Genomic DNA, 71,480 nt, shown 5'->3' with positions numbered 1-71,480 from the left:
ATTCAGTAAACCTATGGAAGAAAAGATCTGTGGATGTACATCATCATTTACCATGGTGGTCACCTCCAGCCCCACAGCCAAGCACATTCAGGCTTTGGTGAGAAGAACTTTTATCCCCCTGGTGTCTGTCATGGCTGGGGCCCGTGATGATGACACCTCATGGGTGTTGGTGCTTGCACTGCCCTGTGAGTGACACCAGCCTTGCTTGGCTCCCACACAGCAGAAGGCAGGGCAGCCATGGCCTCGATGGTGCCTTTTCCTCTTTGAGGTGCTGCACCCAGGTCAGGGATACCCCACACATGAGCACAGACTGGGAGAAGAGCTCATTGACCAGCAAAGAAGGACTTGGAGGATATAATGGATGAAAAGCTGGACATGAGCCAACAGTGGCAGCCCAGAAACTCCCCTGTGCTGGGCTGCACCCACAGAGGAGTGGGCAGCTGTTGACGGAAGGAGACCAAGACATCAATTAGATCATCACAGGCCTAATTTTATTGATCAGTACAGCGGGTTAAATACAGTTCATAATGAGCTTCATACATATTGCAAAAGTTGAGCTCAGGATTGGTCAGTTACATATCAGCAACTACGCCTACTTCTGCATTCTTATGGTTATACTTTTGATACTTTCTACATATTCTCAGGAAGAATCTCTCTTCCCTATCCTCATGTTGTGGCAAGGGCATTCTGTCCTTGCCTGTCGTTGGTCACTGACTGAAGACTTCTCCTTTCAGCCTGCTGACTGCTGATTTCCCTCTCTCAGCTTAACCAGCGGCATTATGTCAGTATGGCCTTTCTCAGCTAACCCATTATTAATAATACTCTCCACATTTCCCCCGTTTTCTTCTTGAGCAAGGAGATTAGTTTGCCAGGTTTTTGCTATTATACGGCTGACCATGTTCTGAATACAATTAAAAATACAAGGCAAAATAAGCAAAAACATTAAAATTACACCCAGTAGCCCTATATCATATGTCACAAGGTTCCTCAGCCATGGCCCAAGTCCTAAGCTTTTAAGCCATTCGTCAATTCCTAAACCGTCTTCTTCCTTGAGATTGTGAAGTCCCTGTTGCAGTTCTTTTATCTTAGTGTGAATGGATACTGAATGATCAGACAGGTTCATGCAACACATTCCCTCAAACTCTTCACATCCATGCCCTTGTGCTAAGAGCAAAAAATCTACAGCAGCTCTATTTTGCAAAACAGCATGGTTAACACTCTGCACATCTGCAGTTAGCATGTCTAGAATTTGTGATGTCTTGTTCAGCTCATCCTTTGCCCAGCATCCTAATTGTTTTGCTAAATTCATGGCTTTATTGGCAGATCCTCCTGGCAAGATAATTGAAACTACCACCTGTTTGAATGTACCCCAAAACTGTGGATCTCCTTTCAGCCTGCTGACTGCTGACTTCCCTCTTTCAGCTTAACCAGCAGCATTATGTCAGCATGGCCTTTCTCAGCTAACCAATTATTAATAATACTCTCCACAGGCAGCAGGTGAGGGGGGGATGGTCCCCCTCTATTCTGCCCTTGTGAGATACCCCTGCAGAGCTGCTCCAGCATCAGAAGGACCTGGAGCTGTGTGAGCAAGTCCAGAGAGGCCATGGAGATGCTCCCAGGATTGGAGCCCCTCTGCCATGGAGCCAGGCTGGGAGAGCTGGGGGTGCTCACCTGGACAAAAGAAGGCTCCAGGGAGAGCTCAGAGCCCCTTCCAGGGCCTAAAGGGGCTCCAGGAGAGCTGGAAAGGGACTGGGGACAAGGGATGGAGGGACAGGACACAGGGAATGGCTCCCACTGCCAGAGGGCAGGGATGGATGGGATATTGGGAATCAGGAATTGTTCCCCGTGAGGGTGGGCAGGCCCTGGCAGGGTGCCCAGAGCAGCTGTGGCTGCCCCTGGATCCCTGGCAGTGCCCATGGCCAGGCTGGACATTGGGGCTGGGAGCACCCTGGGACAGTGGAAGGTGTCCCTGCCATGGCAGGGGGAGGAATAAAATTATTTTTATGGTCTCTTCTGACCCAACCCATTCTGTAATTCCATCATCTCCTCTGCCTCCACAGAGGGGCCATTTCCACTTCCCCACTGCCATCACAAGATGGCATTCCAGACCTAAAATCTGAGCTGGCTCAGCTGATACTTGGAGATCTTTTCCAGGCCCTGGGGTGTCCAACCCCAGAAGAAGCTGTGGATTTAACCCTGCCTGCTGAGCTCTTCTGCCAGGTCTCAGTCCTGACACTGCCTTTTAATCACATCCTTTAATGCCAGGGCTGTGCTTTAATCAGCTGCACTGAAACACTGCTGCCGTTACTGTGTAACCCCTGAGCCATCTAATTGCACTGAGTAAAGCCAGTTACAGCTTTGACAGTGAATGTCATGCAGAGCACTTTAATCTTGACCTGCAATACCTCGGGCTCTTGCAGGGCCTCCTCTGCCTCCGAGGACACGCTGCTAATCAGACTGAGCCAGGATGTAGTTTAAGACATGGACAAAGGGAGCCAAGGGCAAATCATGAGCAAAATGAATCTGACTCATTTTGTTACAAAGCAGTGTTGAAGGTAGAGCTGCCTTTTCTTTGCCTCAGAATGATTTGGGAGAGCAGTGAGAATAATTTGTTTCAATAATTTATAACTTCAAAATAATAACAAAAAAAAAAAAAAAGAGAGAGAGAAAAATCATTCTTCTTAGATATGTTTTTTAAAAAGAAAGCTTATTTTGAGTTAGGTGCATAAAGCGCTGGTGCAGTGTCTTATCCCCTGTGTCTGCTCCCACGTGTGAGTGGGTGCTCCAGGCTTCACCCACCAGTTGCTCCCTGCAGGAAGAACCCATGATCCAACCATCTCCTTCCCTGGCCAAGGGCCTGCAGCCTCCCACCGGGGCTTGGTGCCATGTCCTGGGTGCCAGCTCTGCCAGCACAGCTCCCCGGGGGTGGCGGTGGGGCAGGATCTGCTGCTCAGCTGCCTCGGAGGCTGGGGCTGGCTGTGTCCCTCTGGGCAGCTCAGGAAAGGCTGCTCCGGCTGCTCCTTGCAGGGAGCTGGAGCAGCAACCTCACTTGATCGGGGGAAAGAGCAGTCAGGAAAGGTTACATAACCCCGACCAGGCTGCCAGAGGGGCGGTGCAGCAGCAGCAAGGGCGGTGCCACTCTGGATGTGGCTGGGCAGGAGCGTGGCCTGCCTGTGGGACCCTGCCTGTGGGACCCTGCAGCCCCTCTGTCCATTCACTCTTGCCTGGGTCTCCTGGCCCTGTCAGAGCTTGCTGGTTTTGTTGTTCAAAATGCCCTCGGGCAGCTCGAGGAGCCCGTGCAGTTCCCTCTGTTCTGGGCTGAAACTGCTGCACAGCAACTCCTTTTTCCATTTTATCTCTGGCAGAGCCCTTGAGCTTTGCTCCCTTCCTCTTCCACCCTCCTCTCCTCCTTCTGAGCTTCTCCTTGGCCCAGTCTCCTTCCCTGGTGTCCCCTTCTGCTCCCAGCTCCTATTTAACCCCCATCTTTTCTGTTCTCTCCTTCAGTGCTCCTAGCCAGAGGGCAGATCACAAACCACAAGCTCTGCTATTCATCTACCAGATCCCAAGCCACTGTCTCAGTGTGATAAAGGTGATCTGCTAATCGTGTGGAGAGGATCCCCCAGGATGCAAACCCCTGCTGGGATCTGTGGCAATTCCATGGCATCAGCCACAGGGTCAAACGTACAAGGGGGGGTTGCAGCTGCCTTGCCCGAGTGTGGGCACCACAATCAGCCTGCCTCAGGAATTGAGACCTGCAAAGGCCGACCAAACACACCTGTGTCCTTCCAGTGCCCCACCAGGTCTCCTGGCAGCAAGGAATTTGCTTTAGTTCTGTGAGTTTTATAAAGCCTGACTCAAACCCCAGGGATTTCAGGCAGTGCTGACACGCAGAGTGGGGTGGTGTGAGCACAGCCCTGGGGTCAGGTGCTGGGGCAGATGGGTGGGCACGTCAACATCAACCCAATGTTTTAGAGCAGAGCTAACTAGGAACAGCTTATTCCATTAAGAAAAAAAGAAAACCAATAATCATTCTTAATTAGAACAGAAACCTCCAGATAGGCTTTTTTAAAGAAAATGCCTAAAAATACCATTTTTGCTTTGATTTGAAAACTATTTTTTGCTCTTCAGACTGTAAGATAAAACAATTTGAATTGATTATGCATTTCACAGCAAAAATACATCCCTTTTCATCTTGAAAATGCTGAAATGAGTTGTTACAAAATTTTCAACGTTTACCCCCTTTCTTAAAAAACAAAATTTTTAATTTAGATGAAATGTCTTTTTTTTTTCTAATAGAAACTCTTGATTACATTTTTACCCAACAGTTCTAATTAGAATTAACAATTACAGCTGATTCTTGGTGAGGTGATAAACAGCTGGACTGCACAGCCCTCTCCACTCTGGGACTTCCAAACAAGCCCCAGCCCTGGCAGTTTAGCCTTCTGCAACATTTTAGACTTGTCTAGTCACTGGAATTTATTTTTCTTTCTTTTTTTCCCACCCTTTCTCCTCTGAGGGTTAGATTTTACCAGTGCAGCATCTCTAACAGTCAGGGAACTTCACAGTGAGTTGAGATCGCATTGATTTCTCGAGGAAGAAGCCGCATACTAATTTTTCCTGCTTTCCTCCCTTGAGGAACACAGGTAACAGCTCCAGGAAGGCAGCTGGGTTTGTAGATATTATGTTTACCCACTGGCTGTCAGGGAATTCTGAGGTCTGTGGGACCATCATGGGACACAAGGAGACTTTGGCTGGTCTGGTGCAAGGCTGGATTTGCTGAGAAAGAATGTGGGATTAAAGCAGAACAGGTTAAACCTGAGAGAAGCATCAGGTGAAGATCAGGGGATGGATCAGTCCATGCTATGCTGCCAGAGCTTCCCCCTGCCTCCAGGATGATCCTCACAATCCAGCTCTGTAGGGCAAGGAAAGGAACACTGGAGCAGCAAATGAAGAGGAAATGACTGTGGTGGAGGGGAAGGGAAGATGTCAGAGTCTGCTCTTAAACCCCCAGACCCTCTATTCCAGGCACTGAGGCAAGTTTGTCCAGCCTTTGCAGGCAACCTCCAGAGAGCCAAGAGGCACTGGGACATCCTCTTTCAGGGGACTGGTGTCCCCAGTGCCACTGTGACTCCTGGACTGCCATGTCCAGTGCTTTTCATGCCTGCTCATCCCTGGGCTGGCTCCACGCTGTTAATGGCTGATCTCTCCCTGGAAACAAGCCCATGGCCTTTGCCTGTCCCACCTCGCCCCTCCCACTCCCCTGCCAAACAGTTATGACCTTCTTGGACAAACCTGAGATAGTATTAAACGAGAGGGAGGTTTCCATACACAAATGTCCCTGTGATTAATGGATTAGGAGATTCTGTGCAAATTAAAGCCTTTCTTCATACTTTGCACATCCAGCTCTTCAGCTGTTGTTCTTTCCCTTCTAGTCCTTTACAGAAGTCCCTGTGGGCCTTGCTTGCCCCATTCCTTTTGCTGCAGTTTTCTCCCCACAGTGACCCAGGGATTTCCCCCAAATCCTTGTGCCCACTGAGTCCTGGGCAGACCCTGCTGCTCCTGAATCAGCACTGTGGAGAGGAGGATGCTGTGAGCACAGCTTGTTTATACACAGATTCAGCCCAAGAGAGGGGCTGTAAACGCCTCTTTATTTCCATATTTATCATTGCAGCTCAGATGGATGAGGAACCCAATGGAAAGTTTAGATGAAACAGAGAAGAAATGAAAAACTGTTGGCAAGCGGCGGCTCAGCTGAGACTGGCAGCCTCAAGGGCTTCCAGAAGGAAAAAGGCTTTCAATTCCTGCACTGCTGCTCCGTAACAACCCAATTCCCCTGCCAGGCCAGGAGGAGTGGGGCAGCTGAGGAACCCTGCCCTCCTATGATCCCACCCCAGGGAGATGGACCTGAGACCCCAAAGCAGCACGTTTGGTCTTGCTGATGTTTGGCAGGGCTGATTTCTTCCCAGAGCAGCAGCAGAGTGTGGGTGTGGAGGCTCCGTGAGGATCTCCAGGTGATGGGCACTGTGGTCACCCATGCCATGGTGGAAAGGAGCCACAAAGGCTTTGCTGGACACCTTTGGAACATCCAGTGCTGGGTGCTGGTGATGGATGATGAATTTAAAGCCCATTTGTGCAGGGGATAATGGCTCATAACCATCCCCTCTCCTTTAGTGGTGCGACACTGCTGAGATGGGTGGTCTCATTTCCACCTTAGGGGAGGCGGCGGGGCGGCTGGGGCCGGGCGGCGCGTGCGCAGTGCGGAGCGGTGAGTCGGGGTAGGGGGGTAGCAGGGGGCGGTGGTGCTGGCGGCCCGTGAGGGCCGGGGCGCAGCTCCGGGTCGGGGATCTGCGATCCGGGACGGAGCCCTGGTCCCGGCCCGGGGGTACCCACTGCTGCCTCCCTGCTTTGCCCTCACACGAGCGGACCCGGCGGTAAGGCCTTGCCGGGTGGAGGCTGCCCGCCGGCCCGGTTCCCCTCATTGGCTGTGGCCGGGCCGTTGGGGACGTTGCGTGTGCGGCCCCGGAGGCTCGGCAGCCCCGGCAGGACGGGCAGCCTGTGCGGCTGGAGTGCTGCAACAAACGCGTGCCCTGTGAGGGGCACTTAGGCACACAGTCGGAGCAGGGCAGGGGTCCCTTACACAGGGCTTTTAAACAAAAATCTTACACGTGAGTTTCCCCCAACGGGCACAGTTTGGATCCTGCCTGGAGCACGAGGCTGCGTGACCTCTGGCCTACTGTGTGCCCAGGCTGCTGTGGAATAAAAACGTGCTGGAAAAATTGAAGTAGCTCTGGGATATTTAAATGGATGTTTCTTCAGGGTGTGCGCTCTGTAACACGAGGTCTGAATTTTAAAACAGGTTTAATTGTTTTGGTACAAGCCCGCATATGGTTTTCTGGCAGGAGAACTGGTGAAACGATGCATTCCACAAGGCCAGGAAGGAGAATGCTGAGAAAATGGGATTTTGTATATAAACACTGTTTGGAATGTTGCCTTAAAATGTTTTAGTTCAGTGGTTGCTTAACACTTGCATTAGGAGTGAGCTTTGACAGAGCTCTGATGCTGCCCACCTTCAGGAGGGTCTGGGTTTACACCAAGCTCTATAGACACAATTTCTTAAGTTAGTTATTCTGCAGTGTTTCTTTGCTAGAACTAACCCTGAGTGCAGCGCAGAGGCAGAGCTGCCTGCGCTGGTGCTGCTCAGTGTGCCTGCCAAAGGAGGGTGATCAGCAGAGGCATTTCTGTGGTGGAGCTGTCTGTGGAAGAAGCTGGTCTGTGCACAGCCTGGCAGGAGCCTTTTAGGTGCAGATAAGTGTCCAGAGGATGTTAGAAGATGGTGACATGCCCTGTCATTTACCCAACGTGCTGCCGCAGTGCTCCTGCTCCCTGTGATCATTTGAATTCATTTGTTCTCTGGGAGTAGCACTGTTAAGGGATGCACTTCTAAGTTTCTGTCTTTTCTTTCCCCCAATCCTGCCTTAAAATGACCCAGCCTGATCCACTTAGTTTTTCAGCAGCCTCTAGGGTATTTCTGTGGTGGAAGTACCCAAAATGCTGTCCCAGAAACTTCAGTGTAGGAGTCCAGCTACCAGAGGTGGGAGAGCAGTGTTGCGAGTTCCTGGAGGCTGCTGTCTGTGTCACCATGTATTTACTAAATTTGAACGGATACAAATATGATTCTTGGTAAGAAATCAGCTGGAAACAATTCCTGGTGAACTGTCAGAACAGCCTTTGAACCCACAGTGTTGTCCCTGTGTCCTTAATCCTGCAGCAGCACAAGAGCAGGGCTGGTGCTACTGCCACCACCTTCTTCATTTTTACAGTGGAGAATTCCTTTAGCCTGAGCAATAAAACACCTGGCAAACTCCAGCACCCCCACACCTGTGTCTGCTTCTGCTTGGGTTGAGCAGATGGGGTTGAATGCACAGCAGCCATACCTTGAGAATTTGTGAGGCAGTGGATTATTTGGATAAATTTAGGGATAATAGTCAGCCTTTCCATGTGCTAATCCTCTGTGCTACTGACTCCCTCCGTGGCTTTTGTAACCCACCTCAGCTCTTACACCCAGCGTTCTCCTCTGAGAAATAACGCTCCACTCGGGCTCGTGAGGGAGGTGAATCAGCTTTAATTAAGCTTTGTCGAGCACTTTGTGGATAAGTTCTCAATAGCTGGTTGCTATTTTTTATGAGCACGCAGATAGTCTTAGCACCTGCAGTGGGAAGTGACACAAGGCTGGGGGTCTCTGGGAAGCAGCCCTGCCAAGGGAGACGGCGCCTGCTCACCGTGAGATCCATTCTGGCTGTGGTTCACGAGGCAGCTCAGCAAAACCCCAAATCCCTCTGAGTCTTTGGGAAATGTGAAACGTTCCTGAGAGCTAAGCCCTGCTTTTGCATGAGATTTGTAGCTTTTGCCCCCTCGCTGGGTTTCTCCCAAGCTGCTGGTTGGGTTGGTGCAGCTGTGTTCTGGTGTCACCTGCTTTGTAACACCCTGTGGCAATGGCTTTTAACAACTGTCCCCTCAAATTAAGGTGTCTGGGGTGGGCAGGGCTGGGTGATGGCCCCTGTGGGCTTCAGGCATTGCAGAGGTCAGTGGGGTGGAAGGGGAGGAGGGAAGCTAGGAAACCATGCCCTCCCCCAGGGCAGCATCCCATTCCCTGCTGGCTTCTCTGCTGCAGCAGCAGGTGGCAAATGAAGCTTGATGAGCTCTGTTAGTGAGGGATAAGGGAGGCGTGAATGGAAACGGTCACAGCAGTGCTGGCTCTGTGTAGTGTGGGTGCCCCTCAGCAGGATGAGGAGCTCTGTTGTATTTTGGGGAAGAGAAGGCTGTTCATTTGGCTTTGTCACTGCTGTAGGAGTAGCCAGATGGAGGATGCTAAAAGGAAATACAGGGCTGGAACAGCCTCCTTGTCCGTGCCCCTGTCCTGAGCCAGGTGAGAGATGCTTGGCTCCAGGCTGGGCAGTGGTGGATGGTAGTGCAGATCTGGACAGGGCCCAGTTCCCTCTGGGCCTTGATGGAATCCCACTCTCAGAGCCTGACAGCCCATCTAACTTGTCCTTGCAGCAAACTGAGCAGCCAGTTTGTGTCTTGCCTTCATAGAGTGGGGAGTCCTGTGGCTGGTTTTCCTTGTGAGTAAACCCTGTTAAAATCTGAGAGCTGGGACTGGCCCTGGAGGGAGCAGGGATGGAGAAACCCCTCCACAGCTGGTGTAGGGCAGCATGTTTTATACTGCTGACTGCTCTGCTGGCTGCCCAGACCCTCTGGTTTGTGTGTACCTCAGAGCTGATACCAGCACAGAGCCCAGAACTGGGTATTTTATGTTTCTAGATCACAGAGGGGAGTTCAGCTCTTTGGAGCTGTGGTGTCACAGTGCTGGCACATTTAGTCTGGTCCCCAGTTTTCCCCAGGTTCCCTCTGTCTGGAGAACTTTCCCCTGGACTCTGTTTGTGTGCTTGATCTCTGTTTGTGCTGTTTCCAAGTACACTTCTTTGCATTGTTTTCTTAGCTTTTCTTTCTATTGATTTGTTGGTGTTTTGGGAACTTTTCTTCAGTTTATCAATTCCGATCATGACCTCCAGAGTGCCTCCAGCTCTTAACTCCTGGGCATCCTTTCAGGTTTTATAAAAGTGCTTTCTCTTCTTTGTTCAAACTATTAATGGAAAGGTTGAACAGAAGCAGACCTGGGCTGAGCTCCCAGGGCTCATACACAAGGATTTCTCTTGTGGTGACAGGGAATTGCTGATGGCTACCCCTCAAGTGTGTGGGGTTGAGTTGCTTTGGTTGGTCTTTTTTTTTCTTATTAATGAGCACTGGGCCTCGTGAAGGTGAGCTTGCCCAGACCCAGCTCCTCTGGCTATTGAAAGCATCAGATGGATAGAGTGAAAAACCTGCTTTGTGCTGGTCAGAGGTGTGATGGGCAGGTCTCTGTAGGGGAGGATTGTGTTGTGCTCTCCTTCTGAAGGCTGAGGTGATTTTTAAGAGCTTTCATGAACTTTGTTCACCTGGGGCTTCTTGCTGATGCTTGCTGGGGCTGTCACAGCTCTGGGACAATCCTCAGCCCTGCTTCCCGTTCAGAGCTGCCTCAGCAGTGGGCTGTGCATGGGGGAAGTTGTGTCCAGCATCTCCTGCTCCCCTTTTCTCTCTATAAGTCTCTCCTCAGTGAGAGTTGGGCTTGTCTGTATGTGGCTAAGGTAGCAAAAATGCATTTTTCTCCTCAAGCAATTCCAAGTTCCTTGTGTGGTTGCTCTTCTCTGGAAAAGATAAAACTACCTGCTCTGGAGAAATTAATGATGCTCATTTTTATTCCTAAATAGTGTGTCATGGTGGGTGTGGTTGCAAGACACCTCACTGCACCAGGCCTCTGCTGTCACCTCAGTGCCAACTGCTTAAGGAAGAGCTGAAATAGATTTCACTGGAGCAAACATCTCTGCCTAGCTCTACCCTCCCTGCGTTCTGTGAGTACTGAGCTGCTGGGCTCAGCTGCCTGAGGTTCAAGAATTGGTCCTTTTCTCAAGTGCTGTTCCATCTTTCTTTGCACATGGGTGTAACTGTTGGGTGAAATTTGGGCCCCACTGAATTTAGGGACAACACAGGGTGTTCATGTCTTCCTCCTCTCCAGGCTGGTAACTTGTGGTACCCAGCTGTTCAATCCAGCTGTGCTTCAGGGACACCATCAACAGGATGGAGATGCTGTGCCCTCTTTCTATTGGTCTGTGGCTGATGGTAGAGTCATGGAATCATGGAATATTATGAGTTGGAAGGCACCTACAAGCATCATTGTGTCCAACTTGGTGGATGCCCTGACCTAATTTCAGTTCCAGGGCAGAAAATGCAGTCTCCCTAAAACCTTCCTATGGCTTCTGTTGGATTCTTCCTCACTTTTCTCCAGGGGGCTGTGTGCTGTAGTTAAATATGGATGGAAAGGTTGTGTTCCACTCTGGATTACAGCTGAATCTCAGTGGTGGATAAATTGCATCCCAAGTCTAGTTTGCAAAGCCCTTTGGGCTTCATGGGCTGCAGGAAGCTGGATTTTATTCTGGATGTGTGTTTGCTGATAATTCTATAGGATTTGCAGACAGCAGGTTGTAAGAGCCCTGATTATACTGGTTCCCTGTGCAGTCAGACTCTGCCCAAATAATTCAAGTGCCTGCTGCAGAGAGAGGGAAAGGAAGATGGAAGGATGATTTAGAAATCTCTGGAGTAGATGGGAAAAAGATGCATATGTTGATCTGAAGGAGATACCAAGCCACATATATGTCTTCCAGCATCTAAATAAAAGTCAGGATTTTTTAAATGGTTGCCTACTTAAAGCCCAAATACTTCCTTTAATGGCAGGTTTTAAAGGTTTAACCTAATTTTAGAATTTTTATTTCAAGTGTCCTTCCATAAAATTAACTTTTTGAATGCAGAATGCTTTAATGTCTTCCGTGTTGGTGCTCATTTTCAAGAAATCTCTGCACAGTTATTTCTTATGTACCAGTTAAATCTATCAGCCAACAGCTGTCAAGTGTAGCAAAAATGCTATAATAATATTATGGTCTAATAACAGTTATAATGATTCTAATACCTGGTGCAGCTTTAAAGAGAGGCAGATTCAGAGATGAGTGCAAAGGAGGTGTTTAACCTTGAACTGCAGAGGCAGGGCTCTTCCAGAGGTGCCTGTGCTGCGCCCTCTCCTCCCCATCAGACATCCCCCTCCCTCTATTTCCTCCAGCAGACTGGGAGCAGCACTCTGGTGTGTTTTTAATGTTCAGACCCCATTCTGGCTGTGCTCAGAGTGCTGGTGAGCTGAGGATGAGCACGTTTCCTGCAGTACCTGGGAGTGTGAAGCCTGCTCGTGTTCAGCCTCTGTCTGCCCTGCTCCTGGCGTGCTCCCACAGCCTGATGATTGTGGCACTCGAGGATTGCTCCCACCCTCGGAAGCTGCAGAGCCTCAGCAATCTCCATCCTCTCTGCAAGCTGCTTGTGCTGCTCTTAACCATTAGGGGTGGCTTTGCCACAGCCTGGGAAGCACAAAGCCAGAGTCTCCTGATGGAGAGCATTGGGGGTGGGCAGGTGAGTGGCTGAGAGCTGTTGATCCCTACAGAGGCTTTGCTGTGGGGGTAGCAGAGCACTGGGCTGGTGCTTGAGGGCTGTGCTTGCCTTGCCTTCGACAGGCTGGCCCCACAGAGCCTGGTCAGAGTCTCCTTCCCCAGCTGCTCCATGTGCCAGCCCTGTTCCATCACTCCCAATGCCCTTTCACCACTATTTTTCCTTTAGGAAGGATGCTGGGCTGCATTTGCTGTGTTCCTGTGGTTTTTGCCCGATGTTGCTGAGTGCTGTTAGTGCCTTGGGGTGCCAGTGCTCATTGTGGCTGTAGTGTAATGGATCCCCTCGTGTCACAGCTGCTCATTTAATCCTGTGACATGAGGGGTGAGGAGTCCCTGGCTCACAGACTAGCAGCCTTTCCACAGAGGAAGCTCTGTGTGGGCTGGAAGTTGACAGCTTTCAATGATTATATGCTGAACCTTCTTCCTATAAATAATTGATTCACAGGCTGATGAGAGCTACAGGAACTTGTCTCTCAGTTGCTGCTCCCTGGCATGGACAGCAGCTGGAAATGTGCTGTTTTCCTATAAAATGGATCCAGAGGTGCCCTTGCTAGGTTTTCTTTATTTCCAGCCTGTTGATAGGCTGACCTGCTCTGCTTCTCAGGGACGCCCTGCCTGCCAACACCTGCAGCACACCTTGTGCCAGGCCTGGTGCTGCTGAGAGCTCTGCCACCTGCAGCCTTTCCCTGGGGGCTGTTCAGCCTCTCCCTTGGGCACGTTCAGCCTTTCCTTTGGGGAGGTTTGCCTTCTTGCTGGAGTCAGTGTGTGTGTGTGTGTTGGTGCATCACCATGGAGATGAGGCCACAGGAGCTGCAGGGCGCAGCCTTTTCCAGGCTCATGTGAAGAAGGATGCGGTAACGGGCTCCTCTTATTTAGGGAAAATGGTTTCTTGGAGTAAATAAATCGTCAAAGAACACTTGGCATCAGCTCAGGTGCTATTAAGGAGAAGATCTCTTGAAGCCAGAGCTGTAAGGCTCATACAATATTAACCTGCTTTGCTGTGTTCCACATCAGGCATTGCTGCTGTGCCCAATGCTGACTCACTGACCCACTTGTGCTTTTACTTACCCCGAGATAACAAAGCTCCTGTTGCTTTTCTCCTCCCTGTGTAGGTATTTGTCATCCTGCCACAACAGCACCTTCCTGAATCCCTTTCCTTGCCCACTGAGTGTCCAGGCTTTCAATGCTTTGAGTGGTTACAAGGCTTCACCTCCCATGGCTGCTGCTGCTTTGGCCGGGTTTGGGGAGGACGTGGAGGGTGTGTGGCTGCAGTGAGTTCTCCCCCATGCAGAAACACCTCTCTGGGTTGAGCACACCCCAAAACCCTGTTCTGGTCATGCAGACATTCTTGGGGGGTTGGGACACTGCCCTTTCTGTGTGCCTGCCCCTGGCACACTCTTTCCTTTCTAGTTTCTGGTACACAGAACCCTCCCAACAAGGTCTGGAAGGGCCCTGTGGCAACTCTGCCTCATTGCCTCCACGTCTTATTCCAGACTTCATCTGTAAACATCTCTTTGCCCTTGCTAAAAACACTGTCTCTTAATTTCTCTCTGCAGGAGTATTATTTAATTTGTAACAGTTTTAGGACATTATTTGAAAAATCCGATATGAAGCTGTATTTCATTTACTGTAATGATCCACTAATGCAGGCATATTTCAAAGGCAGGCAATGCAGTACTGTGGGGTTTAATTAAATTTTGTTTTTCAACTGAGCATCAATAGACAGACAATAAAAAAATGGTGGACAATATGCATACAGAACGAAGTCTCTTCATTTTCCTTTTCAAGACTGTGGAAGTGAAAATGTATAGCCCTTAAAATGGACTTGGCCTGCTCACAACTGCTGCTTTAGTGTATTTAACTCACTTCAGGAGGAGTTTTTTCTTCTTACTCTGCCTTAATTAATTTTCTTGCTCTCTTCCTGCCCACAAAATAAACTCTTACACTGTGGAAAATTTCCAGCAGGAGCCGTGGGTGATCTAAGTGCTCCTGCAAGTTCTGCATGTAGTTTTGAATACTGTGTTGGTACCTAGTGTGTGATGGCTCCTCCAGATGGGCCCTCCTGAGGGTGACAGAACAGAAGGGCTGGGTGTGAGGTTCCTGTCTCTGGGAACTGGACATGGCATGTGCCAGCCTTGGAGAGGGAGGGAAAAATGGTGTTGCTGCCATGGTCGTATTCAAATCAGGAATCAGTAAGTGGCTCTGGAGTGCATTTTGTTCCTCTTCTCCCAGCAAGCGTGGGGTAATCAAGCACAGAGTGTATGTGGGGAAGCTCAGGCAGAGTGTTCCACATCAGCAGGAGGTTTCTGGGAGCCATCTGAGTGCTCACAGCGTGGCACTTGGACACGTGTTCTTGGGTAAAGAAATTTGTCACGGGTGCTGTTAATGGGCTCCTTTGTTCAGATTTGAGGAGCAGGGTGAGATGGGCTGGCTGAGGCAGATTTGGTTTCTCCAGGTGTCTGGAGAAATTACCATTGTTCAGGAACAGAACCAGAGTTTGCTGAGGAACCCGATGTGAGTGTGACTCCCACTGCCCTCCAGCCCTTTGATTCTCTCAGAAATCTCCCAAAGGCAGAGAGCTGAACAAAGCATTAATTTTTCAGAGGCAGAGTCTCCATTCAGAGATGTGAGTTCAAGCCATGTCCTGGGTTGATGCCTAAGGCTTTGCCTGCTTAACCTGCCTTCAAAGGCTGGGGGCAAGGGCTGTGCCTGGAGCTGGCACTGCTTTCCACCACTGAGCTGGGCTGGGTCACAGTCCAGAGAGCTGCTGGCTGGAAACTGGAGCGTGCAAAGGCTGGGAATCTGTGGGAACCCAACTCCTGATGTCTGTGCAGCTGTACCTGCCTGAAAAGCATGGCTGGAAATGACAGACTGGAGGCTGTAACCTCCTCCTCCTCCCTGGGATCTCAGTGTAACGCTTGCCGTGTTCCAGGCACAGCCTGTGTTGTTTGCTCCTTGCTGGAAGCAGCACCTTGAGTCCTTTGCAGCTCTCCTGGTGCCTGGGCCGGCTGAGGGTTGTGTTCTGAGCTGGGTGAGAGGCTCCTGGAGCAATGGATGGGGTCCTGTGCTCCTGCCAGTCCCTGTGGCTGGAGAGGAGTCCTGGCACAGATAGAAGGGGTATAAATAGAACTCGTCATCAGGCACCGGATGCTGTTTAAATAAACTGGAAAAACCCCTCACAGCTGAGGTTTGTACTGGCCCTGCTAATGCTGGGGGAATGCCCCATGCCTAAATCCTTGTTCTTCCCTTGTTCCTTGCTTTAGGCTGCCAGATTTCCCATTTGCTCATTTCGTTTTTTGATAGGCAGTGTCAAGGTTCTGTTGCTGGGGTTTGGGGCAGGATGTTGCTTTCTGGTGACTTGAAGCAACACGTCCAGCTTCTCCTGTCCTTCCTTTGCATCTCCTGCCTTTCTGCCTGTGGCTGCTCTCACTGTGCCATAAACTAATCTCCTTCCAGCTAGGAACTTCAGGCCTCTTGCAGACTCACTTTTATGGGGCCATTATCTATCATCTATAGAAGGAGAGGCTTTCCTGGCTGTGGCAGGGCTCAGGTGGCTGCTCCCAGATGGAGCACACTGGATCATCTGGAGCCAGTGGCTGAGCTCTGGGCTGAGGGATGTGCCCTCTGCAGACCAGGGAGTGCTTGAGCCTGGTCTTTGCACGAGCAGGTGAGTGATTTGAGATCCTCACAGTACTGCTGGCATGATTTATTCTTGCAGAAGTGCCCACAGCAACTTCAGGGGTTTGTTCTGCCCAGCAGGATCACAGACAAGGACATGCCTGGGCCCTGTGCTGTAGTGGCTCTTGCAGGACTATGCAGCAAACAGGACCTGCAAGGGGCGTCAGCACAAGGGCACAAGCCCAATGCATGGGGAACTACAATGGTGCTTGGGAGTGAACAAAAATAAGTCTATTTAAAATGAAAAAGTAGTAATCTGTAATGCAGTTTTGAGGGAATTATTGTAGCAGGAGAGCATGTGCTGGCTGGGAGGGGAGAAGCACTTGCTCAGACAGGTGATAATCCATTGCAGCCCATTCCAGACGCCTGGCAGATACCAGCCTTCCTCAGGCCTCCCTGGGATGAGCGATGTGCCGTGCCACTGGATGAGGAATGTGGAGTTTCTGGACTATGTGGAGGGCTAATTTAAACACCAAACCCTTGTTCCTGATGGGAGCTGCTGGTGTCTGCCTGGTGTGGGGTGCTGCACGGGATCTGCAGTCTCACAACAAGGAGCATGCTGGGCTCCTCAAGCACTCGGGGCTGACACGGCCGGCTCGCTTCCTTGGATTTCTCCTCTGGAGTTTGGCAGCCGTCTGCTTCAGGGAGCACAGTGGCCTCATAAGAGTTTATTTGATCTGACACATGACAAATTGTTTCTGCTGGCGGCTGCTTGAGGCACAGTCTGTTCACTGGCAGCCGCGGCTCTGCGGGCGCTGGGAAGTGGAGGAAGGCAGCCCTGCCTCCTCCTCTTAGGAAACATCAGTGCAGAGAGCGTTGCTGTGACCCCCCCTGCCATCCCCGCCTCCTTTCTGCTGCTTGGTAGCGGTGCTGCTGGCATGGATTATTAATGGTGTTTGTGTGCTGGGTGTGTCTGCAGGTGCTGGTTGTGGCTCCCATGGCAGGGCAGAGGAGAACCTGTGTTCTGGAATCAGACCCAGTTACCACTAAAAACACTTTGTTAAGTTCCTTTTTTTAGGACACCCTTTTAGCTCTGCAATGAGCAGCAGAATATTACATTCCTCAGCAGAATAAAAAGTACATGTCCCCTGTGAGATAGTGTCAATACATTTTATTTGTTCTATTACCCGCAATCTTCAGAATATGTCCCCTAAGCATTTTAATCTGTTTTTCCAGAGTTGTCTGAGAGTGAGGAATTGCTCCTATTTGCAACTTTGGGAATGATTACTTGTTCATTAATTTCTTCCCTTTCCTGCTGTCCATCTGTTATTGCTTCCAAGAGAAAAAAAACCTCTCTGTAAATCTCCTCCAAAACAGGCCTGAGTGCCTGATTAGACAGAGAGTTATGTGTGCTGGGAATGTGTTCCCAGGAGATCATCCTGGAGCTGTGCACGGAGCCCTGGGTGCTGCTGTTCTATGCCCTTGGCACACAGAACCCACCAGGTGATGCCTTTTCCTTGGTCTTAAAATGAGGAGCCAGACACAGTTAGGGGATAAAGGGTTTTTATCTTGGTATTTAATAAAGACCTTTATGGTGCACCACTTCACCAAGGTGGAATGTGCTGAAATGCACACACATGGTATACAATTTATAGACCTTGCAAATTAGCATATTTAACAAAGATGCCTCAATGAGAGGCTTGAAGGAATAGCCTGATATCTTCCTATTTCAAAGTATTTCTCACTGGATGGGCTTAATTTTAGTTTACAGGATGTATTTTAAGGGGATCTTGGTTTCTCAAGATAGCTTAGGGCTTTCTGGCCTCCAGCTCAGAGACCTTTTGGATATTTGGTTTTCTGACCTAACAGAATGCCAGGCTTATGGTAAGTGATCAGACATAAGGAATTACAAGTGTGCATGTTAGGGGCACTGAGAATACATAAAAGGTACATAAAAGAATGGCAAAAATCCTCATGGCATCATGGGTGCCCGGACTGGCTCCCTGCTCCTTGCCCTGGGATGAACAAGCCCAGCAGGCAGCACGTGCCAGGGCAGCCAGGCACACCTGGGGCACACCTGGGGCACACCTGGAGCACACCTGGAGCACTCCTGGGGCACACCTGGAGCACACCTGGAGCACACCTGGAGCACACCTGGAGCACACCTGGAGCACACCTGGGGCACACCTGGGGCACACCTGGAGCACACCTGGAGCACACCTGGGGCACACCTGGAGCACTCCTGGGGCACACCTGGAGCACACCTGGAGCACACCTGGAGCACAGTGGCAAGGCAGGAGCTGGAGTCAGGGCAGCTCCAGCACCCAAGCAGGGCTTTGCTGCTGCTGTGCTTTGCCTGCAGTGCCGGGGCTGTTACGAAACAGGAACGAGATGGGACAATGCAGAGCAGTTCCTGCTGCCACGCTTTTGTCCAGCAGCTAAAAGCCTGTTCAGAGGGTTTTGTGGAAGCCTTGTTTGCTTTGGTCTTTTTTTGCTCTTTCTTTAAGTACATACTTAAAAGAGCTGGAGACTGGAGGCCACTGTAGTTATTGTTTCTTCCTGAATAGCACAATAAATGTGCCATTTGTCAGGGTCCTTGCCTCAGAAAACATGTGGCGTGTTCCCACTGCTGTTCCCTTTGACATATGAGGAGCTGCCCCTGCCTGCCTCTGGGTGCGTGGAGATTTCTCACTCCCTCACTGGGGCCAGTGCTAAAACTTGTCTTGACGTGTGACGTGTGTGGTCACTGGAAGTCACTGTGGAGGCTGTCACTGAAACAGCCTGGATTCACAGAGCAGCTTCATTTAGATGGCAGCTGATGGAGGAGCTCTGCAGAACGGCTGGGTAGGAAACCTGTGTGCAGGAGGGGACAGCTGAGAGCTGCAGTTATCGTGGGAGAAGCTCAGACATGTACAGACGTGGTGTGGCAAACCTGTGGTGGATGTGCCATGTCCCGCCTGCCATGGCACCACCAGGATGCACAGGCAGCGGCTCAGGATGTTCTGGTGTCTCACAGCAGAGAGGAAGGTGCTGCAGGTGCCTCTTGGATCAGAGCTGAGGGTGTGTGAGGGAACAGCCTGCTGCTCGCTCTGACAGCAGATTTCGAGCTCTTGGCTTTGCCAATCACCTCACAGCAAGCACCAAGACATGGGAGTGAAAGTCCCTGTGTCCTTTGGCTGCTGCTTGGGTGTTTGCAGAGCCAGCAGGTCCAGTGACAGCCAGGACTGTCAAAGGAAGAACCCTCTGTGGAGCAGTGCTGCTCAATACTGAGATATGCCAGTTCATGAAATGGCTCTTTATAGGGTGTCTCAGCAAAAAGATTTTCCTTTTGAGTGTCTGGATCTCCTGCTGTTGGTCTGAGCTCCAGATGAGAAACAGTGCTTTCACTGGAAGGTACTGAGGTTACAAACAGAGTAATTGTCCCTTAGAAGGGAAAATTGTGGAGGAAACCCACTCAGAACATGTCTCTGTTCTTCCTCAGAGCAGGTTTAGGAGTGCTGTGGCTGAGGGGCAATGAGGATGGAGCTGAAGTTCTGCTGAGTGAACCCCAAGGCTCTGAGGAGCAGGGAGCCTGGTCATGGAGCCCAGGAGGGACCTGGGAGCTTTACTGGCTCTTTAGTTCTCTCTGCACAACCCGTGAATGCAGATCTCCTGGGGCAGCAGAGCGTTCCTTGTGAGGGGAGCCCTTGGTGCTGCGGTTCCAGTGGCACATGCAGGGTCCCATGGCAGTGCAGGCAGTCACAGGAAAGCTGTTTCATAACCTCTGCTGGGATTCATGAGATGTTCAGAGACAGGTTCTCCACTTAGTCAACGTTTTATAAGGATTTAAGGCTGAGCTCTTTGAAGTACCGATGCAGCTTGTTCTGCCATGACAAGGTGGAGATGAACGCTGGCGTGACTTCCATTCCCAAGGAAAATGCTCTTTTGCACAGATCACAAGCTGTGGCTCTGCTGCTGTTTGAAGAGACCTGAGGAATCTCAGATCCAGGCACTCTGTACCACATCAAAGCCTTCCCATCTGAAGGTGAGGTGATGGGGAGCTCCAGCTGCATGTCCTTCGTGTTTGGGCAGCAGAAGGAAAGAAGGTCCCTGAACCAGGAGTTGCTTGGAGGATCAAAGCTCTGCTTAGCAGAGGCTGACAGGGCAAAAAGCCAGGATGGCAGCAGGAAGGACAAAGCCTGCAGAAGATCTGGGCCATCTGATAGCAGACCTCCAGAGGGGCCTGGGAGACCTTCTGCTGTGCTGGAGGAGGCAGACCTGCAGTGTCCTGGGCTTGACTGGAGCCATTCCGTGGTGCCTGAGGGATTGTTTAATTAAAAAGAATGCTGCACCATCAAATTTCAACTGTTTTCTCCACACATTGCTGCAAGTAACATCTAAAATAGCTCTAAAAGGCAACAAACCTTTCCCCAAAGCAGGGGTGGCAGATGAACAACATGAGAGGGAAGGAATTATGTTCTCTTTCTGCTTTCTGTGTCTGTGCATTTGCTTCTGCATTTGCAGGCCTTGGGGCTTGTTTTAATTTAAATTTCCTTAGGAAAAACCCTGTTGAAGGAATGCTGCCTGCAGTGGCTGGCTGTTCTGCTTTGGCTTTGTCCTGGGGAAGCTTTGATGGTTGGGGAGCAAGAGTTGCTTTTCAGTCTTGGTGGGAAATGCCTGGATAGAGGAACGGCAATGACCACAAGAGTCACTTCTGGATGGTGGGACTGGCAATCTCTCAGCTCTCCCTTCATGCTCATTCCTGTCCCAGGGCTTATTTAATTGCTGAACAAAGGCATCCTCTGCAACCACTGAGAAAGGACCAGTGCAGGGACGGAAAAAAAGCAAACTTGCATCAAGCCTTTGATCCAAGCACAGGGAGCTACTGCTGCTGACCTCAGTGTTTGTAACCATGGTGTCAGTGTTGGAATGGAGCAGCTGAGCCCCAGCGTGGGCACTGATGTGTCCAGATTGATGCAGGGACTGGGGACAAAGCCAGGACTGGTCCTGAGGGAGCCGGTGTGGCAGCAGGTTGTGTTCATCCCCAGAGAGCTCCTTCCTCCCCTTCAGGGGTGGGTTTGAGATTGGCTTGTTAGGGCTTTATCCCAGGTTTTGCTGCCAGTCTGGCAGCTCCTGACTGGGTTTGACCCACGAGGTGGATCCCAGTGGCCTCTGCCTTTTCATCTGGGAGCTTGCCACAAAACTGGAAGCATGTGGGAGCCAAGCCAGGGCTGGACATCCAGCCAGGCATTCCATGAGCTCAATCCACAAGCTGCTGTGCCATGTTATTCCTGTGCACATACCCAGGGCATGCAGCAGGTGAGCCCCACGTTTGCTGCCCGTGTGCCATCCTGCTCCCTGCTGCTCCCGGTCCCCTGGCTTGTCACAGGGAGTCAGAGCTGTCACCACCGACTGGCGCTCTGTGGAGAGGTGAGAAAATGCATTTTTCATGAAGCTCACAGCTCGTGGCTCCTGGCAGATCAATATGGCAGCTGGAGGAGTCCTTTGCGTGCCCACTGTTGGGGCAGCTCTGTGCCAGTGCTCTGCAGGGACTGGCAGGGGTTCCTTGGCTTGGCAATCCCCGTGGGAAGGAAACCTGCAGGCTGAGCTGGGGCTCCTGACTGAGATTCAGCCAGGGGCAGGGATGGTTGTGCTGGGCAGGCAGTGTGGTGTGGCTGCTGCTGTGGGAGTCGTGTGCTGGATCCATCGCCGCTGGATTTCTGTAACACTGAGCAGGATTTTTTTTTCCATGGTTTCTTAACCTCTTAATTGAGTTTCTTTATAGGGAAGCTGGCATCTGACAGGGGAAGGAGGTTGTTATTCCCTATGAGAACCATGGGTGAACAGCAGGAACTTGGAAAATACAAAAAGCTGTTTCCAGAGAGGCTGGGAACAAGCCAGTTAAATCTTTGGCAATTCGTGGGCCCAGCTGCAGTGGGACATCAGGATTCTCTGGGACCTTGTTAGTGCAGCATGTGCTTTCTTTCCTGTTAGATTCTCCAAGCTTGGGAAAGCAGAGGGGATAAAAACACACGGAATGCTGGGAGACTCCTGGGATAGTGTGAGGCAGCGTGTCACCTTGCAAATAGGAACTGGTGGAAAGGATAGATCTGAGGGGGGGAGAAAACATCACTTATTGTCTGTGCTGTGCATGGGAAATTGCAGCAAGGAGTGGGAGAAGGGAATAGGTATGGGTAGGATGAGAGGTGTTTTGGCTGAGATTCGGGGTGGTGGGGAGGCGAAGAGGAAGGGAAAAGCTGTTTCATGTGGTGGAGGTCAGGCAGTGTGACAGCTTTTAGAAAGATGTTTGTCCTGAAGGTCCCTGTGCACTCTCATCTCCAGGCAAGTCCTGAAGTCCTAAATTGGAGCAAATCAGCACCAGTGCTCTGGTGTGGGCCCAGAGGTCCCTGCCAACCGCAGAGCTCTGAGGAGTCAGTGTCATGTGGTGTGCAGGCAGAGCAGAGCCCTGTGAGAGCAGCTGCCAGAAATTCAGAGAGATGCGCTGCTTATAAATAATAAATGATAAATTCAGCCTCTGATCTCCGAGGCACGCTCTGCTTCTGCACGCTCCATGCTGGCAGAGAAGATTCCCCGTGCTGGACTCAGCAGTCTGTCTCTGGCGTGGAGGGTCTGGGGGAGGCAGCTCATGGAATTGGGGTCGTGCTGAGCCCCGGTGGAGCGTGGCCCCTTCTGCCAGCAGCAGTAATGAGCGTGGCCCCTGTGCCACGGCCGCTAACGAGGGTGAGGGCAGCCTTGCTCAGCCTTCACACCACCCCCGCTCAAAGCTGTGCTCCTGCCCTCTGGAGAGCAGCGTTTTGTGTGAATGCAGCTTGCTGAATGAATGAATGAAGTCAATTTAAATGATAGACTAAACGATGCTTAGTGTTAAACTGTGCGAGCTGTATAAACAGCAGGGTCAGGGTTGCTGTGGCCGCGTAGAAGGGGCGGTTCTGGCTTTATCCAACACACAACAACGCCTCCCTTGCTCTTGGGGGAGCTGTGGCAGTGCTGGTGAAGCTGCTGGTGCCAGGAGCTGCCCCCACCGTGCCCAGGCACTGCTGGGCTGTCTCCTGCTGCTGGACACATCCCTGTCCTGCTCCTGGCACCTGGCAGGGCTGTCGGAGCTGTGTTGGGTGGTGTCATGGCCAAGCTGCTGCTCGAGGGGCTGATGTGAGCTGATGGCTGCACAGGTAGCCTGGAGGAGTTATTAATATTTATTGTTATTATTTGTTAGCAGCGGTTGCAAAGGTTGCATGAGTGCTCAGTAGATGCCAAGCTCTGTAAACATGTGTTTGTGCCATGGTTATCCTGCCCCTGCCACCCTGTGCCCGTGTTACAATTCCCTCCTGTGGGCCGGTTCAAGTTTGGAGCAGGACCTGCTGCCCCTGCTCAGGCTGGGCCCAGCCAGCCCAGTTTATTCCTACCAGCCTCAAAGTGTGGCTTCCTTGCTGTGTGGGTTCTCTGTAGGCAGCAAGAAGGTGTTCCCACAACTTTTCCCTTTGTGTAGGAGTGTTTTTAACATGCCAGAGCAGAGTCCTAGTAGGAGTAAATGATGAGGAGCAGGCAAGAAGAATAAATGTTTTTTTAAAGCCATTTCATAAGCGACATGAATGGAATGTTCTGTGTGGCAGCTACACCCTCTCCACTGGGATCCTGGAGGTGTGAGGGGGCTGGCAAACAACTGCTGCTCCCTGGGCTGCCCTGCCTGGCTGGGGCTTTGTGCCCAGGTGGGACCCTCTGGCAGGGCTGGGGGCTCTCACTGCAGTGGGGCTGGGACACCCACTGGAGGCACAGGGGTGCTTTCCTGAGGACAGGATGCCTGGAGGAGCAGAGCTGCTGGGATCATCCTGGGCATTGACCTTGGGTGATGGTGTGTGCAGGTTGTCCTGTGTGAAAGCACAGGGTTGTGCACACCCAGCTAGTGGCTGGGGAAGGGCATTAGAGTGTGGCCTCCCAGTAATCCTCTGTGGCCTCCCAATCATCCTCTCTTTGCCGTCCAGCTGTTTCCTGTCCTAGGCATAGGCTGAATTTCAGCTCCAAGCCTCCTCTTTCTCCTGCTGCTGTAGCTGTGCAGTTGGCAAGCAGGAGGGACAGCTGGCCACAGGGTGCTCCCAAGGTGTCTGTAGCACACCAGCAAACATGAGTGCTCCTCACAGACCTGGGGACCCTCTTGCTCAGAGGAGGGAAATTGCAGGTCAGGTTAGCTGCATTTCCTTCTCTTTGTCTGTGGCACTGCACATCACTCAGCCTGTCACAGGGGCTCGGCCCTGGATGCCACCATTGGAAGGACATTGTGTGTGAAGGGGATCTCAGCTCGCTGTGAGTGCACTCTGTGTCCTGAGAGCCTCTCCAGTCCCACAGCCCCCGTGCACGGCTGGCTGGAGCTCATTCCCTGAGCTGCTGTTGCCCAGGGAACTTCTCCTTCAGCCTCAGAGGCTGTGAGTGCCGCCAGGGCTTTGTGCCCTGCTTCAGCTGGAGGTGCCTGGGGGTTCCCATCCCTGCCCTGCTCTCACTGAGGGAGCTCTGTTGGTGCTTTGTGCTGGATGGCACAGTGTGCTGCTGGTGCTCCCCTTGCCATCTCAGTGAGGCTGGCTGGACAGAAACCTGCCCTGAGTTAACCTGCAGACAGTTTGTAAGGCTGTAATACCAGTACTGCTCCCTCAGGTCATCCCTAGGTGAAAACAAGGATTAGCTTATTGGTATTGCTTATTCTTGGAGATAATTGGTGTTTTTGTATCAGCACTGGGGTGGCAGCAGGAGCAGGACAGTGCCTGTCCCCTGTGCTGGCACTGCTGAGGGACCTCCAGTCTTGTGTCCAGTTCTGAGCTCTCATGGCAAGACAAACATGGAGGGGCTGGAGCATGTCCAGGGAAGGGAACAGAGCTGGGAAGGGGCTGGAGAGTCCCAGCAGTGTATGGAACTGTGAGGAGCAGCTGGGAAAGGGGCTCAGCCTGGAGAAAAGGAGGCTCAGGGGAACCTTCTCCAGGAGGGAGGAGCCAGGTTGGAGTCAGGCTCTGCTCCCAGGGAATGAGGGACAAGACAAGAGGAAATTGCCTACAGGCTCAGGGTGGGCACAGCAGGAATTTCCCCATGGAAAGGGGGCTCAGGGATTGGGAGGGGCTGCCCAGGGGGGTTTGGAGTTCCCATCCCTGCAGGTGCCCAGGAAGGGCTGGAGGTGGCACTGAGGGCTCTGGGCAGGGGACGAGGTGAGGATCAGGCACAACTTGGACTCAATGGTCCTGGCAGTCTCTTCCAAGCTCAGTGATTCTGGAATTCTGCTTCCAGCTGGCTGCAAAGCCAGAGGCTGATGCTGGGGCTGAGGGGCTCTGGGATGTCTGTGTGCTCTCCTGGAGCAGCATGTCAGGGCTCAGATGAGGCTCCGGGAGGATTTGTTGGAGTGGCACAGGACGGGCAGTGTGGGCTCTGTGCTGGGCTGTGGGGGCAGTGCTGCCAGCAGCAGGAGGCATCAATGACATGTGCTCCTCTCTCTGGCTGCCTTGGGGCTGTCACCTGTGGCTGTGGGAGCTGCATTCCCGGGGCTGTGCAGCCCCCTGTGCACAGCTCTGCCCTCACTGGAATGTCCCTGCTAATGGGGAGCACAGCTCTGGGCTGTTTCTGCTGCTGTTGGTGCAGACCAGGATTTCTGGAGCTGTGGAGCAGAACCTCCCAGCCAGCAACATCCCCATCTCTGACAGGAGGGTTACTGCCAGCAGAGGAGACTTCTCAGAGTCTGACCCTTTGCTCTTTCCCTAGTGCCTGATTTTGTTTGACAAAAAGGATTATTGAGAAAAAACCAGCCCCTCCACTCTGCACAAGGGGAATTTGTGACCTTCCTAGTCCAGTTTTGCTGCTGCCTGGCTGCTGTACGTGCTGGATCCCCAAAGATGCCCTCAAATCCAAGCAAACATTCCGTGTGCAGGTGGGGTCACCACGACCACCCTTTCTGCTTCACAGGCTGTGAGAGTTGTTTCTGGAAATCCACTGTATCCACAGAACATTCTGTGTGGAAATCCTCTCCTGCTCTCATTGTGTCCACAGAACATTCTGTGTGGAAATCCTCTCCTGCTCTCTGTGTGTGTCTGTCTGTAAGGAGATGTCAGCCTGTGCAGAAGCTCCTCTCCAGGAGCTCCAGAGCCCCTGTTGCACATGTCGGCTCCTCCTGCCTACCTGGGACTGAGCAAAGTGCTAATTGTTGTGCAGATGTCATCTGCCAGGCAGGCAGGAGGCTGGAGGCTTGGAAGAGGCTGTGCTGTCATTTGCTAGCAGCCTCCTTGGTACACGTGAGCTCTATTTTTATTGGGAGTGTGCGTTTGCCGTTTGCTTTCAGCCACTGCTTTGTTGAATTTTTCTTTCTTTTTTTTTTTTTTTTTTTTTTTTTTTTTTATTTCCAGACTTGCAGATAAAGTTTGAGGGATACATCTATTTTTCATTATTCCAGTTTTGCTGCTTGTTTTATAACTGAAAAAACCTCAATCAAATCAAGAAACCTGTTCCTGTGTAAAAAGCTTTAGTTTGTTCTGAGGTGAGAGGGAATTAATTGTGTGTTGTGGTGACACTGGACTGAGGTCAGGACTCTGGGACTGTCCAGAAGGGCACAAGGATCAAGATCTGGGAGCAGAGGGAGTTTGAGGCTGTGCATTGTGCTCTGGGTGTGCCAGCTCAGGAGCCTGGGTGTTGGTTGTAGCCTGGATTTGCTTGGCCATGTCCCAGGAGAGAGCTGGAGGCTCTGGCCACAGGTTGGCTTATGAAAACAGGGAGCTTTTCTTTTACTCCAGCTGTGGTTTAATAAGGGCTTGTGGGCCCTTGAGGTGGTTCTTTGACCCTTTAGGAAAGAGGAGACACTGAAGTAGGAACTGGGAGGTGATGCTTTCCTGAACTGTGTGAGTTAAGCAGGGGGATGCTCATTGCTCAGGCATGCCGTGGGTGTCAGAAATCCAGATCTGTTCCAAAACCAATTAATGAGAAAAATCCAGTTGATGTGGTCGAGGTGGCTCAAAGGAAGAGGCTGCTGCTCAGGAAGACCCTGGCTCAGGAGTTTTTGGAGGCTGCAGAAGTACATCAGGTGCACTGTTACCTCTGCTCTGTCCCTCTCCTGGTTTCCTCTTCCTTTTCTGGCAAAAACCAAGCAGGGAGAGGAAGAAACAACAAAGTGGAGTGTAGGGACAAGGTACCAGTGAAAGGGTGGAAGGAGAGGAGGCTTCCCTCCACGTCCCTGAAGGCTTCTGGGGGCAGAGGCTCTTTGGTGCCAGGAGCTGGTGGTGGGTGCTGCTGTGAGCAGGTTTTCTGCTTTGTGGGACACAAAGTGGTTGCTTCAGTGAGGGAGAGCTCTGCTATCTGATGTGCCACCCTGATGGACAGCAAAGCAATTTCGGACTGTGTGTAGGGGAGGAACTTCTTTAAAACCTGGATAGGAATAGGAGCAGACTTGATGGAGGGATGAGTAATGAAGGAGTGTTTGAATGGAACTAATCAGTCCTATCTTCTTTCCAAAGACCTCATTTAGTTTAATTTAGCAGCATGTAAATTTAGAGCCAATCACAGGAAATACTTGTGCAGCCTGTGTGCTGGCAGGCTGCTGCACTCCCTAGCCCAGCAGAGAGCTGAAGGCTGCAGGTGGATCCCGAGCCTCGTGTGAGGCACTGGGGGCACACGTGTGTGTGCTCACACGCAGGGTGGGCACAACTGCTCTGTGCCTGGGCACTGGCACCCACAGCAGCAGCAGCAAGCAGCCTTCATTTCCCTGTGATGTGCTCTGTGCCCCATCAGGGTGGCTCTGTACCCATCAGGGTGGCTCTGTGCCCATCAGGGTGGCTCTGGACCCATCAGGGTGGCTCTGTGCCCATCAGGGTGGCTCTATACCCATCAGGGTAGCTCTGTGCTCCATCAGGGTGACTCTATACCCATCAGGGTGGCTCTGTACCCATCAGGGTGGCTCTTTGCTCCATTAGGGTGGGTCTGTGCCATGGCTCTGTACCCATCAGGGTGGCTCTGTGCCCCATCAGGGTGTCTCTGTACCCATCAGGGTGGCTCTGTGCTCCATCAGGGTGTCTCTGTACCCATCAGGGTGGCTCTGTGCCCCATCAGGGTGTCTCTGTACCCATCAGGGTGGCTCTGTGCCCCATTAGGGTGGCTCTGTGCCCCATCAGGGTGGCTCTGTGCCCCATTAGGGTGACTCTGTGCTCCATCAGGGTGGCTCTGTACCCCATCAGGGTGGCTCTGTGCCCCATCAGAGTGGGTCTGTACCCCATCAGGATGGCTCTCTCCTCCATCAGGGTGGCTCTGTCCTCCATCAGGGTAGCTCTGTGCCCCATCAGGGTGGCTCTGTGCCCCATCAGAGTGGGTCTGTGCCATGCCTCTGCTCCCTGGAACACCTGAGCATGGTCAGAGCCAGCTCCTGGCCCCATGGCTGGGCTGAGCCTCTGCTCTGAGCAGCAGGGAAAGCCTTGTGCTGTAGGAACCACTGAGTAAACCTTGCTGACCTCTGCAAAATGTTGTTTTCCTCAAGAAAAACCTACATATGCATTAGATGAACCCCTGCTCCTTGGACAGCTGGTCATTTTGTTCAATTTGAATTAACGCAGCTGCTTCAGTGCTTAAAATGAGACACAGGCATAAAAAGCCTTCACGGGATTGCACGGCTTTTTATTTTTCCCTCCAGTTGTCATCCATGGCACTGACACAGAGATTTTAAACAAGTCTTGCAGGTCTCCTCATATTTTCCAGGAGAGATATCATCCCCTGTGGGGTCAGTATGAGTTCTTGGCATTTCCTGTCACAAACCCCATTAGCAGTGAGCCCCACGAGTCCCTGTGCTCACACCTCGAGGTGTTGTGCCTCCTCCCATGTCACACCCCTGATCCCACGCTGTGTGGCAAAGTGTTGTGTAAAGAGTCCTGAAACCTGCAAAAATGGAAAGAAAAATACGGTTGGGTTTGTTTTGCTTTGCATTTCAGGCTGGTGGCAATGTCTCCTTGGGCCAGGCTCCTCTCCAGCACCTCCAGGGTCAGCCTGCTGCTGCTGCTGCTGGGCTCTGTGCTCCTCTCCTGCTCCAGCCTGGGACAGAGAGTGCCTGTAAGTTTTGGCTGCTCCACTTGACTTTAGACTGATAAAACACAGATGCTTTTTGCCTTTAAGGAAATGCCCATTATTCTTTAGGAAATGTCTTTCTCCTGCTTGAAATATGAAAACAAACCAGAAAGGGTTCTGCTGATTTCTGTGTAAATGAAGAATCGCTTGTGTGGTGCTGCCCATTTTTGCTAGAAATGCTAATGAAAATGGGGTATTGCAATGCAACTGTGGCCAGGCAGTGACAGCAGCACTTAAATGAACCAAGTCACATCCTTTTATCCTTACTGAGCGTTTAAACCCCACACTTTTCCTGAGCAGAGCTGGTAAACATCAGCTGTCTCCATTATGTGTTTGAACAGATCCAGCACTGGGAGGCCTGGTGGTAAATTTACAATAGCCTGTATCACTAACTCCCTCTTGGATAATCACAGAGCTGTGGAAATCAGCTAAGTAATAACTGCTCCACTCACTCTTTTTTAATCCTGTTGAGTCATGGCTCAGAAAATGTTAACATTGATTTTCATCTGCAGAACCTGGGCTTTTATGGCTGTGATTGTTCCTGAGCTTTAACCATTTGTTATAATTTAAACAATTCCAAGCCCCTGATGCACTCAGCAAAAGCAGGAGTTAAGATCTGGTTCCTCGTGCATTTCTGAAATCGCAGTTGCTTTCCACAGCTGAAATAAAAACATTCTATGGGTTTGTCAGCCTTCCTTGTGTGTTACCACAATCATGGAATTGTGCAATTGTGTAGGTTGGGAGAGACCTTTGTGATCATTGAGTACAACCTTTAACCCAGTGCTGCCAAGGCCACCACCAGCCCACGTCCCCAAGTGCCACATCCACACTGTTGTTGCTATTTCGCATGTTTTGCTCAGGTTGACATTTCTGTTGCTCAGAAAGACTCTTCTAGGCTGGAAACGGATATTTATATGCAGAGCATCCAAATTCTGATAGAAAACGTGCATGCATTTTTTCCCAAAGAGTGGAAGAACTGAAGGCAGATTGTGTCCCAGAATTTCCCAGTTAACCTCTGAATTTACTTACATTTTTCCCTGTGAAAACATCCTAAGGATTAAGAACCAAACACTTCACGAAGTGAGCTGTAACTCCATCTTAATTGCCAACAATTAGGACTAATCATTCCCTGTAGGGTAGTTAACTCAAATTCCTCAGTGGTGACTGAATTGGTGATCTCAGAAGCTGAAAATATTCCCTTCAGCAGGCACTGAGCTGTGGGGATGATGAGCCTGGACCAGTTCATCTGTTCCTGCTGGAACCAGAACAGCCCAGACCCAGAGTCAGTGCCTGGTGTGAGAGTACAGGTCATTTCTGTGCACTCTCCAGAGTTTTTTGTGACTCCCACCAGCTCCCTAGGGAGGCTTTCCATTGAACACCAAGGTTTCCCTCACAGCAAGGATTTTTTTCCCTGCTGTTCTTCCCTTGGTGTAACATCGAGCCGCTCGTGCTGGCTGCTCTCCCACACCTCTGCCAGCCTCGTGCTGCACTTGCCATGGAGGTGGTGATTAAATCCCTGCCTCATTGTTTTAAAAGCCTTGGAGAACACTGGAAGAGGGTGGAGAAGAGGATCCTCACATTTGTATCATGTGGGCAGCTCGGTGTGTTTTTTCCCATGTCCTATTTTGGAAACAGCTGAACTATTTTAGCTGAAATCTTCTCCTAGCCTGAAATAAGTGCATTTAAGAAAAAGAAAAAAAAAAAACCAACCCAACAAAGCCCAAAAAAACTCACCAAACCCCAAACCAACCAACAAGCCTTGAGGCATTCCACTCGTGTGGAAAATTTCAGCTGAAAAAGTTAAAAGTTTGACATATTTTTAGGCAAGGGAAAATGGGGTCTTACAATGTTATACAACCCTAATTATAGCCAGGGCTCCTGCCTCTGACTGAAATACAGGTAAGGCTCTGTTAGAGCTGGTTTGAAACCTGCAACCTGCTCTGGAATAGGAAATAAGCTGCGTTGCTTTGTTCAGCACAAATGTCATGCTAGTTATGCATGTTTAACCTTTAATATACTTTAAATCTAAATTTAACCATGTGAAAAGAATCTCAGATGTCAAAAAAATGCTGGCGAGGGAAAAAATTTTGTATTCTCAGCCAGCACTAAATTACCCAGATGCAATTGCTAATGAGCTGAATCTCTTCTCTCCAAAAGGAGTTTGCCCTTACAAAAATAGAAGAGAGCGACATAAAAGATGACAGTGGGAAGGAGCTGGGGACAGAGGATGACGCTGATCCTGAAGACCTGGAAGTGTTTTACCCCACGGGTCAGTGGCAAACCCTGCATCCAGGTAACTGCTAATTATAGCATGCCTCTGGAATCCACCTGCCAGCCTGACAGGAGCCTTGCAGACGCTCCAAGAGCTGTTTGTGCCCATGACAATGTGTGCTTTTGCTGGTGCTCACACAGAGAGGAGGACTCGTGACCCAGTGCAGGGACTGGAGGTGGTGAGCAAAGCGTCCAGGGAGGGGAGAGGTTGCTCCAGGGCTTTCAGGTCACTGGAGCAGGAGGAGTGGGCTGCCAGCCCCCTGTGGGTGGGGGGCTGTCTCTGTCACTGGCTCCACAGCCCTTTCTCTCTTCATTTGTCAAGGGCCAGGTTTTATAACGTTTGTTGGCACGTGGATTCCCAGGTCTGCTGTGCTCCGGTGTGGCGCTGCTCAGTGGCAAGCTGATTAGGAGCTGTCACTGCAGCACTGCACAGCTTTTTAACAATGGCTTTTCTGTTCCTCGCCTGTTTGAAAGCTAGCTTTTATTTCCATCTGTGCAAACCACAAAAAATCTCTTGCCTTTCTTTGGGTTGGTGTCTTTCATTAGACATGCCTGGGACTCTGTGGTGAGAGGAGCCCAGCAGAGCAGCTTGGCCTCTGTGTGCTGAGAAGGCTCTGGAGGGGCCAAACCCATTCAAACACACACAGATGCACATGTGCATACATATTTCAACAATTAGCCTGTCTCTGGGATCCTGAACGAGCTGTTTAATCCACTTGTGCTTTGGTGTCCTCATGTATATGCAGGTGTAATACCTTCCCACCTCACAAGGGTGAACTAAGTAGTAATTAATTTTTATAAAGTGCTCTGAATTTAAGAGCTTTATCCTGTGCTCAGTATTATCATTGAAAGAATAAGTATGGGTTCCATTTGTCTTGAAATTTCTGCCAGATATAGCAGAATGACTTTTCCAAATGTAAATCTTTGTATAACATAAATGGCTACAAAAGCCCCTGCGTTCCACAGAGCTGCAGTATATACTTATATTCCATTTCTGTACCATTATGTATGGAAGGTGTGTGGTGTCCCTGCTCATTATTCAGCCTGGCAGATCCCCACCAGCTTTGTTGGAGCAGAACATGCACATACTTGCAATCATTAGAAACCTCATTGCAGGGTTTGTTCACAAGCACCTTCTCCACTGCTCGGGTGCCTTATTCTGCTTCATTTTTGTATTTATTCCATGTTGAGCACATGCAGGTGAAGGGCTTGTGGAAGTGGGAAGCTTGTCAGTATTCACAGAGGAGAGTAATTTTGGTTACTCTTGTAAAGACTTAAATGGTGTCCTGCCTCATGCTCTGACTGCTACAGACCCCAGCACTGGGGACATGGCACAAAGAGGAGCTGGCCTTGGTCTCCTGCTGCCAGCCTGGGTTTCTGTCTCCTGGGGTTCTTCTGCAGTGAAATCCCTGTGAGGACTGGCACTGACACCTTCAGCACGTGTTAGCCAAGGCTGGGGCCCTGCTGCCAGCATGAGCCCATCCCTGCAGCCTCTGGCCACACTTTCCCAGTGTGAGCTCAGCTCTGGCTGGCAGGGAGCTGACCTGGCACAGCTGCTGCTGTGGCTGCACAGGGATTCACCTTTGGGTGCTGCAGCAGAGCCACGCACCTTGGCAGCGTGTCCATCCCACTGGTTCTGCATCTTGCCATGTTTTCCATGTGGCTGCACTCACTGGCAGCTGAGCAGAGCCTGGCTGGGCTCAGGGTTTGCCTGCTGCTGCCCATGTCTCCAGGACACCCCCACTCCCTCTCCCGTTGTATCCCTGTGGCAAACTAGGCCAGTCTCTCTGGGGGAAGCAAATTCAAGTGTTTGAATTTAGAATTTGGATCTACAGTTCTGAGCACTGGGAGGGAGCTTGGAGCTGCGTTTCCCCCATCTCACTCCTGTTTCAACTTGTTCCTGTTCTGAGCTCACGCAGGATTTTGTGCTTCTCTACAATGGCGCAGCAGCTCATCTTTTATAGATGTGTTCCCAGTTTTCCTCTGCTGAGTTTCCAGTTCCCTGTTGCTAATTGCATCAATCCACATTTCCACCGGGACTGCAGCAGTGTCATCAACCTGTAACCTGTCAAATCCCTCCCCAAATTTGATTGTTGTTGTGTCTGTAATGCTTTGGGCGCTTGTTCCTCGCTGTATACAGTGTGAGCTGGATTTTGATCAAGTGCTTCCTTGCACTTTGAGCACACTTCAAGCTGCTGGAGGTGGCTGGATGCAAACACAGAGAGACAGTTGCCCTAAGAGCTGTGCTGCCTGTAATTTGGAAGCAAGATCAGTTGTCTCTTCTGCCAGGCAGCCGGAGCTGACCGCTCTGGAAAGGTTGGTGAAACTTCCCAAAGCCCATTAACACTTCGTTAGGCATTGCTTCTTTCTCACTTGGCACTAAATAATGCACCAGGTGCAGGCTCAGACTGAAGGGAGATGTGTGCCCCAGAGAGGCTTCCAGCACCTCTGCTCTTAGACTTTTGGGCATCATCTGTGGGGCTTTTCCTTCTGTCCATGGTTGGAGTCCACAGGAACCTGGAGGTTTTTAGGGGTTTAGTGAGTGGGATTGCTGTTTCCTCTGAATGAAGGTTCACACCCCTGCTGTGACTCCTCATGGTCAGGTAACAGAGTTTGTTAAAGTTGTGCTTCCTCTGCAGTCTTTTTTCTTTCAGAATACACTTTCTCCATGTGACAGTACCCTTGGGAGCTGGAACATATTTTACTTTTGTTATTTGGGCACCAAATTTCCCAATATTTTGTTCAACATTCCTGATGATGATTGGAAGTTGGATTTCTCTGGCCATCTAGTTATATCACTGAGCAGCAGATTTTCCACCCAGCAGTGGTGGGAAATTTTCCATGCGGCAGTGGCTCCTCTGGGAAGAGTTTGCTGTGAAGATTCAGAGCAAGGATATTAGAGGCAGGGGTTTAATTGGGAAAGGAAAAGGGCATTAATCGCCCCCCAGCAGTGATGAGTGGAGAGCTGGGGCTGCACAGGGCTCTGCTCTGCCCATCCCCGTGGCAGCAGTCCTTTGCTGCTCCCTAATGTGGCAGAAACCCTCTGGCAGCTTTTCCAGCTGACAGTTGGGAGTTAATGAGTCCAGTTTCCAATCCAGTTGGACAAATGAGAACCTCCACTGCCCAAATATCAAAATATTTACAGATTGCTCTGCAGAGAGGCAGCAGTGGGGCACAGAGGCTGCCTTTGCTGCAGAGCAGCTCGACTGGAGGGATGGAGCAGAGCCTGGCACTGTGACTGGCACAGTGCAGTGTGGATCTCTCTGGGCTTTGGATGGATGTCTCAGGGCAGAGCAGGGAGCTCAGCTGGCCTGCACCTTCAGCTGTGGTTAAAGCTCTGCCTTGCAGAGCTGAACCTGCAGTGGCTCCCCACTGTTTGTGCTGCCCAGAGTAATTTTCTGCAGTGCCCAATGATTTCCCAGTTAAAAACCAAGGAGCCACAGCTGCTGCTGCTGGTCAGGCTGCCAGAGTGAAGGTAATGTGAGCATGCTGTTGGTGCTGCTTCTGCAAAGATGAAACCATCTCATGTTCAGCAGGGAGCCAGTGACACATTGCTTGGCATTTAAATATCCATGGCTGCAGCTCCCAAGGATCCTCAGGCTGCCTTTGCTGCTCCTGCTTGTCACAGGTCTTCTCCCGTCTCATTTGCTGCTCAAACAAGGTTTTACACCTGTGGGAGCCCAGTTCTGCAGGCAGCCACGGCAGGGAGGCGTTTTCAGGGCTGCTTTGAAGGGCTTGTTGTGCAAGGACAGGGCTGAGGATGGGCAGTACCTCGGCCCAGTTTCACTGCCAGTCTGTCCTCCAGGGGATTCCAGTGGCCAAATGAGGCAGCACTGATTTGGCTGACAGGGGGTTCCTGAGGCAGGGGAGGCAGGAGGCAGCAGGATCTGTGCCAGGCCTGTGCCACAGCCCGTGGGGGTGACCTGGCTGCTGCTGAGGGTCCCCTCACACCTTGTCTGCTCCTGCTGCTCGCTGGGATGTCCTGAGCTGCAACAACTCTTGCTAATTGCTCTGCTGAATTCATCACTGTCCAAACCATTGGCTTCTCACTCACCCAGACCTAACTGAGACAGTGGTGGGCAGGTCTCTGAAATATTTATGGCAGCACAGTCAAGAGAGGGCTGTGAAATACAGAGTGAAACCACCAGGGTATGCTCGTTTTTGCAAAGTTTGACATGTCTAATCCGGGAAATAGGAGCCTCATCAGATCAGCATGGTTTTGCATACAGAGGGAAGGCAAATGGAAGTTTAAAAACCTCATCTATACTAGATGAAATGCTTCTTCTCCACGTTTCTTTATAAAACGACTTGTTAGTGATGTGCAGATGGGAGGAATCTCGACTCTGGAGTTGTTATAATCTTGTCTGGCCAGCAACAGGAGAGCTGGAGGATGATTCCAGCAGGTAGGAAAGGCCAGGCTGACTTGAGAGCAAATGTTCAGTGCTTGGAAGCTGAGTTATAGTCCCTGGTAGTTCTCCCTCTACTTGTTTTCAATCTGACTTCTAGCATAGGAGGCTTTCCATCTCCTTAATTTATCTCCTGCCTGTCCTTTTTATTGCCAGCTGCCTTCATGGGCTCCTCTCTCAGCTTCCTACCCTTGTGAGCTTTCCTTTGCCCCTCATCCTCACATCACCGGCGGCACAGTGTCCCTAACACTTGTGCCTAATTCCAAGTCCTTGGCAGAAGTGCCAGGGCTGAAGCACCAGGTGCTGCTCCTGCCTGGCGTGTGGGGCAGTGCCAGGCAGATGGGGCTCACCAAGCACACCCTCCATGCCCTGGTCCTGGTCTGGGTAAGAGGGACAGTGGTGTTTCCCTCCAGCTGTTGGTGAGAGGACAGGATTGGGGCTCAGGAGATGCTGGGACAGTGAGCAGACAGGGGTTCCCAGCCCCCTGCTCCAGCAGGAGGATGTGTTTGAAGGATGCCAGCTCTGGTCAGGGAATCACAGCACAAATATCCTGTCCTGCAGCTTGGTTTCAGCATTTCTGCACAGAATTGGGACCCCCAATTCCATGAATTAGGAGCCAGCTTTTGCCCCCCAAATTCAGGTAAAACTTCTCTTCTGTCATTTGCAGAAGTGGCAGTGTCCTGGCAGCACTGGTGTGGTGAGGAAAAGCCCTGCAATGCTTGCTCAGGTTTAGGAGCAGAGTGGGCTTGGGGTGGGTTTTTGGTGTGTCAGGTCAGTCCTGTCCCTTGCTGGCCAGGATGTTACTGGTTTCAAACTGGTTACAAAAGACTTTTGCAGGGATGCTCCTTCTGCCAAAAACTAACTGTGCTTCTGAGCAGCCAGAATAAAATCTGAGCTTCTGTAACACAGAGCCATGGGCTAGGCTGTGGGCACTGCCAAAACAAGGGTGCAGGGCTGTGTTTCCATGAGCCAAGCCATGACTCCTGCTAGTGGTTTGTGGAATTCTGAGCCCTGCAGGGTATTCCAGGTGGTCAGGAGTGGCCATAAACCAGGGGATGAGGTGCTGAGAGTCGAGCAGTGGTTTTAGTGCAACAGGCGGAGGTTAAGCTGCAGCTTTCAGAATAATTTCAAACTTCACTTTAATGATGCTCAGGCTGCTGGTGGTGTAATAGCAGCAGACATCAGCAGTGGAACCATTCCCGTGGTTTAATGTACATTGTTTGGTGGGGGAAAAGTGCTTTGAAAGAAGAGAGACTGTTTCCCAGGGAAGACATCTCTCATTCCTTGCTTTTATCTCCTCCCTGCCAAGCTGGGGATGCTGTGAGCCTGTGAGCTGCTGAGAGGTGCTCAAATGTGTGCTGGGTGATGAGGAATATCTTGCTCTGGTTTTTATGTGCAAGTAGGCTGGATTTTCTGCAATAGCTCCAATAACCTTCGAGTGGCTGTTTAGAAGAATGAACCTCATTAAAGAAGAGGTATTTAATAACAGGCCTATTTTTATCTCTCTCTTTATCTAACAGTCTGCACATTTATTTCAAGCTTGTAACCGTGCTTTGGAAAAAAAATGTTTTCCCTCCTCTGAAATGTTTTGGCAGTGCCTCCAGCCTTGGTTATCTTGAATTTCCAGTCTGGCTAGCATCTCTCCTCCTTCCAAAGCCAGCAAGCCACAGCAGGCCCAAAGCTCCAACATTTTCCTTGGGAAATGGGAAATTCCTGGGGGAATATGCTTTCAAAACATGGGACTTGTGTCCCAGGGTCACTGAAACAGTTCTGAAGGTTTGATCAAACATAATCACAGCAACTCCCTCAGGCTTCAAATGTGTGATCTTGTGTGGGACAGGCACTGCAGGCACTGCAGTGTTTGGTGTTTGCTGCAGGATGTGACTGACCACACACTCTGGGAGAGGCTGGCAGCTCTGGGGTCAGGCATTCCTGCAGAGATTTTTTTGTCCTAAATTTGTCAACTTTATTCTGTAATTTCATAGATTAAACCCTGACCTATAGATATCTTGCAGACATTGTGTGTTCAGCCCATTCTCCTGTGTTTGCTGTCATTTGCTGGTGGTGAAGGAGGCAGCCCCAGCCCTGAGGGGATGCACCATCTTTCCACCTCCTTCCACATCTGTCCCTTTGGCATTGCTGTCTCTGTACCCAGACCCTGCCCTGACTGAAGGTTTGCTGGAGCACAGGTGTCTGAGCCTGTGGCCAGGAGGACCATTTCTGAGCCCTTTTCCCAGGATACATGTGGCCATGTGCTCCAGGAGCTGCTGGATTTGGGCCCTGGGATGTGTGTGGCAGTTGTTACAAAAGAACTTGGCTCTAGGGGCTAATCCCTGGTTTTTCCTTGCTGTTCAGTCTGCATCATATACATCCCTTACCCACAGTTTTGCAGCATTATCTTTTTCCATAATTAGGGAGTGTTTTCCATGGTCTTGCTCAGGCCCTCCCTTCATGCAGTTTCCCCCGTGGGTTAAGGCCTGACTTACTGAAACTTCCACAGAGCTGATTCTGGGTGGGCAAGGACAAGGCCAGAGGGTTTTGAGCAGTCAGCACAGTCAGATGGCTCCTGTGAGGAATATTTCACTTGCTCCTTCACAGCTCTTGCCTGCAGATTGTCCTCTTGCTCAGATGGGGCTCCAGTTTCTTTTTTTTCTCCTTTTTCTTTCCCAAGGTATTCAGTTTTCCACACATTTATTTATAGGGTCACACAAGCAACAGGTCTGCTTTTTCCACAGATCCTTCCAGAGCCACGTGCTGTGCCTGCTCCATTCTGGTGCAAAAGCACCTTCTCCTCTGAGGAAAACTCAGAATATCCATCCAGCTGTCTTGACTGAGCGAGGCATTTTCTCTGAACCCTGCCCTCTGTTCATTTCAGAATCTGCAGGGAATTTGGGACATAAATTAAAAAGCTATTTGATGCTCCTTGAGGTCTAGAAGCTGGTTTTGCATTTGTTCTTACTTGAACGCACACTGAGACAAATGGCTCTGCTTTACTGAAGCTGCTTCCTTTGGCATTCTGAGGAAGCTTCCCAGTTAAAAAATAAATATGGCTCTGTTTTTCCAGCCCTGCTTTACCAGCAAAAGCTGGGGAAGGAAATGTAATCTCCTTGGGTCTGTCCTGATTTTTTGTACAGCTAATTCCCATTTATTGGAAGAACTCTTCCACACCAGAATAACATTTAATTTTTTATTATGTGTTTATATTTTGGAAGGAGTAAGGGTGGTGATGTTGGAAATTCTAATGAGGGACAACATGTCTGATTCAAAAGACTCAGGCTCCTCTCTCCTGATTTTTCTGCCTGATCCTTCAGACTGCAGGAAGTTTTGCTTGGGTCATTCACTTGCAGCAGGATGTTATGTGAATACAGAATTAATGTGTGCAGCCTGTCACTTGGAATTGCTGCTGTTCTGCTGCTGGAGAGCTCCCGGGGTTGCAGAGTCCTTGCAAGCAGCAATAACAGGAATGTGCCAGTGAACCTGCAAAGCCAGAGGAGGAGCAGGGAGCTGCAAGTCTCCCCCATCACTGTGGGGTGTGAATAAATAGATCTAATCAACAATTTACATGTTAGCCCTGGACCAGGATTTATTTTCAGGATGTGTCAGTCAGCCCAAGCAAAACCTCTGCATCTCAGGCTGGTGGTGTTTCTAAAAGCACCTCTAAGTGATCACTGAGGCTGGATTTTGAGCTGCATTTACATTTTGATGGAATCTGCTGCTTTCCTTATCTGAAACAAAGCCTACCTGATCTTCATTAATTACACTATCATTTCACCTAACTAGGGTGCTACTAATTACAGTTATCTGTCTGTTCTTCACCAGATAATGCACAAAAAAATTGTTATCCCTGGCTGTATCTGGATTAGCTGGAGCTGTAAGGGGGGTGCACATGGTGATGGGTTTTACAGGTGGAGTGCAGGTATTTATAGACTGTCTGAGGAAATGCTGGATGAGTGGCTGCTGCCCCACTGGCTGTGCTGCCATCCCAGCAGCAAAACATACAGAAAACACTGCTTAAACACAGAAAAATGGTTACTGCAGGGTGGCTGGAGCAGGCCATCTCTACAAGAGAGGTGATGGAGTCCTGGGACATCCCAGACCCTCCTGAGCACAGCCCTGGGGCTGGAGGGGACACTGCTGGAGCAGGGGTTGATCCCAGAGGTGTTTCCAGGCTCAGCTATCAGGGACTGTCTGGCAGTGCCGTTTTTGAGACAGAAAATCTCACAGTGGCTTCACAGAGGGCTGCAAGCCCTGGTGGTGGTGCTGACTGCTGCCCCACTAACATCAGCTGCAGTCTGAGCGGAGCAAGCACAGAAAGGGCTCCTCTGAAAAGAGGCAGCAGGAAATGTCTGAGCTGCTGGGGAGCTGCAGGTCCAGAGGGCTGGAGCCAGGAGCCACAGGCTGCAGGGAAGGGGGTCCATGAGGGCAGAGCCTTTGCTGGGAGAGAAGCCAAGGGGCTTTCACTTGACTCCTGTTTCATCATCCTTCCACACACTGATCTCTTCAGATGCTCTCCAAAGCTTTGGTTTGCTTTCTGAAGGGGAAAGGACTTGTCCTGGAGGAGGAGCAGAGCCAGGCTGCTGAGGAGAGCTGGTGGCTGTCAGCTGGCAAGAGGGGAGGGACACGGAGGCCAGAGGGGGGACACTGGGTGAGGAGATGTTCACACTCAGCTCCATCCACTGTGAGTGCCAAACACACCTGCACTCCTGTTTGTACTGTTTGCTGTACTTGATAAACTGATAGATGTGAGTTTGGGCATTTCTGTTACCTTTTTGTATTCTGAAGAGAACTAAAGATGGTTCACATGATTTTTTTGTGCCTTCTGCAGTGCAGGTGATACAGGCAGGGATGGAACAGTAGCATCTTTATACTTGTCAAGTCTCCATCCACACCCAAGGCACTGCCTGAAGCTCAAAGTGATTTTCTTGCAGGCTTAGAACACTACACCAGCAGGGAGAACAAGAAACTCAGTGGAGATTATGCTCCAGAAAAACTGTATGCGTGGCCCAAAAGCTAAATATGGAACCATGGAAGTGCACACTGCAGTGGTAGGGGAGGTGGGAATGCTGAATGGGGAGGTTTCCTGCCCTTCTGGCTCCAGGAACCAGGGGTCCTCTAGTTCTCCATGGTTCTCCTTGAGGATCTCTGGTTCTCCATATTCCTCCTTGAGGATCTCTGGTTCTCCATGGTTTTCCATGAGGATCTCTGGTTCTCCATGGTTCTCCTTGAGGATCTCTGGTTCTCCATGGTCCTCCTTGAGGATCTTTGGTTCTCCATGGTCTTCCATGAGGATCTCTGGTTCTCCATGGTCTTCCATGAGGATCTCTGGTTCTCCATGGTTCTCCTTGAGGATCTCTGGTTCTCCATGGTTCTCCTTGAGGATCTCTGGTTCTCCATGGTCCTCCTTGAGGATCTCTGGTTCTCCATGGTCTTCCATGAGGATCTCTGGTTCTCCAAAGGATCCCTGGTTCCCCATGGTTCCCCCCAGGGCTGTGCTGGTGCCTTGCCCAGAGCTTGCTGTGTCAGCAGGCAGCAGTTTCAGGTGGGGCTGCTCTGCTGGCAGGGCCTTGGTGTTCCCAGCAGGGCAGGGCAGGGGTGCTCCTGTCCCAGCAGGACACTGGGCATGCAGGTACCACCCCACAGCAGCTGCTCCTCCTCTGCATCACTTCCAGGGACAGAACTCCTGTCCTGCTGCGTGGCAGGGAGCCCTGCAGAGCCAGCACGGAGGGGACAGGCTGGGCAGCAGCTGGGCAGCACTGGTTTAATCCTTTTTGCCTGTTCCTGTCGTGGAAGCTGTGTACTGGGTGAGGTGTGTGTGTTTGGGGAGGGCTGGCCCGACCATTAGCCTGTCAGGGTTTGCAGCACTGGCAGCTGGGGAGAAAACTGTTATTAAGTGTAGTGTGGCACCTTGGAGACGGAAGCATGGGGAGACAATAAATACAGCCTTCCAAAATGCCATTTTATGGTGTCACTCTTCAGAATTTATTAAGACTTGGTTGCAGCCATGCCTGCAGCCTCCTGTGCTGGAATCCATAAATTGTGTTCATTATCTCCAGCACTTGCTCTGACCTGCTGTGTTTTACAAGGGGGGGACACTGGAGGCGTGGGGACACCCCAGCTGCTTTCTGCAGCCATTCCCCTGGTGCCAATCCAGCTTTTCTGGGGTTGCTGGGACACCCCAGGCAGTGCTTGGCTGCGTGGATGGACCCCAGGTGTGATGTGGTGGTTGAAGAGAACACTGAGGGACTGAGGAGTTGCCAAAATCACCACAGCTCCACGGGGAGCAGGGAAGGAGCTGGGTGAGGGGGGAGCCATGGGCATGTTGGAGCACACTGGCACATTGTCACTCCACTGTGGGACCACTCCAGCAGTCTTGGATGTGCTGAGGATGCTGGAGGTGGAAAAGGGTTCACAGGAGCTCCCTGAACTGCACACAGGGAGATGCTACACCCCTGCTTGGTGTCCTCTTGCACCACTGTTCTCAAATGAAAACACAAATGAAATCGTGCTCCTTTCACCCACTTTTTGTCATGACATATCCCTGCAGCAGCATGTTTGTGTACCCTCATCCTTATCCTCAGCATTTTAGGTGCAGGATGGAGGAAAACAAGTTCAAGCCCAACCTCCTGTTAATTTATTATGTTCCTTGTGCTTAAGGGTAAAATTTAAGTTGCCAAAAGCAGATGTTTGCATGCTCATTTTTTAGCTCTCAAAGTACTTTCTGTGTGCTTGATTGATGTACGTCCCTGTTGCATTAATAGCTGGGCTTTGCAGAAAGCTGTTATTACCAGGAGAATCTGGTGTGGGTTTCAGTTTTTCTTCTTGCATTGAAAATCCATTATTAATGTCTTTCTGAGGGAAAAGAAAAAAAAAAGGTTTCAATTCAGGCATTTTGCTTTGCTTTCTCAGGCTTCTTCTAAACTGTCTTTACAGAGGTGCTTTTAAAATCAATATAACAATTGTTCTTTATATTTTACTGAGTGGTTGAGGATTTCTGCATCTTGCTATTGATTTCTGATTGTATTGCAGGACATGCAGGTGCACACAGGTTGCTCTGTGATGGATAACTTTAAATGTGTCTTCCTAATCATCACTGAGTTGCCTTCTGCATGTTCCCTCTTGCTGGATGCGGCTGCTGAGCTTGGAAGGCACCAGGAGAGCTCTGAGTGCAACCCTGAGACACCAAACTTGGGACTTCTCATTTAATTCAGTTTGGTTTTCAATCAGACACAGGGGTCACATGAGGCTTGTGGGGTCTCCTCTTTTGTGTAGTCTTTGCAGAGTTCTTCTGCCCTGGCTTTTCAGGCAGCTTCGTGTTGTGTGTTGTAGGAGCAAAACAAGTCATTGTCCTGGCTTTGTGTGGGGTGGTCATAACGCACCTTTAGCTTCCAGCACTGACCTTGGCCCTTGGGGCAGCTCTGCAGGCAGATCTCAGCATTTCAGAGGTGCAGAGTCATTGGGTCCCAGAATGGTTTGGGTTGGAAGGGAGCCTTGAACTCATCCAATTCCAATCCCCTGCCATGGCAGGGACACCTCCCACTGTCCCAGGCTGCTCCAGCCCCAGTGTCCAGTCTGGCCCTGGGCACTGCCAGGGATCCAGGGGCAGCCACAGCTGCTCTGGGCACCCTGCCAGGGCCTGCCCACCCTCACAGGGAACAATTCCTGATTCCCAATATCCCATCCATCCCTGCCCTCTGGCAGTGGAAGCCATTCCCTGTGTCCTGGCACTCCAGGCCCCTGTAAAAGTCCAAGTCTCAATGAAGCAATGCAGAAGCCCAGTGTGCATTGGTAACTGCTGTAAAGCTGGATTTGCAGACTGAGGCTCTTGGAGCACATCAGCGCTGATGGCACAATCTGTGTGAGAGCTTGTTGGCACCAGAGGAACCTGTGAGCAGTGACAGGACTGTGGCCAGCACGGGTGCTCCAAAATGCTTCCGTGGCTCCAGGTGGGTGTAGAGGGGAAGAGCTGTGTGTGTGTGGGGGCACAGTCCTTCCCAGCTCTGCATGCCCTGGCACAGGCTCCACATCTGCCAGGGGCTGTGGCTGTGCCAACAGGCACACTGGAGAGGGCTGGCTGTGCACAAACCTCTGCTGGCTGGACCGGGCTGTTTGCTCCTCAGGCTTATCCTGGACAGGCTCCTGCACCTTCAGACATGGAGGCTACACCTGGCTTCTGAGGAACTGGTTGTTGCAGTTTGTCTGTCCGTGCTGGGGACCCGGACAAACACTGGCACAGGAGCTGGTCCTGTGTCCCCAGGGTGGCAGGGCTCGGTGGTGGCAGCACTGGCAGGGACACGGCAGCCCAGCCCTGCCTGGCCCTGCCGAGCCAGGGAGGGGACAGGGCTGGCACCCATAACAATGGGCAGGCTCTGACACTGCCGCTGGAACTCACTTAGCAATTCTGTTGATGTTCTGGAAACGAAAATATAATTCAGGCCACCTTCTCCTCCAAGCTGACCCTGAGAATCTGGGAGAATAGCTACTGAATAATTAGGGGCTTTTTTTTCTCCCCCTTTTTTTCTGGAGTTACTGCTCAGTGTTGAACTGTGCTCTTCTACAGTGTCATCAGATCCCTTGAACTTACTGCTCTGAGTGTACTTAACATTAATATAATTACGTAAATTGCAGTCTCATTAATCACTGGGGGCTGCAGCACATCCTTGTTGTGCTGTTTCATGGGTGGCTTGGCTGGTGGGAACCCCTGGCCAGGGGTGGAGGCTGTGGCTGGAGCACTCCCCCTCTGCTCCTGAGCCTGGTTTAGCTGAGCTTTGTGTGTCTCACCCTGCAGGATCTGGAGTGTTTGCCAGCACTGCCATGATTGCAGCCTTGCTGCCACAGAGGAGAAAAGGGGAAAGGTGGGTTTGTCCCAAGGGAGTTTGGCTGGACCACATCCCTGCTGCTGTCCCTGTGATTTGGGTCTGTGGGGTCCCAAAATGCAGAGCCCAGCCTTGTGGCTTGGCAGTGAACACCCAGAGCCTGTGCTCTGTGCAGGGTCTGCTGCAGGGCTGTTCGATGATGCTGTGCCTCTGTCACTGTGGCAGAGCTGTCAGCCTTCCTGGCAATGTAAATTCTCCTGGCTGCATGCTAAAATTACACTGAGTTATTGATTTATCTTTGAGAGGATTTCCTTCCCGAGGGACATTTCTGGCTGCTGTATTGATTTAGTTCTTCTGCAAGGGCAGAATCCGTGGCAGAGCAGAGCCACCCTCCTGCCCTCGAGCCTGCAGCTCAGGGTCGCGCTCCCTCAGGCTTCCTCTGCAAGCTGATTTCTGTTCCAAGGCTGGGACAAGGTTACATGGCTGTTATTTCCGTGTAACAACTGCAAATAAAAGGGCATTTTCAACTTTCCACTGCAGAAGCTGCAAGTCTGGGACAAGCCTTTGTGCCGTGGCACCAGCATTCTCCTGGGCATGTCTCAAACCCAGATCCAAGGCTCGCACGTGGGACATGTGGAGCCATGCCAGCCTTAATACACTTGGACTCCTGGGAATGTTTTAGTTCCTCAGAGTGGGGTATGATGGGAGCAGGAGCTTGCAACACTTTTCTCCTAAAGCTTCAGGGTACAGCCTCTCTTTTCTTTGCTTTCTATTGACTCACCATGGAGCATCTCTAAAAACCAGGCCAGATGAGTTCCTGCTGCTGGTCCTGAGGAAGCCAAGACAGTTCTTTTCTTCTATCCCCGGTTTTCTCCCCTTGGCCCTGAAAGCCCCCCCACCAACTATGGCTCAGCTGGTGAGCACCATCAGTAGAAGGACCTGACCCTTCAGGACATGGCCCAATGTTTCAGATACTCTGTGGCTGGAAAATGCCCAGCTCTGTGTCCTTGGGTGCCCATTTGAAGCATGTCCCTGTGGGTTCCTGTATCTAACCCCACTTTCTAGTGGATTTGGCACCAATCTCAGCTGCACACTGATAAAATGGGAGGCTGCTCGTGCATGTGGTGTTATAAAACAGCATCCACCAATTAGGCCCAGGGAGAACGTCAATTTATTTTCCTGTGAACCAAGTGTGGCACAGCTCCCTCCTTTCCCAGTGATCTATCTGTGAGATAAAACACATCTTTAGTGTCTATCTTAAATACTGCAGTGTTGGCAAGTTCTCTTGACAGAAATTAGGCTAATGTCCCTTACGGCTGCATTAGCTGTAGAAACAAGGCTTTAAATTGAAGCTTTGCAAAGCGCTATTCCAGTGCCCTCTCCAAGGCATCTCCTTATTCCAACTTTTATTATCCAAATTTGTTCTCACTCTGCCTTGGCAGCAGGGCTGGCAGGCAGCTCTGCCCATCCATCCTGCTGGTCTGGCAGCCAGGGGGTGGGAGCAGCACCTCCAGGCTGGCCCGGGCAGTGCTGGCCAAGCCCCGCGGAGCCCTCGGCCCCAGGATGCTCCGGCTTGGGGGGCACCACTGCTGGGACGGGGCTGGGGCCTGGGTGAGGGGAGGCAGCTGATACCCATCGAGCACAGAGGGGATCCAAGGCAGTCAGCTGCACGCCCTGACAGCGGCACAGCGTGTCCTGAAACGCTCCCACTGCGAGCTGGAGCTGGGAGAAGGGAGTTTGTGTTGTGCGTGTCTCATCCTTGCAATTTCAGCGCTGAGTTACAGACTTAGAAGCTGAGGACAGGAACAGAGAGTGCTGAGGCCTGGTCATGAATCCCCTTCTTGAGCTTCCCAGCCCTCCCCTGGAAAATAGTTTCCTTTTTAGCTCCTTTACCCTCCTCAAGTTGAGCCCTTTTAGCCTTTAACTCCTTGTTTCCAACAACAGATTAACCATGGCTGTTTTAAACCTCCTGATTCTCACACTGGTGTTGGTCCTGATGGATTATCCCTCCCTATTGTGTCCGTTCTGTGCCTCCACATTGCCAGGTTCTTTGGTGGCCCTCTCCTGAGTCGCTGAGAGAGGAGGAGAGGCTGAGAGTGACACATGTGGGAGACAGGATGGTTGATGATGTTCTGGAGGTGCTAACCTCCATCATAGTAAAGAAGCCTCTCTCAAAAGGTATTAAATGCCTAAAATCCCACAAAATTAATATCATCCTCATTTCTTTTTGTCAGGTTCTCAATTCTCCTGGTCAGCTGCCTTGTTCTTCTCTGCCTACATCCTGTATTGATCTTCTCTGAACGTAGCCAAGCCTTCAGCATCCCAGATGGGCTTTCTGGAGTAACAAATAGACCTGAGGAATGACAATTATTGAATGGATTGTAGCATTGGCTTGGGGATAATATTGTAGGGAGTTGGAAAGGGATTAAAACTGGAATTTGTAAGTAAGCTTCTCATGGATGTTGACTTGGGGAGGTGGTGAGACAAAGGTCACTGCAGTGTCTCTGCAGCCTGGTGTGCCATTTGAGAGATGAAATATCAGTGTGGCTGGATACGTTTGGTCTATCTGTTTCTTCTGCTCGGACCTTTGTGGGATTAAACTCTCTAAACTGCTGCAGTTCACAGACTTCAAGCCCAGTATCAGAAGAAAAAATAAATCAAGTGCCTTGTATTAAATCCTGAGCACATGGCTCCTGCTGCACCCGGGGCTGTGGTAACTCACTGCAGTGCCTGCCTTGAAACTGGGGAGAAGGCTTTGCTGGCAAAATGAAAACAGGTTGTGCCCACTCTACAAAAGGACACCCCTTCTTCTTCCTGCCCTGTGGTTATTTTTTCCTGGTGTGTTTGCTGCTGTTGCACTGAAGGCAGAGCAGCCCTCCCAGCAGGGAGGTGGAGAATGGAGCACTTGTTGGAGGAGCTCTTTGCCACAGGAAGCATTTCCCTCCTGCAGCAGCAGCAGCAGCGGCAGCAGCAGCTACATCAGCAGATGCTGCAGCAGTGCCCCCATCAGAGGCCCTGTATTTCCCCCTGGAGCCCTCCTGTCACCCCTCCTTCCCTGAGATCCCTCCTCCCCAGGCTCCTCGCTGGCCTCCACCTTCAATTCCATCATTTCCAGACTTCCCAGGGGGCCCAGGCACCTCATGGGAGGGCCACGCTGTGCCCTGTGTGTGACAGACACCCCTCCTGTCCTTGTGGCTCCCCTGCACGGGAGGGATGAGGTTTGGTGTGTGTTCAGCAGGCTCAGCTCTGGGCATGAGGCTGGGCCCCCTGGTGTGCCACCACCATCATCATCGTCACCTTGGCTGCCATGGAGGGTGGGTGGCAGTCACAGGGACCTGCTCTGGCGCTGCCAGGCCCTGCCTGTCCCCACGGCCCTGCCTGTCCCAGGGGTTCACCTGCTCCTCCTTCCCCCTTGCTGCAGGAGCTGCAGGAGAAGCCAAGTGGATTGGGCAGGCGGTGTGAGGAGAGAGCCCAGCCCAGCCTCATGGGGTGCCTCTGTTTGAATAGCAGCATTCAGAGCACTCAGCACCCACTGATCAGCTGGGAGAACATAAATCCCAGTGCCACAGGAGAGCCCTGGCTCAGGGAAAAGGGCCAGTTGTGAGCACCGTCCAGCCCAGTGTCCAAATGGAATGGTGCTTTCACATCTCTAATCAAGGGTTACTTAGTGGAGAGCCCCTTCCTTGTGAGGCTTTGTTCTCTGCTAGCAGTGGATAGAATCCCAGGAGGAGGGATTGGATTCTGGCATCATTTTAAAAACGTTTTCATTCTGTTTGCCGAGGGGAACAAATTACAGAGAAGACCTCTCAGCACTGTGACAAAAGAGTGGCTCTAAAACTCTTTTCAGCCAAACAAAAGTTTGAGCTGAAGGCCTGATGGATGGTGCTTAAAGATGTGGTTACTGCAGCAAGGTTGGCATTAAAAATCCCTGGGTGCAAGAAAGTTCTCCCAAGGTTACTGTGGGGGTGTGTCTCCCTGTAATCCTGGTGTGAGGAGCCCTTAACACACTGAGTCCACCACTGAGCTCTGTGGCATCAGCCATGGGAGAGCAGCAGCACAGCAAGCACCAGTGAGTCACTTGTCTCTTGCTAAATGAGAAACTGCAACGGGATCAGCCCATTTGAGGTGGCATCACTGTGGCAGGAGGGCTGGAACTGGATGATCTTTAAGTTCTCTTCCAACCAAACCGTTCCACAATTCTTCCCTGTCCAAGTGGGGTTCAAGCATGTGGAGAGCATTATTAATAATTGGTTAGCTGAGAAAGGCCACACTGATATAATGCCACTGGTTAAGCTGAAGGAGAAAAGTCAGCAGTCAGCAAGCTAAAAGGGAGAGTCAGCAGTGACCTTGCTGCAACATGAGGATAGGGAGTTGAGATTAGTCCTGAATATATCCTAAGAATATGTAGAAAGTATCAAAAGTAGAACCATAGGAATGTAGAAGTAGGCGTAGGTGCTGATATGCAAGCTGACCAATCCTGAGCTCAACTTTTGCAATATGTATGAAGCTCATTATTAACTGTATTTAACCCGCCGTACTGATCAATAAAATTGAGCCTGTGATGATCAAAATGATGTCCTGGTTCCCTTCCGTCGACAAATGGTGGAGAATGCGGGCATAACCGAATCTCTGCCCTTTTTCTCGGATTAAAAGAAAAAGGGATTTCGCCATGGTCTGGAAGTTGGGTTTGGGTCCCAGCAGCTGGGACGGTGCCAGAATTTGAAGCACCCTTAAGGTTCACAACTGTGACTTAAGCCAATACGTGTCGCCGGAGCCTGGAGAGCTGCAACAGCGCGCGCTGATTAATAGGTATGGATAGGCAAGCGGCATATGATTTATTTACCGCCTATTTAGAGCGGCGTGGGATAAAAGGGATAGATTTAAAAAAGGAGTTACCAGGGTTATTAGCTTATGGCCATGCTAAGGGTATCTTTTCTAATCCTCATACAGTTCATGAGTTATCAGAGTGGAGAAAGTTTGGGGAAATATTGTGGGATACAGTACTAGACGATGATAAGTCAGCAAAGAAATTCGGGAAGTTATGGCGGGTGGTGTATAACACGTTACTTCAGCAGGTCTCTGAGAGAAAGGCAGCAGAAAGGGCGACAGAAGCTCATAAGAGGAATATAGGGTATGGTCGTGAAGATGATCCCCTGGCACCTTCTGTAACTAAGGTACTTATGCCTAAGAGTCCCCAGCAAAGTGGTGTGGAGGATTTCTCTATAGGCGCAGTGGAACCGTCTGCACCTTTCCTGTCAGAGGGGGAGGGCGAGTCGGATGGTGGGGGTAGGAGCAAGCCAGCTTTGCCTCCGCCACCAGCTTCAGGCGGGTCAGATGGTGGGGGTGGGAGCAAGCCAGCTTCGCCTCCGCCGCCAGCCTTGCCTCCGCCGCTACCCCTCAATGAGCCAGCTCCGGTTACAGCTTCGGCGGGGGAAGGGCCCATTTCCCCGCCCGAGCCGGCTCCAGCGGGGGGGCGGATTGTCCCCCGCAGGCTGGCTCCGCGTGAGCCGGCTCCGGTTTCACTGTCAGCTCCAGCGGGGGAGGGGGGGCTCCCGCTTCCCCCGCGTGAGCCAGCCCCTGCTTCACTGCTCCCCCCGTGCGAAAACTCGGTGTCTGCACCGAAGCGCCAGCAGCATAGCACCCTTAAAGAGCCAGATCCCATCCCAGGGGCACACCGTGATCCATGGGGGGAGATGGCTAAACAGAGGAGGGAAGCTTGGGCTGCTTTGGCAAAAGAAGTAATGCAAATGGGGGATGGTGAGGCGGTGGAAACAGCCTCTAGTCTTGCATGTCCAGTTACATACACACCACAGTATGATGCACAGGGGAACCTTACGCATAATATAGCAGAATATACTCCTTTAGATTGGAAGCTGTTAACTCAGCTACGTTCTACGGTTAGTCAGTTTGGAGTAAAAAGTGAACCTGTTAGGCAAATGTTAGGTTATCTTTTTAATACTCAGGTTTTATGTCCTAATGATTTAAGAGGAATAGTTCAGTTGATATTCACTCAGCATCAGCAGTTATTGTTTAACCCACATTGGCAAGCGTTGGTGAATGAGTCGGTTGCTGTACAACGAGCCCAGGAAGACCCATTACATGGAGTGACAGTAGAGGAGCTGATGGGCTTAGGGGCATATTTGCGTACAGAGGCACAGATGATATCGGGAGCAGATAAACTTAGAGAGTCTATGTGGTTAGTGCGTGCTGCAATAGACATTGTTAAAGAGCCAGGAGGGTTACTGGCTTATTTGGGTATTAAGCAAGGAAGGGAAGAATCATTTGGAAATTTTATTGATAGAGCAGCTACTGCCATAGATCGGGCTGGTGTTGCAGACTACATGAAGAGGGCGCTATTGAAGCAGTGTGCCTTGCAAAATAGCAATCCAGCAACCCAGAGAGTGTTAGCTACTTTAGGGGCAAATTGAACTATTGAGGAAGCATTAGAGCGAATGGCATTAATGCCAACAGCTTCACAGGCATTTATAGCAGAAGCCTTAAAGGAATTAGGATTGGGGTTGCAAAAGCAAGCAGAGTCTACTCAGAATCAGGTGTTAGCTGCTCTTGCTCCTCTCCGGAGTGGCTCACTGGCATTCACGCAAGGAGGTCCAAAACCATTCCTCAAGTGTTACCGATGCGGCAATGAAGGACACACACGCCGAACATGCCGAGCGACTGGCGTATGGTGTCAACACTGCTGATCCAGCTCCCACAACACTACGGCTTGTAGGCGCCGGTCGGGAAACCATCTGCGGAGCGCGAATCATGGGGGCCGCGCCCAGACACAAGTTGCCGCTGTGACATCGGAGACACCAGCAGCTGCCGTGACATCGCTGCCACCTCCTGTCTGCAACCCGCAACAACAGGGAGCCTCGGCTTGGACTTAGCAGCAGCAGTAGACGTCACACTAATGACAAACCGGCCTGAGAGGATACCCACTGGAGTAAAGGGTCCTCTTATATTAAATGGACAAACATGTGGAGCATTATTGCTGGGACGTTCTTCTACAACTATGTTGGGATTATTTGTTTTGCCTGGTGTTATCAATGCGGACTTTACAGGGGAAATACAAATGATGGTTTGCACCCTTTATCCTCCGATTAAAATTACAAAAGGACAACGCATTGCACAATTGGTACCACTGTCACAAATGACATCAGGAATACAATCATTTTCTGGGCAAACACGGGATGAAAAAGGTTTTGGCTCTACTGGTGTTACACTTTTAACTGTGGATTTACAAAATAGACCAAAACAAAAGGTTGAAATTACTTATGGGCATCAAAGCATAACCCTTTATGGATTATTGGATACAGGAGCAGATACCAGCATCATTTCTCCAGAAGCGTGGCCACAACATTGGCCCCTATTCCCATCATCAAACATGCTGACAGGAGTGGGAGGATTTACATTGGCAAGCAGATCGTCGTCTTTGTCTGTGTGCATTGAGAATCAACAAATATCTGCTGTGTTTTCAATTGTTCAACTGCCTCCTACAGTTTCCTGCTTAATTGGAAGGGACATTTTAACACAATTGGGAGTGGTGTTAACTAATCAGCACCCTTTGGGGTAATTGCCATTGCTTGGACTTTCCCCATTCCACTCACCTGGAAAACGGATACACCGGTGATGGTTAAGCAATGGCCATTAAAAGGGGAGAGTCTTATGCATGCCTATGAATTCGTACAGGAACAATATGCAAAAGGGCACCTAAGACTGTCCACAAGCCCTTGGAATACACCTATTTTTGTAATCAAAAAGAAATCAGGGAAATATCGTTTGATACATGATTTGAGGGCTGTAAATGACCAAATGGAACCAATGGGGGCCTTACAGCCTGGTCTTCCAAATCCAGCTATGATTCCAGAACACTGGCCACTTTTAATTATTGACCTAAAGGATTGTTTTTTCATTATTTGCCTGCATCCTGATGATATGAAGAGATTTGCTTTTACTTTACCAGCAATAAATCGTGGGGAACCAGATAAAAGATTTGAATGGATGTCTCTTCCACAGGGCATGCGCAACTCCCCCACTTTATGTCAGCTTTATGTTGATGCTGCATTACAGCCACTATGTCGCAAATGGCCAAAAACTACAATATATCATTACATGGATGATATTTTGTTTGCACAGCAACAGCCATTCTCCTCTTTACAGATTAACACCATTAAAAATACTCTTGCTGCATATTCACTTGTTATTGCTGCAGAGAAAATTCAGACTACAAGGCCCTGGAAATATTTGGGATGGACTCTGACGGATCAAATAGTAATACTACAAAAATTGGTATTACAATTGGACATTAAAACTCTACATGATGCACAGAAGTTGCTGGGAGACTTACAGTGGCTGAAGCCTATTGTGGGAATACCAAATCATTTACTAGAAGCCCTACGGCCTTTGTTAAAAGGCGTGGACCCTACTACTCCTGTACACCTGACAAAGGAGCATCATCTTGCCTTGCAGCAAATTAGTAACTGTGTACAGCAAGGGTATGTGTCTCGTCGACAACTCGACCACCCCATTGACCTTACTATCTGGAATAGCCCTTGCCACTTGCTTGGTGCTCTCTCTCAGTTGCAAAAGAAAACGGGGGAGATACGGGTGTTGGAATGGTTATCACCACCACTACAGCATAAGAAAACAATATCTTCAAAAATTGAACAATTGGCTGCATTAATCAAAAAGGGGCATCTCAGAATTCTTGAAGTGGATGGTAGAGAACCTGCTACTATTAGATTGCCTATGGAAAAAGAAACCTTGGACTGGTACTTGATCAATTCAAAGAATTTACAAGAAGCATTATTATGATGTCACCTGCTAAAGTAGAGACTAGCAAATTTGTGCCTAGAGTTTTGCAATGGATGACAGAATGGAACTGGATCACTTGACCTTTGAGAGAAGAACGCCCCATAGAAGGAGCTATTACAGCTTTTACAGGTGCAGGAAAGAAATCAAGGCGTGCTGCTGTTACCTGGCAAGAAAAGGGACAATGGAAGCATCAACTCCTCACAGCAGACCCTGCAGATAGCTTACAAACTTTGGAATTGTTAGCAGTAGTATGGGCGGTGTCCAACTTACAGGAGCCTTTAAATGTGGTCACAGACTCTACGTATGTTGCAGGAGTAGTCAAACGAATAGAGGAAGCAGCAATTAAGGAAGTGAATAATAAACGATTGTATGAGATACTGATACAGTTAAGGAAGGTTTTACGAGAAAGAAATGCAGCATATTCTGTGATTCATATTAGGAGTCATAAATGGTCTGAAGGTTTAGGAGAAGGGAATGAACGTGCAGATAAATTGGTTACCCTACCCATTGATAATTCTTGTCCTATTGACAAGCACACATTGGCCAGAGAAGCACATAGTAGATATCATCAAAATGCCAGAGGTTTAGCAAAACACTTTGAGCTGAGTTTGTCAGAAGCCAAGGCCATTGTCAGAGCATGTCCAACATGTAGTTATCATAATGGTGGAATAGGTCTAGGCATCGGGGTTAATCCTCGAGGTTTAGAAATAAATGAGAAATGGCAAATGGATGTTACAAACATAGCCAGATTTGGTAAAGTCAAGCATGTGCACGTCACCATAGATACATATAGTCATTACATATGGGCTACGGCTCAGGCAGGAGAAAAAGCTATACATGTTATCAGACACCTGTTAAGTTGTTTCGCTGTTATGGGAGTTCCAAAGAGTATCAAAACGGATAATGGTCGAGCTTATGTAAGTGCTAGGGTTCGGAAATTTTTGAATCAGTGGTCTGTTAAGCACGTGACAGGTATTCCACACTCTCCTACTGGACAGTCAATAGTGGAAAGAGCAAACGGTACCCTTAAGCAGTATATTGAAAAACATCAAGATTTGACAGATCCACAAGCATGTTTGGCTAAGGTTTTGTATGTGATTAATCATTTATGCATTTTTGGGGAAGATGATACCCCCCCTGCAATGAAACATCATCCAAGGTCAGGTCAGGAAAATACTAAGGAAACAGAGGTTGGGTTAAGTATAAGAACCCGAGTACAGGATTATGGGAAAAACCTGCAAAAGTATTATATTGGGGTCAGGGGTATCTTTGTGTTTCCTCACCTACAGGGCCTTTGTGGGTGCCTGCTAAGTGGACTAAACCTGTTTTTGATGCAGCCTCTGGTGGATCACCTTACGGAGGAGGACAAGGAGCGACTGGGGAAGAAACTGCTTCTAGTCCTACAACCACTACTGTTACAATTGAAGGGGTACTCGGAAGCGGTGGACAGAGCACTGACACGTCACTACCGGACGGCCCAGGAGTTGATTGGTTTCATTGACTCATTATCAACTTTTCGCTTAACAAATCCAGCGAAACTACATTGCCTTGACTGTCACAATCCACATTGTGCTGCCTGGAGAGCTCTACGTTGTGGGGGTTGTGAAAGAACTTTTTGGATAGAACAATCATTATTACGGGATTTGTGGTGTCACACTTGTGAACACGAGCACACATGGGGAAAAAGCTGGCAAGATGAATTAAGGAGACAAACAGGGCAAAACGCATATATAGCTTTAAATCTTTATGAGTCTCCTGAACAGAAAATTCTTGCTCATTATCGATGGGAAGTACAATGTATTGTGAATAGAATTAAGGTTCAAAGTAAATCACGTATGGTTTCTATAAGGTGTAAGAAATTAGTGCCTTTAACACAGCATTCAATTGTAGGACCCTTCCAAGGGGATCCTGATGGAGCATTAGATTGCTGCATTGACAAGTTGCAAAAATTGAGTTTGCAAGTGGCAGGACCAGTAAAATCAGGAGCAGCAAGACTGAAGACCGATAAGAAAAGGAAGGCAAAAAGGGAACGGTCTCATTTGAATAAGGATATCAGTGATTGCTAATTAATTTTCTATGATTAGAACAATTTTACAGTTGTGGGACCCTCAGGAGGATATAGTTGTTGAGGAGCATAACAAACAAGAACTACGATTACGAAATAAGATACGCCTTGTGTTAAAGAAAGACCTTGAGCTGTTAGCCTCATATAGTAAAAAAGCTGAAGAGGCTTTGCGATCACCACCATTGAATTGGTTGCTTTGGATTGAAGAACCAGACTTTTATACTGGTCCTTATTTACATTCGCTTCCTTGTTATGTTTGCAAAAAGGATAAGGATAAGTGCTATGCATGGGTAGCTTTGCATTGTGCAGATTGTTATCAGGTTTATTGGTATTCACAGAGGTCACTAGGATATTTATGGTGTGCACCTTGTTTTGGAAAGTGGATTCGAAATTTTATCTGGGTTAGAGCTCTTGAACAAAGTACTGGCCTGCCAGGACGGACAGGATTACAGCTCTTTGAGAGTGCAGAACAAGTGGTTATAGCATATCTTAGGTGGAAGTTGCAGGAAAACCTTAGAATATTTGAAATTAATAAAGCCTCACGCATCATAGCAGCTCGCTGTAAAGCTGATTTGCCTTCAAACTTACCTCGTGCTATACCTGTGAGCAAGGATGCTGATTTAGAATTAGATCAGTATATTCAAAAATTGACTCAGCCTTACAATAGACAATCTAGCAAACCAGGGAAAAGACAGCGAAGAAAGGAAAAATAAAGCAAGCAGAAGGAAGAAAAGGAGAAGCAAAGCAAGCAGAAAGAAAAATGAGGTTTGTTCTTGTTATACTGCTCAATGCTGTAGCAAGTGAAGCAGTAGGAGTAACACACTTTAGTCAACCAAGGGAAAATTTATGGGTAACACTTGCTAATCAAACTAACCAATCATCACTTTGTCTTAGTCTTGGAGGAGTCACTAACCCATTTCGAACATGCCTGGTGGGACTTCCGGTGTGGTCTCCTGGAGAATTTTGCAGTTTGATAAACAATCAAACCTTATGTATGTCTAACATGTCACACATCACATTCCCGGTGCAACAAGGGTATACTGCAGGTCAGAGTGATGGCTATCATCAATGCTTACTAATCCAATCACTTAACACCTCTTTGCATTCTCCTCCTGAAGAATTGGATCTTTTTGGAAGTACAAATGCCAGCATATCTAACACTACAGCCGGCGGATGGTTTAGCTTCAAACTTTCGGGTGTTAAGAATTTAAACCAACCTAAAGAAACATGGGCTACCCTAGATTCATCCCTGAATGTGAGTGAATTCTCTCCACAGCATTTCAGTCAATCTAACGGCACAAATATCACAGCACCAATTAAATTACCCACAGGAATATTCTTGATTTGTGGAGACAGGGCATGGAATGGTATACCAGCTAAACCACAGGGTGGACCTTGTTATTTAGGAAAATTGTCACTGTTTCACCCTAATGTGTCCTTGCTAATGCAGCTGAGTCAAAATTCAAACAGGAAAAAACGTAGCATACATGACTTAGACTGCAGCCAGATAGGGGATCCACGGTTTTGGGGCACATTCAAACAGGTAGTGGTTTCAACTATCTTGCCAGGAGGATCTGCCAATAAAGCCATGAATTTAGCAAAACAATTAGGATGCTGGGCAAAGGATGAGCTGAACAAGACATCACAAATTCTAGACATGCTAACTGCAGATGTGCAAAGTGTTAACCATGCTGTTTTGCAAAATAGAGCTGCTGTAGATTTTTTGCTCTTAGCACAAGGGCATGGATGTGAAGAGTTCGAGGGAATGTGTTGCATGAATCTGTCTGGTCATTCGGTGTCCATTCACACTATGATAAAAGAATTGCAACAGGGACTTCAAAAACTTAAGGAAAAAGATGGTTTAGGAATTGACGAATGGCTTAAAGGCTTAGGACTTGGACCGTGGCTGAGGAACCTTGTGATCTATGCTATAGGACTTCTGGGTGTAATTTTACTGTTTTTGCTTATTTTGCCTTGTATCTTTAACTGTATTCAAAACATGGTCAGCCGTACAATAGCAAAAACATGGCAAACTAATCTCCTTGCACAAGAAGAAAACGGGGGAAATGTGGAGAGATTTATTCATAATTGGTTAGCTGAGAAAGGCCATACTGACATAATGCCGCTGTTTAAGCTGAAGGAAGAAAGTCAGCAGTCAGCAAGCTGAAAGGAAAAGTCAGCAGTGACCTTGCTGCAACATGAGGATAGGGACTAGAGCTTAGTCCTGAATATATCCTGAGAATATGTAGAAAGTATCAAAAGTAGAACCATAGGAATGTAGAAGTAGGCGTAGGTGCTGATATGTAACTGACCAATCCTGAGCTCAACTTTTGCAATATGTATGAAGCTCATTATTAACTGTATTTAACCCGCCGTACTGATCAATAAAATTGAGCCTGTGATGATCAAATTGATGTCCTGGTTCCCTTCCGTCGACACTAAGCCCCTTCTGGCAGACTAAAGTACATCCACGTCTCAATCGACACCTTTTACAGTGCAGTTTTCACCTCTGCCCATGTTGGTGAAAAATCAGAAGATGCTATAAAACATTACTTTTTCGTTTTTTACACCTTAGCAGTTCTACAGGAAATTAAAACTGATAATGCTCTTGCTTATACCTCGCACTGATTCCAACAAGCTTCTGACCACTGGGGTATAAAACATGTCACAGGCATTCCACACTCCAGCACACGACAGTCCTTAGCCGAAAAGGCCCACTGAGCCATCAAAAGGATCCTTGATCAACTAAGCTGGGGAGTCCAGATATTATCTTCCATTGAGAGACTGGCCAAGGCCTTTTACGTATTCAACTTTTGAACAACCAATTTATGGAGAAAATTCCCCCAGTCATCAGGAATTTTACTAATTCAACTGCAGCCCAATTAAAACACCAGCAACCTGTGTTGAGCAAAGACCCCGAATCTAAACAAATTATGTGCACTTTTCCATTAATTACTTGGGGAAGCGAAGATGCCCTTGTCTCTACAGCAATACTCCTAAGATCGATCCCAGCAAAATACATAAAAACTCTTTCTGGGAACGGTGAGACAAACACCAGAGCCATCACCAGAAGAACAGAATGGAAGCCTAAGAGGGACAGCAGCAGCCTGGAAAAGAAGAAGGAGAAGGACAGAAGAAGATCTCCTAAGCAGCGCTGACCACATACACCAAGACCGAGATAGCTCGGACACCACTAACCGGGATCTATGTCTTAACATATGTAAAAATTATATTTTAGCATTGATACATGATTCTTCTAATAAGCTGTGTTCACAACCTTGGCTTACAGAAGAGAAAGTTTAGTGGGAACAAAACTTAAGTTTCATATTCTAATCTCTTTATCTGTTTACTTTTAGGACACCCAAGCCTCCAGACAATAAATAAGCTAAAGTCAGAGGATGCTGCCGTTGGTTGCTGCTGCAGCAGGAATCTGGATGCTCCTCACTGAGCCGCATGCCTTCAGCTGGGCGCTTCCACAGACAAGCCACAATTTCTTGTCCATGGCCATGCCTGTCAGGCATTTGAAGGCAGGTCTTTTTCTACCTGTTCTCACATAGGGAGTCAGTATACCAGGGCATCCAGCTCCTAAAAGATCAAGGAAACAAGATCCAGATAGAAGGCAACAATGACTGGTTCACTAGACTTTCCAAACACAGGGGTTTTGAGGCTGGCTTTCATCTTTAGTTCAGATTGTGTTGTGGGCTTTGTTTTTTGTATTCATTGTGTTGGTTATATTATCCTTTTTTGCTAAATGCTTGCAAAACTCTATGGCAGAAGCCTTCTTTCTAGATAACAAAAAGGGGGGGATGTGAGGGCCCAGGGGCCTACCATTGGAACTGTAATACCTCAGGGCAAAGTGACCAAGGTAAAAGAGAGACACCGCTCTGAACGCAATGGTGTCGCCCATGGGCATTTGCAGGCTCATGTTGATGCAGCACGTATTGTCCGTATCACCCAGTTCAACAGCTGTATATTCCTTATATGTACTCCCTTGGAATGTTCCAACTCTCTTGTATCCATTTGGTCCTGGCTTACTGTAATGATCCTGCACTGTTCACCCCCATATTGTGTGCGCAGCCCCATTTTGATCTCCCTCCCTGGACCCTCTTAATGGCAATCCACAGTGGTTAGAGTTCCACAAAAAATCCCACACTCACCTCGTTAACAAGCAGTTTAAGCAAGCGTGCTCCCAGCTCTGTTAGTGCAGGTCCCTCACACAGGCTGGCTGTGGACAGGCTGCAGCACAAGAACTGAGTGCACGAGGGAATGTGGCCTCTAATGAAAGGCATGAGTCCCACAGCCCACGCAACCCAAACCAATGCTTACATGTCTCTACTTTTTCTGTCTTCGCTCAGTTCTCAAGCCACTTTCCCCATTTTCTCTGACTGGGGACATGGCTTCTCTCTCTCCTGTCTGCAAGTTAAGCTACATGCATAACCCCGCAGGAACAGCCTGACTCACAGGGAAGTGGCAGAGGACTCTTTGTCAGGATATGCAGTGAGAGGACACGGAGGAATGGGATCAAACTGAAGGAAGTGGATCAGACTTGATGATGGGAAGAAATTCTTTACTCTCAGGGTGCTTGTCCCTGAAACAGGGACCAGTGCAGAAAAGCTGTGGATGCACCATCCACAGCAACATCCAAGGCCAGGTGGGACAGGGGCCGCAGCAACCTGAGACATTGCTCATCTTGGAACCAGATCATCTTTAGTGTCCCTTCCAAGCCAAATCATTCAAGGATTTGATCATTCTGCCATCCCCATCTCCCACTGCACAGCGCCCATGAAACTTCAGTGACATCACAGCTCCCAGAGGGTTCCAGGTGGAACGTCCACGACCCAGAAACGAGCACAGCAGACACTTCACCGGCTGCAAAGGGTCAGTTGCCACTCACTCTGCGCTCTGACCCTCAGTGCTGAGCTGCTTCTGCTGCCTGGGCTTTCCCTGCCGCCAGCTCTGGAGCTCCAATCCCAGCACAATGTGCTCTGCTGTGCCAATGGAGGTACAGTGCCATGCCAGGCAGGGGGCACCCAGCTTGGGCAGGCCTGCAGCCATGTGGCAATGGATGGTGTGGGACAGGAAGCCCACTGGGAGATTGTGCTGCCCCTTGCAGATTGACAGAGACACTGTGGAGGAGATGGATGTGGACCAGGGGCTGGATGAGGAAGAAATGATGGAGGTGGACTCCTCCTCTACTTCCATGTCCTCCACTGTGGAGGACATGGAAGTAGACGAGGAGGAGACCATCGAGCAGATGGACATAGATGAGGAGGATGACACCGAGGTCATGGAAGTTGACGAGAAGGATGAGGAGGAGCCCATGGTCCTTGGATGAAGGAGCAGCTTCACAAGTAAGACAGGCAGATGCTTCCCACGCCCTGCCCGCACACACACTGGGTCCCCTGATGCCAGGCTGGGGCTGGGCTGGATGGCCCCGCTCAGGGACACGGTGCCCGCAGGGGGCCTGGATTGTGCTGCCACAAGCACCAGCCCCGGCCTGCCCTGCCCTTGCCTGGGGCCACGTCAGCCCTGCCAGCCCCAGCCCAGTCCCTGGGGCCCAGCTGCCAGCCCTGCTGGGCCCAGTGCAGGTGGCTGAGTCCAGCTCTGCTGCTTCCTTTCTTCCAGGGCTCATGCATATGATGGCACAGATGGCACGTCGTTGTAAATAAGTTTGAAAGTTTTGAAGTTCCTGTAAATATGTTGACTAGATTAGAAGTTTCCTGTAAATATGTTTTGAAGATTGTTAGCCCCTCGGATCACATGTAAATATGTTCTGTACATTGTTGTTGTTGAACTTATAACGATTGTTATAACGAAAAATGTTCTGTAAATCCTAGGTTTGCCAATCTTCAGTAAATAAATACTGTTTCTTTTTAAAACTTGACTTCTCTGGGCCATTCCTTTGGGCAAAGGCAGCCTTTGCACACTTGTGAGTTCCACTTTTTCCACGTTCTAAAGGGCTGGAGGTCCCTGCAGGTGCTGGCACGGCCACCCCGGGGCTGGGGGTCCCTGGGCACAGGGGCTCCCACTGACACCACACCTGCCACTGGGCACTGCTGCTCTTCCTGGCCTGGGGCACAGCGCTGTCCCCAAGAACTCAGCTCTCACCAGCTCTCACACAAGTGGCTCTCACAGCACTGGCCCCTGCAGCCATGCCACCAAAGCAGGCAGCAAACCTTCAGCCACCCTTCCTGCTGCAGCCACAGGCACTCCTGGGCCCAGAGCCGCCAGCAGGCCACAGCCCTGCAAAATCCACCTGCACACTCTCAAGGCCACCACAGCCTTGGCAACTGGGCCACCTGCATCTGGGCTGCTGCAGGGGCTGATCTTTAAGCCTTGCAGCCTACAAAGGCCCTGGGCTCTGCTTCCCAGCCTGCTCTGCACTGCCCTGAGCCCGCTTTGTTCCAGAAACAAAAGCCAAGCCAGGGCATCCTCACTCTGCCCGCATTCCTGCTGCTGCCAGCGGCCACTGGTCCCCGGGCCCCACTTGGGTGACAGCTGCAGGGACAGGGCAGCCTGTGCTGGGCAGGGGGCACGGGGCTTTGGGCCCTGCGGCTGCTGCTGTTGCGGCTGCTGCTGGGGGCCATGGGCCCAACAGGGCCCCGAGCTCAGCCCCTGCCCGGGCAGCTGCCCCCAAAGCCCCACACTCCCCGAGCATCCCCATCACACCTGCCAGGGGGAAATCCCACGGGCTTCAGGAACAAATTTCCCCATAGTGACTAAACCAAAGGATCCAAGGGGAAAGTCAGCACCAGCTGATGTTTACAGCACCTTGACAATGGTGGCTGCAGGGCAGGTGAGATCTCCAGGGACTCTGGCAGGGCCTGCTCTGCACGTGAGCCTGTGCGGCTGCTCCCAGTGGGACACAGCACCGGGCTCAGGCCAGCCCTCAGCCCTTCACAGCTGATCCCAAGGAACAGGCTCACAAAGCATTTCCAGACCACTTCCTGCAGATATTTCAATGGACTACATGTCATTCAAGGAAGTCACCTTGCACATATAGTATTGGTGTCGTGGCATGAGAAACCATGAAGGTGCCTCTGAATGTACACTCAGGGCACTTCCACTGCCATCCCAAAGGGAACACAAAGGACAGGCCTCTCCTTTCAGCACTGCTGAGCTCCTCAATGAAGTCAGCAATGAAGTCTCAGGAAGTAGTAGTTTTTTGGAGGTCCTGGGGCCTACCACTGCAACTCTAATACCTCATTAGTACTATGACGAACTTAAGTAAGTTGCAGCACCCCTCTAAAGCAATCATCTTTCCCATTGGCTTTTGTAGGGTCATGGGGATTCAGGTAATTTTCATGATATCATGAAGTTTTTTCTTTCCTTATATGTACTCCCCTAGGTGTTCTCCCCTTTCTTATCCTCTATTGGTCCTAAGTTACTGCATACAAGGTCCTTTTTTTCCCCCATATAAAACCTTGTGTGCCCAGCCTCATTTTGTCTCCTTCCCTGGACCCTCTCCAGCACAAACCACACTGTTTGGAGTTCCACACAAACGCTCCTCTCTTGCCTCATCCATCATCCATTCAAGCTAGCCTGCTCCCAGCTCTGGGAGTGCACGTCTCTCACAGAGGCTGGCTGTGGACATGCCACAACAAGGGATGCCCAAACAGCGACCTTCTTTGAGAATTCCTGAGAGTGATTCCAGTGACGATTTGACTCTTCCACCGTCACGGGACAGAAGATGCCTTGGGTCAGCCTCCGCCCTGGAGTGAGACCTGAATTTTATCAGGGCTTGCTGAAGGCAGTGTCGGCACCCTCCAGCAGCAAGAGGGCCGACTCGACGGACAAAGCCCACGGGATATTTTGAAACATCTGCATCCAGAGCCACCAGAGCAGTGAATTGGGGAACAGCCACCAGCAGTGCAGGATTTTTGGGGGATATTTTAGTCCTGTGGGTGGGCCACCCTTTACATCAGGGGCAGCTCTGTGTAACAAATTATCCAAAGATGAGAGGGACATATATGTTCCAGTTAGGGAGTTCTCCTTTCAGAGTGGAAGACTTTTACTAAGGGAAGTTTGAAGTCGTTTGTTCATTGGCTGTTTACGGAGTTCCCAGACATTTCTGTTGATTCAGTTCATCATGTAGCATTTTGGGACTGAGTTAGGGAAAGACTATCTTTTGCAAACTCAGAGAGTGATAAGAGTCGCAACATTTTCCACAGTTTTTCACATGTTTTATGGAGTTTTCTCAAGGCTTCAAAGTTCTAATATTCAACCCAGACTTTCTGTTCTGCCCCCAGCATTCCTCAACCCACTCACACCATTAGGATGAGAGACAGAAACTGCTGTAAAGCACAGACAAGCCACCTGCTGTCTGACATCTCCGCTCCTTCTCTACCTTCTGGCACGTCTGCACAGATCACACAGGCCTGGATTCTACCCTAACCTATTCTCCAGTACCTCTCCTCACTGGATCCCCCTCAGATAGCTCACAAAATGGAGTCCCTCCTCTGGAGGGGGTTGTCAATGTATAACTCCTTCCCACCCTCAGCTCTCTCATTAAATCTTCCCCATATGTTGGGTCCTACTCCTGCATCAGGTACCCACCCCTGCATTGGGATATCCAGCGCTTCCTTGCCTACTCCCGCTGCCCTACCCCCTGCAACTCAGCCCCTTGCGGATCCCACACTGTTGGAGCCGGAAGTGTGAGGGGCGGTAACCGGAAGGCCGCCATCTTGGCTACCAAAGGCCCACAACACCGGGCCTGGCCAGTCACCCCAAGGCCCCGCTTCTCTGCCAAAGATCAAGTTCTGTCTTCTGGAGAGGAGAGGGAAGGTTCATCTGACGTTCAGCATGAGCCTGAGGATTCTTGGACAAGGATGTTGAAGCTGGCGGCAGAAGAAGGGGACTGGGAATTGGTAGCTAAATTACAAGACCCACCGGTGCAGTAGCAGAGTGGGGCTAAGCCCCAATTGGAAGCTCTCATACACAGCAGATGAAAGACATTTATAAAGCAGCGAAAGACCATGGGAGGGGCTTGCCCTATATTAATCATTTGTTAAATAACATCTATCCAATACATGTGTTGGTGCCCCACAATTTGCACCATTTTATGCGCATCCTACTTTCTCCCACTGAAATTATTCTGTGGGAAGGAATGGGGAAAAAACTACTGCAACATCTATTAAAAGACTATGCTAGAGAAGACAGGCGGGTACACCTAACACTAGACCATCTAGCCAGGGAGGAAGATTTCAGTAATCCTAATTCAATAGACCTTCCCTGAGCTCTCTTAGAAGAGACCTGCAGGGACCTGGGAAATCCCTTCTAAAATTTATTGATCACCTTACACAAGCAATAGAGAAGAAACTTGAACATCCAAAAGCCAGGAAGGTACTGCTTACTAAACTTGCTGAAACAAATGCTAACAACACCTTTAAAGACATTTTACCTTCCCTACCCCTCTACAGAAAGCCTACCATTGCACAAATGGTCGTGGCATGCACCATTAGGGCATCCTTACACTGTGATGCTAGCCGAGGTAATGCTTCTTGTCACGGTGTAGTAGAGGTGCTGGTAGCCTCCCACGTTATTCCCTGGCACACACATGAAAAAGGACCTTGCTTTAAATGTGGGGAGGTGATGCATTCTCAATAGAATTGTAAAAATACAGACTATTACCAGGGACCTTCTAGGTGTCACAGCCACTTTCCTCACTGTCCCTCTCGTCCACATGCTTTACAACACCAGCAAAACCGGTGGCCTGCGGGAAACCCCACACAGACACAGAAAGGCCCCGCACAATGACACCAAATGCAAGCCCGTTCTGCCCTACTCTCCCCAACATCGTGGAGAACCAGCACAGCGACCTTCTCAGATCCATCAGGACAGCTTGATCACTGCAGAATGCTCGACAAAAGACAGCTCTGCCCCGGAACCTAAAGGCAGCTGGTAAGCGCCTTTTCTATTCCAATCCACGATATTTATGTTCACCATATTCCAAAAGGCAAATACAGGCCTGAAGGATGGCCCAGAGACATTCTGATTTTAACCAACACCAGGGAAGGTATGGAGACACACACTATACTACCTGAGATAGTCGCCTTGACATCTTTGCAGGAGATACCTGTCCAGGCTCTATGCTTAGACCCTCCCCTTTTCATTCCAAAAGGAACAGTTATAGCCAGAGCCTACCTCCCACGGGATATGATCACCACACCAGCTCATCCAATGCTGATGTGGGCACAGATTACGGGCAGAAATAGACCCATTCTAAAGTGTGCTTGGTCATGTAAAGCGAGAAAGAGATGTCATTCAGGACTATTAGATACAAGAGCTGATGTCACTGTAATTTCCCTCTCTGACTGGTTAAAAGAATGGCCCCTAGTTCCAGGGGTTGAAGTGATAATTGGCACCGGGAGAGCCACTACCAGCTTCTGGGGTCAAGGTACCATCTGCATGGAAGGTCCTGAGGGCACAGTGGTACCATAAGATCATTCGTCACCCGGGCACCAATAACAATTTGAGGAAAGGCCTCTTGTCCCAAAGAGGGACAGGGCTAGAGATCATATCAACACCTCAAGATTTCCAGATGGGGCAACCGAGTAGCGTGCCACCCTTCAGTCAACCTGGAAGACCAACGACCCCATATGGGTGGATCAGTGGCCCCTCCCAGGCAGAAAGTTAAAGGTCCTGCAGTCCCTCATGCAGGAGCAGCTGTCTGTTGGCCACATTGTACCCTCTACTAGCCCCTGCAACGCACCTTTCATTATCATATGAAAGCCTGGCAAGGACAAGAGGCGGCTCCTGCAGGACCTCAGGAAAATCAATGAGGTCATCAAGGACAGGGGGTTCCCTCCAGTCCAGCCTGCGCTCAGCCTCCATGTTACCTCGAGATTGCCGATGGTGCGCCATGCCGTAGTTGAGGGTAGCAGTTTTTGGAGTCCTCCTATTTTTCGGATATCTTCTTTGCCATTTAGGCTGTGATTGATGGAGCCTGAGCATAGAAAGAGCATTGCTTTGAAGATTGCATGGGTTGAGATGTGAAGGAAGGCTAGTTCAGGGAGGTTTAGTCCAATTGTACCTATGATTACACTGTTATTGGCAGATGGTTGATATAGATCTTAATGACTACTTTTTTGACACCCCCATGCAACCCAATGACACCCTCCTGGGTTGCCTTTTCCGTCACTAAATCGACAAGCACCTTTACAGAGGTACCAGTGGACTGTATTGCCTCAACGAATGAAGAGGAGACCAAATATTTGTCAATGGCTTGATGTCCAAATTCGCTTGCCCTAATGCTAATCGCTTTTCGTTATATGGACCATTAAATGAACATCCTAATGCTATCATTTTTCATTACATGGACGATACATTAGTTTGTGCAGAAGCTCAAATCATTCTGGATGTTGCAGTACAAGATGTCATCACTGTGGTACAGGAGAAAGCTTTTAAGATTGCAGCAGATAAAGTTCCAAGGACAGCCCCTTGGAAGTGTCTCGGCCTAAAAACTGCAGAGAGAACCATCATACCACAAACACTGCACATCAAGGACAACCCAAAGACTCTGCCAGAACCCCAAATGCTCTGTGGAAGCATCAGTTGGGTACATTCACTGCTGGGAATCACCACAGAAGATCTCATGCCACTGTTCCTGCTCCTTAAAGGCAGTGAAGGACTCGATTCCCGTGATCACTGACACCACAGGCAGAAGCAGCTGTACAAAAGGCAACCTGGGTGATTCAAACTAAACAGGCACACAGATACCACACTACTTTTGCTTTCTCCCTGGCAATCCTTGGTGTAAGTCCAATATTCCATGCATTATTCTTTCAGAGAGACTCAACTATCTCAGATCCCCTCATAGAAATTGAATGCGTTTTCAGAGCACACCAACCTACTAAAATGATAACAACCCAACAGAAAGTTATTGCAGAACTATTGCAGGAAACCTAGAGAGCGTCTGTGCTCCCTTGCAGGAACAGACCTTGTGAATATATACTTACTTCTCACTCAAGAGCCCCTCAATTGCCTACTTCAAACATCCGAACCACTGCAATACGCCTTAGATCGTTTTTACACAGGCTAGGATCAGCCACCAATTCTACCATCAAAACATTCCTGCGCTGCTCAGGATGTTCAAAAACACCCGAGACCCGGCAAGATCACTTGTAGCCACCTGCCCAAATTGCCAGGAACATGGCCTTGCTTCTGCCAGAGCTGGAGTCAATCCAAGAGGACTACAGAGTCTCCACATCTGGCAATCAGACATCACACACTAAGCCCCTTTCGGCAGATTAAATACATCCAGGTCTCATTTGATGCCTTTTCCAGTGCGGTTTTCACCTCTGCCCATGCTGGTGAAAAATCAGAAGATGCTATAAAACATTACTTTTTCGTTTTTTACACCTTAGCAGTTCTACAGGAAATTAAATTTGATAATGCTCTTGCTTATACCTTGCACTGATTCCAGCAAGTTTCTAACCACTGGGGTATAAAACATATCACAGGCATACCACACTCCGCCACAGGAAAGTCTATAGCCGAGAGGGCCCACTGATCCATCAAAAGGACCCTTGATCAACTGAGAGGGGGAATCCAGATATTATCTTCCATTGAGAGACTGGCCAAGGCCTTTTACGAACTCAACTTTTTGAACAATTCATTTATGGAGACAACTCTCCCAGTCATCAGGCATTTTACTAATTCAATTGCAGCCCAATTAAAAGAACAGCCACCTGGGTTGAGCAAAGACCCTGAATCTAAACAAATTATGGGCCCTTTTCCATTAATTACTTGGGAAAGAAAAGATGCCCTTGTCTCTACAGCAACATTCCCAAGATGAATCCCAGCAAAATACATTAAAACTGTTTCTGGGAACAGTGAGGCAAACACCAGAGCCACCACCAGAAGAACAGAATGAAAGCCTAAGAGAGACAGTAGCAGCCTGGAAAAGAAGAAGGCGAAGGACAGAAGAAGATCTCCTAAGCAGCGTTGACCACACACACCAAGACCAAGATAATTCAGACACCACTAACCGGGATCTATGTCTTAACATTTGTAAAAATTATATTTTAGCATTGATACATGATTCTTCTAATAAGCTGTGTTCACACCCTTGGCTTACAGAAGAGAAAGTTTAGTGGGAACAAAACTTAAGTTTCATATTCTAATCTCTTTATCTGTTTACTTTTAGGACACCCAAGCCTCCAGACAATAAATTAGCTAAAGTCAGAGGATGCTGCCATTTGTAGCTTCTGTAGCAGAGAACTGGATGCTCCTCACTGAGCCACATGCCTTCAGCTGGGCGCTTCCACAGACAAGCCACAATTTCTTGTCCATGGCCATGCCTGTAAGGCACTACAAGGCAGGTGTTTTTCCTACCTGTTGTCACATAGGGAGTCAGTATACCAGGGCATCCAGCTGCTGAAAGATCAAGGAAACAAGATCCAGATGGAAGGCAACAACAACTGGTTCACTGGACTTAGCAAACACAGGGACCTACCACTGGAACTGTAATACCTCAGGGCAAAGTGACCAAGGTAAAAAAAGTCACCGCTCTGAATGCAATGGTGTTGCCCATGGGCATTTGCAGGCTCATGGTGATGCAGCACGCTCTGTCCGTATCACCCAGTTCAACTGCTGCATTTTCCTTACATGTTCTCCCTCGGAATGTTCCAACTCTCTTGTATCAATTTGGTCCTGGCTTACTGTAATTATCCTGCGCTGTTCACCCCCACATTGTGTGCCCAGCCCCATTTTGTCTCCATTCCTGGACCCTCTTCAGTGCAATCCACATTATTTGGATTTCCACACAACGGTCCCTCTCTTGCCTCATCCATCAGCCATCCAAGCAAGCCGGCTCCCAGCTCTGCGAGTGCAGGTCCCTCACAGAGGTTGCTGTGGGCAGGCTGCAACACAGGAACTGAGTGCACCAGGGACGGGCCTCTAATAAAAGGCATGAATCCCACAGCCCACGCAACCCAAAGACTTCCTGTCTTTTCTTTTTCCTTATTCTCTCAGTTCTCAAGCCACATTCCGCATTTTTTCTGACTGGGAACTTGGCTTGTCTCTCTTCTGTCTGCAGGTTAAGTCACGCGTGTAACCCTGTAGGAACAGCCTGACCCAGGGAATTAGGAGAGGACTCTTGGTCAGGAACTGTAGTGACAGGACAAGGGGGAATGGGATCAAACTGCAAGAGGTAGAGGAGATTTGATGATGGGAAGAAGTTCTTTACTCTCAGGGTGCTTGTCCCTGACACAGGGACCAGTGCAGAGAGGCTGTGGATGCCCCATCCCCAGCAACATCCAAGGCCAGGTGGGACAGGGGCCGCAGCAACCTGCTCTGCTGGGAGATTGCTCAGCTTGGAACCACATCATCTTGAGGGTCCCTTCCAAGCCAAACCATTCAAGGATTTGATCAGTCTGCCATCCCCATCTCCCACTGCGCAGCAGCCCTGAAACTTCAGTGACATCACAGCTCCCAAAGGGTTCCAGGTGGAATGTCCAGGACCTGGAAACGAGCACACCAGACACTTCACCGGCTGCCAAGGGTCAGTTGCCACTCGCTCTGCGCTCTGACCGTCAGCACAGAGCTGCTGCTGCTGCTTGGGCTTTTCCTGCCGCCGGCTCTGGAGCGCCGATCCCAGCAGGATGTGCTCTGCTGTGCCCATGGAGGTACAGTGCCATGCCAGGCAGGGGGCACCCGGCTTGGGCAGGCTGCAGCCATGTGGCAATGGATGGTGTGGGACAGGAAGCCCACTGGGAGATTGTGCTGCCCCTTGCAGATTGACAGAGACACTGTGGAGGAGATGGAAGTGGACCAGGGGCTGGATGAGAAAGAGATGATGGAGGTGGACTCCTCCTCTACTTTCATGTCCTCCACTGTTGAGGACATGGAAGTAGAAGTGGAAGACACCACCGAAGAGATGGAGGTGGATGCGGAGGATGACACCGAAGAGATGGAAGTCGATGAGAACGAGGAGGAGCCCATGGTCCTTGGATGAAGATGGAGCCCCACAGGTAAGACAGGCAGATGCTTCCCACACCCTGCCCGCACACACACTGGGTCCCCTGACGCCAGGCTGGGGCTGGGCTGGATGGCCCCGCTCAGGGACACGTTGCCCGCAGAGGGCCTGGATTGGGCTACCACAAGCACCAGCCCCGGCCTGCCCTGCCCTTGCCTGGGGCCACGTCAGCCCTGCCAGCCCCGGCCCAGCCCCTGGGGCCCAGTTGCCAGCCCTGCTGGGCCCAGTGCAGGTGGCTGAGTCCAGCTCTGCTGCTTCCTTTCTTCCAGGGCTCATGCTGAAGATGGCACAGATCCGATAACTTTGTAAATACGTTTGAAAGTTTAGAAGTTCCTGTAAATATGTTGACTACAGAAGATTTCTGTAAATACGTTTTGAAGATTGTTAGCCCATTGGATCCCATGTAAATATGTTCTGTACATTGTTGTTGTTGTTGTTATAACAATTGTTAAAATGACACATGTACTATAAATCCTGGATTTGCCGATCTTCGGCAAATAAATACCGTTTCTTTTTCAAACCTGACTTCTCTGGGCCATTCCTTTGGGGACCGGCAGCCTTTGCACACTTGTGGGTTCCACTTGTTCCACGTTCCCGGGGCTGGAGGTCCCTGGGTGTGCTGGCACGGCCACCCCGGGGCTGGGGGTCCCTGGGCACAGGGGCTCCCACTGACACCACTCCTGCCACTGGGCACTGCTGCTCTTCCTGGCCTGGGGCACAGCGCTGTCCCCAAGAGCTCAGCTATCACCAGCTCTCACACAGGAGGCTCTCACTGCACTGGCCCCTGCAGCTATGCCACCAAAGCAGGCAGCAAACCTTCAGCCACCCTTCCTGCTGCAGCCACAGGCACTCCTGGGCCCAGAGATCCGCCAGCAGGCCACAGCCCTGCAAAATCCACCTGCACGCTCTCAAGGCCACCACAGCCTTGGCAACTGGGCCACCTGCATCTGGGCTGCTGCAGGGGCTGATCTTTAAGCCTTGCAGCCTACAAAGGCCCTGGGCTCTGCTTCCCAGCCTGCTCTGCACTGCCCTGAGCCCGCATTGTTCCAGAGACAAAAGCCAGGCCAGGGCATCCTCACTCTGCCCGCATTCCTGCTGCTGCCAGCGGCCACTGGCCCCTGGGCCCCACATGGGTGACAGCTGCAGGGACAGGTCAGCCTGTGCTGGGCAGAGGGCACGGGGCTTTGGGCCCTGGGGCTGCTGCTGCTGCTGGGGGCCATGGGCCCAACAGGGCCCCGAGCTCAGCCCCTGCCTGGGCAGCTGCCCCCAAAGCCCCACACTCCCCGAGCATCCCCATCACACCTGCCAGGGGGAAATCCCACGGGCTTCAGGAAAGAAATTTCCCCATAGTGACTAAACCAAAGGATC

The sequence above is a fragment of the Melospiza melodia genome, unplaced genomic scaffold (assembly GCF_035770615.1).
Source record: "Melospiza melodia melodia isolate bMelMel2 unplaced genomic scaffold, bMelMel2.pri scaffold_18, whole genome shotgun sequence".
NCBI classification, from domain to species: domain Eukaryota; kingdom Metazoa; phylum Chordata; class Aves; order Passeriformes; family Passerellidae; genus Melospiza; species Melospiza melodia.
Note: the sequence above shows the minus strand (reverse complement) of the source record.